A 70,484-nucleotide genomic window follows, 5' to 3' on the forward strand; every position below is an offset into this window, starting at 1 on the left:
CTGTGTTCTGCCTGTTCATCTACACCCCAATCCCTGCAACCACTGATCTTTTTATTGTCTCCATAGTTTTGCCTTTTCCAGAATGTCATAGAGTCAGAATCATACAGTATGTAGCCTTTTCAGATTGACTTCTTTCACTTAGCAATATGTATTTAGTGTTCCTCTATATCATTTCATGGCTTGAAACCTTTTTTTTTTTTCTTTAGCACTGAATAATATTACCTTGTCTAGAGGTACCACAATTTATCCATTTACCTACTGAGGGACATCTTGGCTGCCTCCAGGTTTTTGCAATTAAGAATCAGGCTGCTATAAACATCTGTGTGCAGGTTTTGGATGGATATAAATTTTCAGTTCCTTTGGGTAAATACCAAGGAGTGCAATTGCTCGATCATATGACGAGAGTATGTTTAATTTTATGAGGAACCACCAGACTGTCTTCCAAAGTGGTTGTACCATTTTGCGTTCCCACCAGCAATAGATAAGAGTTCCTGTTTCTCCACATTCTCGTCAGCATTTGGTATAGTCAGTGTTCCAGGTTGTGGCCATTCTCATAGGTGTGTAGTGATATGTCATTGTTGTTTTAATTTGCATTTCCCTGATGATGTATGATGTGGAGCATCTTTTCATATGCTTATTTGCCATCTGTATACCTTCTTTAGTGAGGTGTCTGCTAAGGTCTTTGGCCCAATTTTTAATAGGGTTATTTTCTTATGGTTGAGTTTTAAGAGTTCTTTGTATATTTTGGATAACTAGTCCTTTATAAGATGGGTCTTTTGCAAATATTTTCTCCCAGTCTATGGTTTGTCTTGTCATTCTCTTGACAATGTCTTCTGCAGAGCAGAAGTTTATAATCTTAATGAAGTCTAGCTTCTCAATTATTTCTTTCATGGGTCGTGTCTTTGGTATCATATCTAAAAAGTCATTACCATACCCAATGTCATCTATGTTTTCTCCTATGTTATATTCCAAGAGTTTTATAGTTCTGTGTTTTACATTTAGGCCTAGGATCTATTCTGACTTATTTTTTGTGAAGGGTGTAAGGTCTCTGTCTAGATTCATCTTCCTGCATGTGGATGTCCAGTTGTTCCAGCACCACTGGCTGAAGAGACTATCTTTGCTCCATTGTATTGCTTTTGCTCCTTTGTCAAAGATCAGTTGACTGTATTTATGTGGGTCTATTTCTGGGCTGTCTATTCTCTTCCATTGATCTATTTGTCTATTCTTTCACCAATACCACACTTTTAAAAAATATATTTATTTATTTATTTAGGCTGCTCCAGGTCTTAGTTGCGGCATGCAGGATCTTTAGTTGTGGCATGTGGACTTCTTAGTTGCGGCATGCGGACTCAGTTATGGCAATGCAGACTCTTTAGTTGCGGCATGTGGACTCTTAGTTGTGGCATGTGGACTTCTTACTTGTGGCATGCGGATTCCTAGTTGCAGCATGTGGACTCTTAGTTGTGGCACACAGACTCTTTAGTTGCGGCATGCAGACTCTTAGTTGCAGCACACGGACTCTATAGTTATGACACGTGGACTCTTAGTTGTGGCACGTGGACTCTTAATTGTGGCACGTGGACTCTAGTTGCGGCAGTGGACTTCTTAGTTGCGGCATGCGGACTCTTAGTTGCAGCATGTGGACTCTTGGTTGCGGCATGTGGACTCTTAGCTGTGGCATGCGGACGCTTTAGTTGCGGCATGCGGACTCTTAGTTGTGGTATGCAGACTCTTAGTTGCATCATGCATGTGGGATCTAGTTCCCCAACCAGGGATCGAACCTGGGCCCGCTGCATTGGGAGCATGGAGTCTTATCCACTGGACCACCAGGGAAGTCCCTCCCACACTGTCTTGACTACTGTAGCTTTATTGTAAGTCTTGAAGTCAGGTAGTGTCAGTCCTCTGACGTTCTCCTTTAGTATTGCATTGGATATTCTGGATTTACTCTAATATTTTTGATGTATGTCTTTGAATACGTGGGTGTCCTTATAAAATATAATGGTGCTGCTTTGTGTGAGTGGGTTATTAACTTACACAAATGGTAGTTTGCATAGATTTGTTTCTAGGTTGTTCTGTTACTTGTCACTGTGCTCTGTGTGCGGAGTCTAACTGGAGTTCATTGCTTCTCCCTGCTGCTCAGTATGCGTGGTGTTCGTGTATCCACCATATGCCTCCTTTGTTTACTCCCTGAACAACGGACACTGTAGTTACCTCCAACTCCCACCTCCCCAAAGCTATGATAACCTGTGGTACATGACTCCTGTGTGTGTTTCTCTGGCATATACACCCAGAAGGAGGATTCTGGAAGTGGAGAGGATACACATATCCTAAGTGCTGTCTGACTACATTTCAAGATGGGTGCTGCAGTCCGCATGTCCAGCAGGGCATGTGGGACCACTTTCCCCCACATCATCCCTGGCACTTGGAATTATCTGACTTTCTGTTTTAATCTGAATTTCTCTGAAGACAGAGAAGTGGCTTGTTTTCCATGTCACTGTGCTTGCGTTCCCAACTAGACTATGAATTCTCCAGGGCAGGGAAGTTATCCCAGAATCTTAGGCCAGATCCTGGATATTGTGGACAATAGTGAATGCTTATTGTATGAATGAATGAGTTAAAAGGCTGATACACAGCCTCCCAAACCTACTTTGTACCAAACCTTGACCTAGATGGTAGTGGTACAAGTGTTTGTGTGTAAACAAAGGGACACACAAAAGAGGACAAAAAGTCCTACACCTCAATCTACTTGGAAAAAAAGACTAATGATAGTTAGCATTTAATGCAGGCCTACTTTGTGCCAAGAGTTCATAGATATATTAATCACGATCTTAAGTCCAGTTAGGCAAAATAAAAGTGTATTTCTCTTTCACATTCAAGGCATTTGCAGGTAGGGCTGATGTGGCATTCTATAGTATATATAGCCTCTGACGATCCTTGTTTCCTGGTGTTACTCCCTTGTGTAGATACCTCCCCCCATTGAATCAGATCTGACTTGTATGGCAGAAATGACAGCATGTGACCTCTGAATCTAGGTGATAAAGGTATAGGCAGACCTCAGAGATACTGCGGGTTCCATTCCAGACCACAGTAATAAAATCAATATTGCAAAAAATTGAACCACACAAATTTTTTTGTTTCCCAGTGCATATAAAAGTCATGTTTACACTATATTGTAGTCTATTAAGTGTGGAATGGCATTAGGTCTAGAACATACCTTAGTTTAAAAATAATGCTGGGCTTCCCTGGTGGTGCAGTGGTTGAGAGTCCGCCTGCCGGTGCAGGGGACACGGGTTCGTGCCCTGGTCAGGGAGGATCCTGCATGCCGCAGAGCGGCTGGGCCCGTGAGCCATGGCTGCTGGGCCTCGCGTCCGGAGCCTGTGCTCCGTGATGGGAGAGGCCACAACAGTGAGAGGCCCGCGTACTGAAAAAAAAAATGCTTTTAGAAAAATGGCACCAATAGACTTGCTTGACGAAGGGTTGCCATAAATCTTCAATTTGTAAAAAGCGCATTATCTGTGAAGTGCAATAAAGGGAAGTGCAATAAAACAAGGTCTGCCTGTATTTAGTTTCTGCCTTGTTCCCTTGAGTCACAGAGATGGGAGCCACCATGCTATGAGACATTCAAGTTGTGCTGAGGAGAGACCCATATAGAGAGGAACTGAGGCCCCCAGCCTACAGCCAGCACCAACTTGGAACCTTCTGAGTGAGCTTCCTTTGATGTGGATTCTGGATTCCTGACCTGCAAGAACTGTGAAAAATAACAAAGAAAGAAATATAAAGATAATAAATAATCATTGATATTATAAGCCCCTAAGTTTAGGGTATTTTGTTATGTAACATTAACTCACTAAAGCAGATGGTGTCAGGGACCCAGGCTCTGCCTATCTTTTTGCTCTCTCATATGTGACTTCCACTCCCTAGGTTGTCTCATGGACCAGTATGGCTGCTGGAGTCATTCTGTCTGCATTCCAACTGGCGAAAAGGAGAAAAAGGCAGAGGAAGGAAGGGCACACTTCATCAGTTGAGGACACTTGTCTGGGAGTTGTAGCCTCACTTCTGCTCACATCCCATTGGCCAGACCTTGTCATTTGACCATACTTTACTGAAAAGGAGGCTAAGAAGTGTAGTCCTCATTGCTGGGTTTCTTTTAGTGTAGAAGAGTGGAAGGACAGATTCCAGAAGCAACTAGTGATGCCTGCCAGGGGTGTTATCTCTGGATATAATACAGTGTCACGTGGTTAAATTTGCAGATTCAGGAGCCTGTCTGTGTTCAGCTCTGCCACTTACCATCCCTGTGATCTTGAAAAATTTACTGAATTTCTCTGTGCCTCAGTTTCCTCGTCTGTGAAACATGGGTTATAAGAGAGCCTGCCTTTAGAGGGTTATTGTGAAGATTAAATGACTCAAAATACGTAGCGTTTGTACCAGTCCTGGCACTTGGCATGTGCTGTATAAGTGTTAACTGTTACCATCATTTAATCCTTATAAGAGGTTTTCTCAATTTGGCCTGATAGCAATTTTTCCCACTTTCATCATCCCACTGAAATTCTTAGAGAGCAAGATACCCAGGGCAGTACCCGGCACCTTATATGCGTCCAGAAATATCTGTTGAATAAACATTTAAACTGTCCTTCCATAGAGATGCCAGGTTTTGTTTTGTTCTGTTGTTCTGTTCAGGTTAATGAAAAGTGCCATTGACCCCATCCATGTGGTTCCTCTGGTGTGGAGCTGATGTCTTTGATTCTATCAAAAGAGCTCAGTCTATCTAAGGTCCCTCCAGGCCCCTTTTTTTTTGCCATGCTGAGCAGCATATGCGGGATCTTAGTTCCCCGACCAGGGATGTATTTATTTCTTTATTTGGTTGTGCCAGGTCTTAGTTGTGGCAGCGGGCTCCTTAGTTGTGGCATGCGAACTCTCAGTTGTGGCATGCACGTGGGATCTAGTTCCCTGAACCTGGGCCCCCTGCACTGGGAGCACGGAGTCTTAACCACTGGACTGCCAGGGAAGTCCCCAGGCCATTATTTTTAGGAGTGAGTTCTTGGGAACTCTTGTTCTGGAAGATGCCCAGAGTTCCATGATAAGAAAAAGTCTGGGAAACTGCATTTTGCATCGGCCGTCTAGAGAGGTGCAGACATTAACATATTAAACGAGAAACCCTGCACAAGTAACCTCCTTAGGTCTCATTTCAGTTTTCATTTTCTAGACTTATTTGACCACAGACTCTCCCCCACAACCCCGCCCCCCTGCCCTGCACAGACACCCAGTAGAGAACACAGTTTAGTGGACATTTCTCCAACTGTTGTCAATGACAACCACCTTGGTGTGAGGGGGTATCCCATTCTTTCTTGAGAGCTCATTGAATAGGGGTGACAGGGGAGTGAGCAGGTGGGTGCTGTACCAGGCAGAGCTGCGTTAAGAGAGGGATTCCAGGCATTTTCCCGGAGCCCCACTCTCTAGAGGACACCAAAACATCATTAGAAATGTAACATGTTGTGGGGGAAATGTGTTTCTTGGCACTTCTATCAGGGAAAGAGCAATGAAAATGGAAAGAATAATATTGAGGGATTACTATATGCCAGGCAGTCTTCTAAACACTTGTAGGCATTTTCTCATTTAATCCTCAGAGCAGCCCCGTGAACTAAGTGCTATTAATATTCCCGCTTAACAGATGAGTAGAGTCAGGAACAGAGAGATTAAGTAACTTGCCTAAGGTCACACAGCTAGCGAGTGACAGGAATTCTTTGATAAATGGCTTATGTTGGGGATGAGGAGGGAAGAGCTGCACTCTAGGGTAGTTTAAACTCAGATGCTCACAAAACTCCACCCCGGGGGGAATCAGCCTGTTAACGGCAGTGTTCTGGTTTTGTGGAGTAGGGGATACAAATTTGGGGCCAAGGTGGAATTGCTCAATAATAGAGAAGAGGCGGCTGTGGCCATGGGTGTTCTCCTTCAGCTCCATCCCTCTAAAGGAATATCAGTGTGATGTTTAGAGACCATCAAGTTGAAGAAAGTACTAGATAATTTAGCCTGCCCAGGTACCCGCCTGGTTCAAGTTGGCCCTAATACCAGTGCCAGGTGACACAGAGTCAACAAGATGATGGAGAAATTCAAGACTTGCTGAATGAAGCCGCTGTTTAGTGAATCCTTTGAAAATTCAAAGAGTCCTATTAAAAATCCTCAAGGCTGAGTGTCAGGGGCAGGGACCCTATTCTCAGCTCAGCTGCTGACTGTGCCTGTGGGCACTTCTCCTCCCCTCTGCAGGCTACATGGTGCAGGGGGTGCAAGTTGGGGAGTGGGCCCCTGAGAACTCTGATGTAGACAGATCATGCTAACCCCAGCCCAGCCCAGCCATTAGGATTTCAGAGAATGAAATCAGAGACCCAGTGCTGTCCAGAGAGGCTTCCTGAGGGTGGTGGCCTGGATCAAGTTTAGGGCACCACAGCTACCTTAAATAAGGGAGCCCCATGATGAAGTTGTGTTTCAGTCTAACCTCAGTTGTCAGTAGCGATGCTGGCACAACAGGTGCATTTGTGGGTTGTCCTCCTGGACTGGCATGCAGACTCCTAACTGCTTACACAATATCTACCCCATTCCCTATCAATAGAACCTCAATTTGTCTGGGACAGCAATGGGCCTCCTTACTTATAATCTTCTTCTCAGGCTTCACTGCAGCTAGGGGTGGCCATGTGGCTCACTCTGGCCAATGAGATGAAGAGAGAAGTTCCTAGGGAGGGCCTACTTCCTCAAATGAAATGACAGAGTCTTCTGAGAAGGTTTTGTTCTCTACCCTTCACCTTCTTCCTGCCTGGAACAGAGATGCAATTCCTGGAGGTACAGCAGCCGACTTGGTACCATGAGGACAAAGGTCACATGCTAAGGATGGCAGAGTGGAAAGCCAGAGTAGCTGGGTCATTGATAATTTCCTTGAGCAGCCAGCCACACTAGTCCCTAATCTCTTGGGGAAAAAAAAACAAAAACAAAAATAAACTCCTATTTGGTGAAGCCACTATATTGGGTTTCTGTTACATGCAGCTAAATGCAAGCTGTTAACAATACATCCAGGTCTCATAACGAATAATGTTCATACCATTACCATCTATGCTGCACTGTGTGCCAGGCACTGAACAACAGCTTCTCATCCATTGTCTCATTTCATCCTCACCATCCTAGAAGTGGGGGCCTGTAATCACTATCATGTTACAGAAAGGGAAATGAGGGCTCTGAGGAGTTAAGAAACTCGCCCACGATTGCCCAGCTAGGAGAGAGGGAGAGTCAAGATTTGGACCTGGGTCTCTAATTTTCATAAATCTCTGTTAATAGCTGTGGCGGTTTGAAAACATACCCCCCACCCCAACTCTTCCCATCAAGAGCTAGCATCTATGTCGGCTCCCCTTGAGTCTAGACAGGCTGGAGGCTCCTTTGACCAGTTGAATTTGACAGAAGTGACCCTCTGTGACTTCTGAAGTAGGGTCTTAAAGGTGACGCATTCTTCTGCCTTGTTCACTGGAGCCCTCTTTACTCAGAGTTACCATGTAACAAGTTCGAATGCCCTGAGACTGCCACGCTGTGAGGAAGCCCGGGCCACGTGAAGGTGCTTCTGATCGGCTGTGCTATTCTTCCCATCCTCCCAGCCCAGGGGACAGATGTGTGAGTGAAAATGCCTTCGTATGATTCCATCCCCAGCTGTTGAATCACCCCCACCTTTGAGTCTTCCCAGTTGAAGCCTCAGACATCATAGAGCAGCGACGCATTCCCTGCTGTGCCCGTTATTATGAATCCTGGACTATAGAATCTGTGAGCGTAAGAAAATGCATGTTTTAAGACTAACTTGTAGGGTAATTTGTCCCACAGCAATGCTAATTGTCACTGCAGCTCACTGCAATGCCTCTTAAATATTATCTTCACACCTGAAAGTACCAAAATCCTTAAAATTTAATTGATTTTTTATTATTTGCTGTAATTATATTCTGTAAAGTTACCACCAACACTGAATTAGCAAATACGGGGCACAACACTCCTGGGGAAAAATAGAGGGTTAGCTTCCTGCAAGAGTCTAGTCCCGTTTTCATCAACTGATCAATACATAACCTTGTTTTTATGTGTGTTTCTGTTTAAGGACACCTTATTTAATGTATACTGTTGATTCTTTCACGTTAAAATTATGGACCACAGCATTATAACTCACACCTGAACAAAGCTCATCTAACACGCATGTTTTCTCTGTAAGACACCTCATAGCTTTCTTGAGCTTAGTAACACCAGACAGCCCTTCAGCAGTATGCTTGAGACCATTTTAAACAGAGAAATCACCAACGAAGAGCACAAAAATGTGCAAAGCGTGGCGCTAAATAGATCACAAACAGGACACTTGTTTACAGCATGGGAGCGGAAACAAGAAGGCATTGTCAGTGATCCACTTCAGCTGGGAATGTGGGTGTCGGTGACTCAAATTTTTCTTCACTCTGCACATGTCCGTGAATGACCATGAAACCACTGAAGAGTATTCATTTTGCTCCCTAAATAAATTTTAGGGAGCAGGCAAATTCACAAATACGGAATCTCCAAATAATAAGGATTGACTGTATTATTTAACAAGTTTGGGGCTTGCAGTCCTGATTAATAATTGTAGAAAGTGAGGCAGTGAGCAGGTCGAGGCAAGTCCCAAGAGCCTTGCTTTTCTCATTGGCCAGATGTGGGTGATGATGCCTAACCTGTCGGTTTGTGGAGGTAAGGGGTAGTAATAATAACAACAATTATTTACTGAGGGCCCATTTTACAGATGAGGAAACCCAGACCCAGCAAGGTGAAGGGACTTTGCCCAAGGTCTTGCAGACTAGAACAGGCAAATCTGGATCTCAAACCCATTTCTGTCTGCGTCCCAAGCCCGTGTTCTTTCCCACCTTGCTCCAGACTTCTCAAGAGCCGCTGTTTACAAGACGCCTGGCATGTAGCCGATGCTTTGCTGATGATCCTAAACTGGGGTCTGGGGCCTTTGAGGCAGTTTTGCAAAGGGAGGGGGAAAGCTGAGCCCTGGGGCGGGGTGGGGGCCAGAGTAGGAGCTGTTGAAGAAGGAAGGGAGCCAGTGTGGTAGGCAGGCAGGGCAGGCAGCTAGGAGGATCTTGAATCAGACCCCGTGGTCCCCTCCCACAGAGGGTTAAAGCAGCCCAGCCTCCTTCCGGCGGAGCGGAAATCAGATTTTGAGAGCTGAGTAGGGCTCCAGAGGGATGTTTTTCTTCTCAATTTGTCTGCTGTGGCTGGCCCATAAAATCCACCGGAACTCCATGCTGGACGGAGGAATTCCTGCTGAACAGGGACGTGGAGAATGCAGGCAGTGGGGAGCCCTTATCAGGGCAGTGATCACCCCCATCTTCAAGGCTCCACCTCTGGATCAGGTGATCTCCTCTGGAGGCCTCACAGGATTCCTTGGACGAGGGCACATACAAGGAAGAAGTGACACCTCCTCCCCCAAGTGAACTTGGGGGCTGAGGAGTAACAGCAGACAGGGAGGGATCAGGCTGTGGAAGGTCAACTGGGTGTGATCCAGATCCTCCCCTTCGCTGCTGGGTGGCACTGGACTAGTCTCTGCCCCGTTTCCTCTTCTGAGCACCCAGGGAGCCTGAGCAGTTGACCTCCACCTGTGGCTTCCCAGTCAGAGCTGACAGTTTGAGGTTCTTTCTATCTAGCAGGCGCCTTGCATGCATTTTCTCCCTTGAAGGCAGTGCAATTATTATCACTCCTATTTTATAATAAACGGAGGCTCAGAGAGCCGAGGTGGCCTGCCCAGTGTCACCCACTAGGAGTGGCAGTGCAAGACACAAACCCAGATCCCGTCTCTCAAGCATTCACTCTCCTGCCTCTCAATGTGAGCATCCCTAATTCTCCCTGTCCTGGGTTGCCCTCTCCTATTTCTCTTGGTTGACTCCCTCACTCTTTAAGACTCAGCTCATGCATTGCCTCCTCTAGGAAGCCTGCCTTGATTTGCCAAGCTGGGTTGGGCCTCCTCTCTGGCTGCCTACACCCCTGAGAGGTACCTGTTTTGGTCATTGGGCTGTGAGCCCTGGGTGAGCAAAATCACTTTTGTATAAACTTATTTATTTGTTTTTATTTTTGGCTGCGTTGGGTCTTCATTGCTGCACGCGGATGTTCTCTAGTAGCAGCAAGCGGGGGCTACCCTTTGTTGCAGTGCGTGGGCTTCTCATTGCCGTGGCTTCTCTTGTTGCGGAGCACAGGCTCTAGGCACGCGGGCTTCAGTAGTTGTGGCTCGTGGGCTCTAGAGCACAGGCTCAGTAGTTGTGGCGCACGGGCTTAGTTGCTCCGCGGCACATGGGATCTTCCTGGACCAGGGCTCGAACCCGTGTCCCCTGCGTTGGCAGGCGGGTTCTTAACCACTGCGCCACCAGGGAAGCCCACAAAATCACTTTTGATGTGGCTCTTCCCTGTGCTTCCGGCATCAGCCAGCACAAGAAACTTTCAATCTGCCATGAAGATGCTAAGTGCTTGTGGTGGTTTTAGAATATGGCCCCATTGAGAGGTCGCGTCCATGTCCTTTCTACTTGAGTCTGGGTGGGTTTGTGACTCCTTTAACCAATAGAGCGTGGCAGAAGTGGCTCTACGTGACTTCCGAGGCTGGGTCATGAAGGGCTATGCAGCTTCAGCTTGTTTACTGGAACACCCATTCTTGGAGCCCTGAGCTGTTGAGTAAGAAGTCTGAATGCTCTGAGACCGCCATACGATGAGGAAGCCCAGCCCGTGTGAGGAGGTCATGTGCAGGTGCTCCTGCAGGCAGTCTTAGTCTTCAAGTCGTCCCAGTCCGGTGACCTCCAGATGATTCCAGCCCTCAATTGTTAATTCATATCGATCTCTGAGTCTTCCCAGCTGACGCTCAAGATACCACACAGCAGAGACAAGCTATCCACACCATACCTGCTCTGAATTCATGAGCATCACAAAATAGTAGTTGCTTTAAGCCACTGACTTTTGGGGCGGTTTGTTCTGCAGCAGTGGTAACTGGAATAGTGCTACCATGCTGGGCAAGTCATCTTCATTTCTTGCCAGGATTATTGCAATGGTCCCCTCAAGAGCTGCCGGGTTCCTCCCTTTCCCCTCTGCCATGTGCTCTTGACACAGCAGCCAGAGAAGTCCTATAATGCACAAGTCAGATTGTGTCCCTCCTCTCCTCAAAACCTTCCCTTGGCTCCCAGCTCACTAGGAGCAAAAGCTGAATCCGTACAATGACCCACAGGCCCCATGTGATCTGTCCCCTCTCCTACCCTCTCTCTTACCACTGTGTCCTAACTCCTACGCTCTCCCCTCACTGACTTCTCTCCAGCCACACTGGCCTCTTGCTGCTTCTCATACACAAGACCCTCCACCTCAGTGTGTCCACATGCTGTGGACAGTGCTCCACTGCCTGGAACACTTCCTCCAGGTGCTGCCTGGTTCAGGTCTCTGCACAGATGTCACCTTCTCAGTGAGGCCTGCCCTGTTTAACACCATGGCCTTCCATCCCCACTCCCAAACCACTAGCCTTGCTCTCTTTTTTTATTTTGTCATGGTCCTTATAACTGCCAAACATACTATACATTTTACTTAGTGTGTTTTTTATTTATTGTCTTTTCTCCACCCCAGAATATCAACACTCTAGGGCAGGGATTACTGTTTACTTGTGAATGTATCCCCAGTGCCTAAAATAGTAGCTACCACTCAAGAGTGCTTTGCTGAGTAAATGGATGAGCTGCAGGAGGCCAGATATGGGGTTGTCCAGGTGGGGAAGCAGATGGGGCTCAGGAAGGAGCAGTAGTGGAGAGGCCAGGTTGAGTCAGTGTGGTCAGGCAGGAGGACATTCCATGGAAGTGACAGCTTGCTGCCCCTCTGGGGAGTCCTGAGGATGGGAGAGCGCAGGACAAGGCTTTGAAGATGCAAATACGGGGCGTCTCCCGGGCCTCCCTCCTTCCTGGTCTGGTGTGCCTCCGGCCCTGCCAGTAAACAGGATCTCTGGGCAACTGCCTGAGAACACTGCCCAGCGCCCCAGAGGCCTTGATTTGCTCCTTCCTGCGCTATAAATCGGGTGCCTTCCAGCTGTGACATCCTGGATGCTGCTGGGGAAGTGAGGCAGGATAGATTGGCTGCAAAGAGCTGTGCGTGGCCTCGAGCAGGGCACTGCACCTCAGTTTTCTTGTCAGCAAAATGGAAATGATAGGAGTATGGACTTCAGGGAGTGACCGTGAAGTCCAATGAGATGATGGCATGAAAGGCCCTGGTAGGGAATTCCTGGTGGTCCAGTGGTTAGGACTCCTCGCTTTTACTGCTGAGGGCCCGGGTTCAATCCCTGGTCAGGGAACTAAGATCCCACAAGCTGTGAGGTGTGGCCAAAAAAAAAAAAAAGTCCCTGGTAAACAGAGGTGCTGCATGGACCCGTGGTGTGTAAGAGGCACAGGGACCAAATCCCAGCTCCACCACTGAGCTCTGTCTCTTCACCTGTGAAACAGGGTTAAGTGAGTCATTAACTTCTAGGGTTTTTGAGAGATTCAAAATGTGGAGGAAATTCTAAGTGTTCAGTAGACATACAATAGTTGTTAGCTGTTATTAATGGTAATTATTCCAATAATGATAGAGATTAGAATGTTATTGAAAAGCCATTTGAGAGCCCAGAAACCTTGGTTCACACCCCAGAGAGGACCATGGACTTGACACAGCACAACTTCAGCCACATGACTTTGTGCAGCCTAGGAGTGGGGTGTGGGGAGTTCAAATCCAAGCCTCACCACTCCCCAGCTATGGACATGTAGACATATTATTTAATTGTTCTAGGCCTCAGTTTCCTCATCTGAGAATGGAGAATAATTGTACGTGCCTCTTACAATTGCCACAAGGATTGAGTGAGTTAAAATGTGCCCAGTACCTGGCCCTGTGCCCGGCACTTAGCAAGCAGCAAGAGGACCGTATGGGACAGTGTTATTCTGTTCATTCCACCAACGGGTAAACTGAGGCTCAGCCAGGAGAGCGCACTTGGTCCAAGTTATCAGTTGTGATGTTTATTGGGGCTGAATTGGGATTCGCTTCATCACAGCATTAGAAGCCCAAACCAGTGAACTCACTGTTTGTGAGCTATCCCCTTTAATCTCTTAGGGATTTTTTCAGTTAAATGGGAGTCCATGCCAATAACGTTAGAAAAATAGATAAAGGAAAAACTCAACACTGAGAAAATCTCATCCATGAACTTCTTTCTAGAGAGCTGGGAAAACACTTAGTCCTGGTATTAAAAAGGTCTTGGGCTCCAGTTTGAGATGTACTAAGCAAGGTAATAGGGAGTCCTTGAAGATTCTTGAGCATGGGAAGAATGAACTTAAAGGATATGTATCTGGGAGTGCATTTGGATTAATTTAAGTTACTGAGGTCTGTACATTGCTGGTGGGGTGCAAACTGGCACAAATATCTATGGAGCGTGGTTGGATTCCACAAATATCCCAGATATATTTGTAGAGCTCTTCCTTAACGACAGGTGCTGAGCAGGGCTGATGACTTGCCTCTGCCCCACACGTGATCTGGAGAGGAGACAGACAATAAACGAACACACAACTTGATACACCGCATGTTGTGGAGGAAGAAATGTTATGAAGAAACCAAAGCAGGATAAAGAGAAGAGCCTGAGTGGGAGGGGTGGTGTTTGATTTGAGGCACAGATGGAGTAAGGAGGAGACATGGAGACGTGCAGGGAGAGAGCATTTCGGGTAGAGGAAAAGTTAAGTGCAAAGGCCCTGGGATGGGAGCGTGCTTGGGTGGTTCAAATTCCTGCCAGGAGTTCGGATGGGAACATGCTTGGGTGGTTCAAATTCCTGCCAGGAGTTCGGATGGGAACATGCCTAGTGTTTTCAAAACTCTGTGGGACAGAGAAGGAGAGGGGAGAAGGAACCAGGTGAGAGAGGTCATGGGATCAGACACATAGGGCTTCAGAGTCATTGCAAGAATGTTTTACTCTGAGTAATGTGGGAGACCGTCAGAGGCTTCTGAGCAAAGGAGGAACAGAATCTCACTCAGGTTTTAAGGGGATGCTTCTGACTGCATGTGGAGAATGGACTGTGGGGGCCGGGGCAGAAGCTGGGAGCCCAGGAAGGAGGGTGACTGGTACCAGAATGGTGATGGTAGAGGTGGTGAGACGTGCTAAGATTCTGGATCTGTTATGAAGAGATGGAGCTCAGGGTTGATTGAAGGGTTGGCAATATCTGTCAAAATTGCAAGTGCACATATCCTTTGACTAGCATGTCTTCTTCTGGGACTTTTTCCTACATTCACACTTGCATATGGGGGAAGTGAACGTTAGCTGTGTGTAACAGGAGAACCGACCAGGCTGGATTCAGCCAAGTGTGGGTGGGGATGTGGAGACAGTGCTGGGGGAGTGGGTCCTGGAGCTGCCATCTGGAGAACAATCTGTCATGGTAAATATATATCTGATATATATATCAGAGTGTGTAAAAGATGGCCACCAATTCTTTGACATTGCTCCCATTGAGAGGTGATGTCTATGCACCTGCTCTCTGAATCTGTGCTGGCCCATGACTGTCTTCACCAGAAGAGATGTTGTGTCAGTTTCTAGGACCAGATCTTAAAAGACTAGCAGCTTCCATTTCCTCTTTCTTGGAATGATTACTTGGGGAGAAGCCAGCTGCTGTGAAAGAAGTCCAACCACTGTGAGACTGCCATGCTGCAAGGAAGTCCAGGTAGCTATGGAGAGGTGTCCTTTAGTGTGAGATGCCAAGGGTGGGGAAGCAGAGAAAGAGAGAGAGATTGAGAGAGAGGGAAAGAGAGAGAGAGCAGCCAGGCATATGAAGGCTGCAGACATGAGACAAGATGCCATCTTGGAAGGGAACCTCCAGCCCCAGCTGTCTCAGCCGACACCATATGGTTCAGAGATGAGCTGCCTAGCCAAGCCCTTTGTGAATTCCTGACCCACAAAATCACAAACAAGACAAAGTGTTGTTTTAAGCCTCTAAGTTGAGGGTAATTTTTTTTGTGGTACAAAAGATAACCAGAATACATATACCCTATGAACGACTCCTATTTGTCCAGACAAAATTCTCATACCGGCCCATCCAAGGACATGGCAGTGCTGTTGTGGTGGTAGAGACTTTGAGACCACCCAGGTGCTCATCACTGGAAAAGTAGAGAGGAAAATGTGGATGCAAACCAAGGAGTCCTAGTCAGCAATTAGAAGTCACAGGTCAAGCCACAAGCTGGATCGATATTAAACAGAGAATGGACACTAGAGCACACATAAATTAAAAATGCATACACAGAAAGCAACAATACACATGCAGGCACACTGTGTTCGTTATGTTCTACAAGAAGACTCACACCCCAAAGAACACACATGGAACCCATCAGAATGGGTCTACAGAGGTGCAGAAAATGGGAAGGGGAAATGAGATAAAAGGGAATAGAGGGAGAGAAATAAAACAAAGGAGGGGCACGTGGGGTCAAGATTGACAATCGGCCATGAACTGAGGAGTGTTTTTTTGTTTAACTCAACTCTCTACATTTGAAGCTTAAAATATAGTAATAAAAGTAAACAAAACAAATGTCTATAAATAGGGATTGGTTGAAAAAATTGCAGCACATTCACAGGATGACGAAGCCACGGAAAAGATGGAGAAGCTTGCTATGTACTAATATTTAAAAATCACCAAAGTGGGACTTCCCTGGTGGCGCAGTGGTTAAGAATCCGCCTGCCTAATACAGAGGACACGGGCTCAAGCCCTGGTCCAGGAAGATCCCACATGCCACGGAGCAACTAAGCCCGTGTGCCACAACTTCTGAGCCTGCACTCTAGAGCCTGTGAGTCACAACTGCTGAGCCCATGCACCTAGAGCCCGTGCTCCACAACAAGAGAAGCCACCGCAATGAGAAGCCCGTGCACCGCCACGAAGAATAGCCTCCGTTCGCCGCAACTAGAGAAAACCCGCACGCGGCAACGAAGACCCAATGCAGACAAAAATAAATAAATTAAATAAATAGGGCTTCCCTGGTGGCGCAGTGGTTAAGAATCCGCCTGCCAATGCAGGGGACACGGGTTCAAGCCCTGGTCCGGGAAGATCCCACACGCTGCGGAGCAACTAAGCCCGCGCGCCACAACTATTGAGCCTGCGCTCTAGAGCCCACGAGCCACAGCTACTGAGCCCACGTGCTGCAACTACTGAAGCCCGTGCGCCTGGAGCCCGTGCTCCGCAACAAGAGAAGCCACTGCAACGAGAAGCCGGCGCACCACAACGAAGAGTAGCCCCCGCTCGCCGCAACCAGACAAAGCCCATGTGCAGCAACAAAGACCCAACGCAGCCAAAATAAATAAATAAATATTTTTAAAAAATTAAATAAGTAAAATTTTTAAAAAACTTAAAAAAAAAGAAGAATCGCCAAAGTGTATTGAATAGGGGAAAAAGTGATATAGAAGCGTGTGTATAATATGCCTCCATTTGTGGGGAGAAGTAAAAGTGTATGTATTTTCATATATGCTTATAAATGAATGGTATCTCTGTGGAAGTATATTGCAGAAACTAATACAAGTGGGTGTTTCTGGGGAAAAGGGCCAGGTATTAGGGGACAGGAGTGGATGGGAGACTTCAGAAGAGCTGGCACCCAGGAGGTGTATTCAGAGAAGGGATCACCACCCACACTGGAACCATCTTCTCCAGGCAGGCCTGTGGCAGGTGCGGGGGCTTGGAGGGAAAGCAGAGCCCACCCTGACCTGCTCAGGGCTCTGACTCTGCCCCACCCATGACAGGACCTTGGCCAACAAGACCCTGTGTGGTTGGGCAGTGCCCACCTCTCTGCCCTCACTGGCTGCCTCCCTTGCCTTCTCCACCACTCACCCATCACTGCTCCCCTTCTCCACTCCCCATCTCCAGCTGTGTTTTTATTTATTTATTTTTTAATTATTATTTTTATAATTTATTTATTTTTGGCTGTGTTGGGTCTTCGTTGCTATGTGCGGGCTTTCTCTAGTTGCTGCAAGCAGGGATTACTCTTTGTCACGGTGCACGGGCTTCTCATTGCAGTGGCTTCTCTTGTTGAGGAGCATGGGCTCTAGACGCGTGGGCTTCAGTAGTTGTGGCTCATGGGCTCTAGAGCGCAGGCTTAGTAGTTGTGGTGTACAGGCTTAGTTGCTCCGTGGCATGTGGGATCTTCCCGGACCAGGGCTCAAACGTGTGTCTGCTGCATTGGCAGGCGGGTTCTTAACCACTGCGCCACCAGGGAAGCCCCCCAGCTGTGTTTTTAAACACCCAAAGAGCTACAGAGAATAATATAACAAAACCCAGTTCTTATCACCCAGTTTAAGGAAGAAAATGTGAAACACAATTGAGAGCATTTTTTTTTTCCGACTGCACCCTGTGGCTTGCAGGATCTATAGTTCCACAACTGGGGGTGGAACCCGTGCTCCTAGCAGTGGAAGCATGGAGTCTTAACCACTGGACCGCCAGGGAAGTCCCAAGAGAGAGTAGTGGTTTTAAAATATGTCCACGAATTCTTTGAAACTCTTTCCTTCAGAAGGGGGCACCTGATTCCCCATACCTTTGAGTGTGGGCGGGGCTTAGTGACTCCCTTCTGATGAAGAGAATGGGGTGGAAGTTGAGGCTAGGTCCTAAAAAGGATACAGCTTCAGCCCAGATGTCTGTCTGTCAATGCTCTCTTTTGGAGTCCAGTCTCCATGCTGTGATGGCATCCAGGTCACATAGAGAGGAACCGAGTCCCTCTCTTCTCCTCTCCCTCCCACCCCTGGCCAACAACCAGCACCAACTTGCCAGCCATGCAAATGAGCCCCTTTGGCAGCAGACTCCCCAGCCCCAGTCAGGCCTTCAGATGACTGCAGCCCCAGTTGACATCCGAAGGAAAACTCCCGAGGACCAGAACCACCAGCTAAATCACTCCCCAATTCCTGACCCATGAAAGCTGTGAGATATAATAAATGACTACTGCTGTTTTAAAACGCCATGTTATGAGGTTATTTGTTATGCAGAATAGATAGCTAATACAGAAGGCCCCTGGTATCCCTTCCCTCTCCACTCCAAGGAAACCCCTCTATTGATACCTATTATTCCCAGGAATGTTTTAACTTTTACTATTGTATCGGTATAAATCCTTATAAAATGTATAGGATGACTGTATTTAATTCTCAAAAGTGTATAGAAAGTGTCCATTACATAATACGTACATTTGTATTTATAATATGTATCCTATCTCACTTGCCTTTTTTTCTTCCACGGCATGCTTTGGAGATGCATCTGTGTTGAGGCAGGCGGCTGCAAGTCCTTGTGGCTGCTGTACAGTGTTCTATTATATTAATAAACCACAGTGTATTATCCAGAGCTCCACGTCGGTAGACATTTGGGTTGTTTCTGGGTTTTGCTGTTACAAACAACAGTGTTCGTAACATCTAGTCACCCTCTACTCCTCTTCACGTGGCAACTTTTTTTTTTTGCGGTACGCGGGCCTCTCACTGTTGTGGCCTCTCCTGTTGCAGAGCACAGGCTCTGGATGCGCAGGCTCAGCGGCCATGGCCCACGGGCCCAGCCGCTCCGCGGCATGTGGGATCTTCCCGGACCGGGGAACGAACCCGTGTCCCCTGCATCGGCAGGCGGACTCTCAACCACTGCGCCACCAGGGAAGCCCACGTGGCAACTTTTTGTTCTTTGAAATCTCAACTGTAATGTCACCTCGCTGGTCACCCCTCCTAGCTCTCGGGCTCTCTGTCCCCCCAGAGCTCCCCAAAGCTGGCCTCTATTGGTGCTCCCTCGATTTTTCCTTCTAGTACCTAGTGTGCTTGGTCAGCCTTCGGTTCTATGGTCCTTTCCCTGAGCTGGAGAGCAGCTCCATGAGATGAGATTTCCTCCCCGTACCCGCACCGCCCCCCCACAAACCTAGCATAGGGCCTGAAACACAGTAGGTCCTCCGCAAAAAGTGGTGTATTAGGAATGGCTGAGAATAGCTTCCTCGCTTTGGGCCTGAGTTTCCCCATCTGCATGGTAAAAACATTAGATGAATTTTGGGGTGACTTTTATTCAGCTTTTGAGAGGGGCCTCAGTGGCCACAGCAAGGTAGAGAGGAGAGATCTTCAGCTTTCAGCAGAGCCCCTGTTCTTTCCCTATGTCCTAGCTTGGTCTCCACGGGAGATTTTGTTTGGAGGGGAATAGCTACCATTTACTGAGCCCTTACTACGTGATGGGCGTGTTCTAAGCTGGCACATGCATTTTCTCATTTCAGCCACTCATTAACCCTCGGAAGTAGACACTACTATGCTCCTCTTGTTACAGAGAGGGTAAGTAACTTGTCATGGGACTAGCAAATGAGGGAGTGAGATTTGAGCCAGAAGAGACTGGCTCTAGAGCCCGACTGTCTAACCACTGACCCACGCTGCCTTGGTGGTACCCCAGCTTTAGAGATGGGGTGGGGGGCGGAGGAGGAGGAACGAGAAGGACATGGAGAAAGGAAGGTAAAGGGAAGGCTGACAGCCACTCTTCTGAAGGCCCTCACCAGCGAGAGCATCCTGGTGTCCTCAGTTACTTCCCCAGCCCCCTGTCCCTCAGCCCTGATGGCTTTAAGACGTCCCGCCTCCCCCCATTTGGCTCCCTAGCCCAGCTCCAGGCCCCAGTGGGGTCCTGCCGTGTTTCAGCAGCTCACAGCTCTCGCCCTGCATCTCCTTCCAGGTGCCTGGACACTAAACCCCAGAAGCTGAGGTCTGGAGTCACAGCCCAACTCCAGCGAGGGACAGGAGGGTCTTTCCAAACCAGCACCTTGTACTTTCCCAGGAACATCAGAGGATGGAAATATGGTGAATTCAAAAGGGCGTCTGTCTCTCTGGACTCCTGGGCCCTGGGACGGGCTGTAGAGCTGGGGTATGTGTTCATAGCTGCCTCAGCCTCAGGGGGTTCTGGTCCAGAATGGGTGGGCCCCTGGATCCGGATGGTACCTGCTCCCTGGAGGACAGCATCCCCAGGGACTAGGAGGGAGGTTCCTGAACGTGAGTCCTGAAGAGTCCCTGGCATCTTGAGATTCTGGTGTTCTTTTGCATGACTTCTGAGCCTGTCCGCCTAGCTGTCTTCCTTCTCTTCCTCCCTTTTTTCATTTATTTCCAAACTGTACGTGGTTCCAGGAACTGAATCTTCCTTTTATTCATTCAACAAATCTTTATCGAGGGCCTACTGTGTGCCAGGCACTGTTCAGGCACTGGGGAAACAGCCATGAGCAAAAGTGACAAATATCCTGACACCTAGGAAATGTGCCCTCTCTTTGTAACAGACAATTAAGAAAAGTAAGTAAGTCAGGAGAAAAATTAAGAAGAGAAGAAGGTACAAACTTTTGGGTAGGGTGGCCAGGAGAAGCCTCGGTGAGAAGTTGACAACTGAGAACAGACTTGAAGGAAGAGGAATCCGGGCAAAAGGAGTGGCAAGTGCAAAGGCCCTGAGGTGGCAGAGTGCCTGGGAGGCACAGCAAAGAGGCAGGTGTTGCTGCGGTGGAGTGAATGAGGGGAAGGGGAGGAGGGAACAAGGAGAAGGAAGTGGAGGAACAGATCCCTGAGGGCCTGGTGGTCATTGAAAGGGAGTGGGCATTTATTCTAACATTTTTCCCCAATGGCACTTACTTACTGGGGGTTTTGAGCAGAGACACAATCAGATTTAGACTTTGAGACAATCCTTCTGGCTACTGAGTGGAGGAGAGAAGGGAGTAGAGGCAAAGACCAGCGAAACTGCTGCTGACCAATCCCTGTGGGAGATGAGGGAGGCTTGGCGAGTGATGGTGGGAGGAAGTGGCTGCATCCTGGATCTATTCTGTAGGTAGATCCAACATGATTTGCTGATATCCACTGCTAAATGTGAGAGCAGGGGACAAGTCCAGAATGACTTTGAGCTTTTAGGTCTGATGGAAGGGAAGGAAGGCTGGGTTGGGGGAGGCTGGCTGCAGCAGGTTTGGGACAGATTTGGTCTGAGTCGCTGATAGACATCCTTGGGAAACATGGAGGCAGCACTTCAGGGGTGAGACCTGGTCTGGGGATACACACTGGGCATCGAAAGACTGGATGAGAGCGCTTAGAGGGAGGGAGTCGATAGAAAAGAAGAGGCTACAATGTAAGCACTTTCTACAAGGATGAAAGTATATGCAAGTACATCAGCTGTTTATTTGATTGAGATTTAGTTAGTAAATTGATACTTACACAATTCTAAGTGTTTCTCAAGTAATAACTTATTTAATCTTCAAAACTGTCCTGTGAGGTAGGTACTACTAATATTACCACCATCTTACAGAGATTAAGAAATGGAGGCACAGAGAGGTTAAGTGACTTGCCTAAGGTCACAGAGCTGCTAGGAGGTGGACCCAGGCTTTGAATCCAACAGTCGAAGTCCAGAGTCCTTGTGCTTTGCCACCACCGCATGCTGCTTGCACCACGATGTAGCAGTCCCACACAAGTGGGTGCCCACCATGGTTTCAGGTAGGGGGAAGAAGAGTGGGGATTGAGGAGAAAAATGGGAAAAAAATACAATGAAGCCTGTGATGACAATGAGCTATGATTTGAGAAATGGGATTAACTCCATTCTCTGCACCGATACAAAAAGGAAGGAGAGAAGAAGTAGAAGCGGGGAGGGAGAGGAGGAGGTGGTGGGGGAAAGGGGGAGGAGGAGAAGGAGAAGGGGAAAAGAAAAGAAAAAGGAGAGAAAGGAGAAGAAGGGGGAATGAGGAGGAGGAGGTGGTGGCAGAGGAGGAAGAGGAAGAAGAAGGGTAGAGAAGAAGGGAAAAGTATTTTATTTTTATTGTTTAATTAAAAGTTTTTTACTTTTTATTTTATTAAAAAAATTTTAATTTTAATACAATTTTTCAAGGTTACACTCCATTTACAGTTATTACAAAATATTGTTTATATCGCCCACGTTGTACAATACATCCTGGTTGTTTATCTTACACCCAATAGCTCTTACCTCCCACTCTCCCACCCCTATTTTTAGCACCTCCCCCCCCCAGGAAAAAGTCTTTAGCTGGTCTCCTGGGGCATAATCATAATGACTCTGGGCATCTAAGGCCCTTCCCAGCTGGGCTTGGCTGCTTCTTCAGTCTTGTTTCCTGACCCTTCCAACCGTGTTCCAGTCATCCCAGGTCATACCCTGTCCCCAGGACCCACTTGTCCCTACCTTTGAGCCTTTGCTTGTGCTGATTCCTCAGTCAAGAGTGCCCTTTCCTCATTGCAGCATTATTTATAGTAGCCAAGATGTGGAAACAACCTAAGTGTCCACTGATGGATGAATAAATAAAGAAAATGTGGTATACATATGATGGAATATTATTCAGCCATTAAAAAAGAATGAAATCTTGCCACTTGCAATAACATGGATGGACTTCGAGGGCATTATGCTAAGTGAAATAAGTCAGACAGAGAGAGACACGTACCATGTGATCTCACTCAGAGGTGTAATCTAAAAAAAACAAAAACCTAAAAAAGCTCATAGACACAGGGAACAGATTGGTGGTTGCCAGAGGCAAGAGGCTAAGGGGATGGGTGTGGGAGAAATGGGTGAAGGAGGTCAAAGGGCACAAACTTCCAGTTATGAAATAAATAAGTCCTGGGGATGTAATGTACAGCGTGGTGACTATAGTTAATAATACTGTATTGCATATTTGAAAGTTGCTAAGAGAGTAGACCTTAAAAGTTCTCATCACAAGAAAAAAGATTTTATAACTATGTTAAGGTGACAGACGTTAACTAGACTTATTGTGATCATTTTGCAATGTATACATATATCAAATCATTATGCTGTACACCTGAAACTAATATAAAGTTATATGTCAAATATACCTCAATTAAAAGAAAATAAGGATGATATCGACCACCTTTTTTAAAAATATATTTATTCATTTATTTGGCTGTGCCAGGGCTTCACTGCGGCACGTGGGATCTTCTTTTAGTTGCGGCACGCGGGATCTAGTTCCCTGACCAGGATTCGAACCTGGGCCCCCTGCGTTGGGAGCACGGAGTCTTAACCACTGGACTACCAGGGAAGTTCCACCTCAATTTTTTTAAATGAAAAAGAAAAAGGGAACTACAAAGCAGAAAAAAAAAAAAAAAAGGATGCCCTTTCCCTCTTTCTTCATTTCAGGAACTCCTACACATCCATCAAATCCCACTAAAGGTTCTCTCCTAGGTGAAACTTTTTCCTGCCTTCCACTCCTTTGGGCTCCCACAGCCCTTTGCACTTCTCTTTTCTGGTTTGGTTGGCTTACCTGCGGGTCTCCCCTGATGGCCAATGAGCCTCTGGAGGGCAGAAACTGGGTCTGGCTCATCTCTGTTAGTCCCCCTGCCAAACCCAGAGCCTGGCACGTGGTGGGTACTCCATAAGGGCAGAGATCATCCCATTTCACCTTTATAGCTTCAGTGGCTGGTTGAGAGGAGGTGCTTGATACATGTTGTTGGACAGATAAATTAATGAATGAATGCTTGATGGAAGGGTGAATAATGACATCAGGCTACTTTTCCAATAGCAGCAAAATCTCAGTGCTGAGAAAACAATTCACAGCCCTCAATTCATAGCCTAGAATTCTGATTCCCAGGCCCTTCGTTCCTAGAGCTATAGAATGTTGTTGAAGAAGAGTCCCTGGCATCACTCCTTCCAGCTGGGTGACCTTGGACAAATTGCTTCATTCTGTGCCGCGGTGTCCTCATCTGCCCAAAGGGGAGATAGTCACACCTTTCTCATGGGGCTGTTATGTGGATGAAATCTGACCGTGTGTACCAGGCACTTAGCACAGCATCTGGACACCAAGTATGCCCACTAAATGTTAGTTCTGCCAAGTCTCTACTTGACTTTTTATTTTGAAACAATTTCAGGCTTGCAGAAAGGTTGCAAAAATAGTACAAAGAATTCCTGTGTGCCCTTCATCCAGGTTCCTCAAATGTTAACATTTTATTACCCTTGCTTTACCATTCTGTCTCTGCATACATTTTTGTCTAAACTGCTGGGAGTAAATTGCAGACATGATGCCTCTTTACCTCTAAATGACTTTATGTGTATTTTCTAAAAATAAGGACATTCTCTTACAAAACCACAGTACAGATACAAAAAACAGGACATTAACATTGATACAATACTACTGTCTACATTTAGACCTATTGAAATGTTGCCAATTATTCCACTAATGTCCTTTAAAGCAAACAAACAAAAAACTTTTTTTTTCTGATCCAGCCTGCAATCAAGGATACATATTCCCTTTAGTTTTTATGACTCTTTAGTCTCTTTGTGTGGAACAGCTCCTCAGTTTTTCTTTGACTTTTATGACCTTGACATCTTTTGAATGTGTATAGGCTACTTGTCTTGTCAATTGTCCCTCTATTTGGATTTTTTTTTAATCTTTCCTTATGATTGGATTCATATTAAGTGCTTCAGGCAATAAGACCACAGAAGTGATGCTGTGTACTTCACAGAGCTCCTATCGGGGGCATATGATGTCAATTTGCCCCACTACTATCAACGTCCACTTTGATCACTTGGTTAAGGTGGGCTCTGCCAATTTTGCCCACTGTAGAGTTACTATTTTTCCCTTCATCATTAATAAATATCTGTGGGGAGACACACTGAGACTCTGAAGATATTCTGCTTCTCTTCATACTTCCTACCCATGTACATCCTAGCAGGATGATATATTTTGCATTAAACATAGTTCCTATTTGACCAAAGAAGACATGAACATGGACCAATAATTCAACAGTACAAAAGAGTATGAGTCTCTCTCCTACCCCATCCCAGCCACCAGTTCCTCTCCCTCAGCCGCCCCTATTTCTGCTGTTCTTTGTGTCCTTCCAGAAGCGTTCTATGCACACTATATACACTAGGCAGGCGAATACACTCGTGTACCTCTTTGAGAGCTAGATGCACACAGAATGTAGCTGAATACACACATTGCTCTGCATCTTGCTTTATTTCACTTAACATTTTGGAGACCATTTTATATTTGCACATAAAGAAAGATCTCTTGCTGATTTTAGAACCTTATTTCCACCTGAGATGCAATCCCTTCATGTTCACAAATAAGGAAACCGAGACCCAGAGTGGGGAAGGAACAGGTCCCCAAAATTAGAAGGTGAAGCAAACCTGGAAAGCAGCCTGGGACTCCTCCACAAAAGAGTGGCCGGGTCTCCCCACTGGGGAGCCAGGCCTTCCAGAGGCTGCCCCAACAAGATGCCAGACCCAGGCTCACAACCCTGTTCTCCTTCTTAGCTCTCGTTAGGGACTACCCTGCAGCTTCCTGCTGGGCCGGGCCTTGGGAGCCCCATTGATCCTCTGACAGCCCAAGACAGATCGTCGGGGAGTGTGTATTCAGGTGCAGGCTGAGCACATGGAGGCCAGATGAGAACGGGGTGGGGGGGGTCAGGGGCCCACTTGGGTGGGGGAGAGGCCTGAGGAGGCGAGGAGAGAGGATCCCACAGACACCTGCCTCCTCTCTCCCTCCCCCTACATCCTGCCCTCCTTGGGGTTGCTGCTCCCCCAGCCCCCTCTCACCAGGCAGTGCCGTCCAGGGGGACGGGGCAGGGCTCACCCACATCCTCTCCTCTCCCTCTGGCCTGGATGTAGTGGAAAGAAGTTAGGATATGGAGTGAGCTCGGCTTGGTCTGATCGCAGCTCAGGCTCTCCTGTGAAAAGACAGCCTCAGTCTCCTCCAGGCAAGGAAGAGGGAACACGTTCTGCACGGTCCAGCAGGCAGTGCCGCAGGCTGGGTACTGTCTCCACAACTGCCCCATCGGTCTCTTAAAACGCCCACTGCTCGTCCCTCTCTGGTTATGGAGACTCACCTTCCCTCCCCAGAAGAAATGTGGAACTGGGCCAGGCCTGCTGACCCAAGAGGCCTCCTGGCACAAGTCCCCTGGGGCCGCTGAGTCTTTGTGTTCGCAGCCATGGGCCAGTCTCTGCCCCGAGGTTCAGGTGATGGGTGATCACTCCCTGATGAGGCGGGCCCCCAGCCCTGCCTCTTCTCCTTTCTCCTTTGCAGAAATCTGCCCCCCTGTGGCTACCAGAAGGCAGTGTGGACCCCAGAGTGGAGGGTCTATCTAGATGCCCTGTGACCCCCAAAAGCCCTTTAGTTGACACATGCATCCCAAGTGAGTACCTGAGCAGTGTGTGGTGTGCAAGGGGGTGGGGGGATCGGGGTGGGGGCAGGCTGGAGGTGGAAGTGGACTGAGAGAGAGGGATGCAGGGAGAGGAGTGGGGCTCAGTGAGAGAAGAGGGGCTTCAAAGGAGACGTGAGTGCAGAGAGAGGAATGAGGATTCAGTGAAATACACAGGGACTTGGTGAGGGTGAGAGGGTCTCAGAGAGAGGCTGGGGGCACAGAGAGGAAGCTGGCAGAACAGAAGGAGGTGGGGCTCAGAAGGGGAGCTGTACACTGAGAGGGGAATGGGGCCTGGGGGCATGAAGACTCAGGTAGGGGAACAAGGGACAAAGGGGAGAATCGATCTGGGGAGGGGTGGGTGCCCACCATCCACTGCAGCTCAGGGAGGAGGAGGCCGGGCCTCTGGAGGGCGGCACCAGAACAAAGCCCGGGGGAGCAGCCCGTTCAGAAGCCCGCCTTCCCAGCTGACAGACCCTGAGCTAATTATCTTTAATGAGCAGCTGGGCCCCCTTTCCTGGGATTTGCATTTGCAGTGGTAATCAGCACAGCAGCACCTCTGTGGATGGCAGCCGGGACTAGCCTTCCCGGGGGGGGGGTGGGGGACGATTCCAGGAGCTGAGGTAAAGTCGCAGGAGGGGCTTCCCTGGCCTCGCACAGGGCTGGGGGAGGTGTCATTTTGCCTCCCCTGCAGATTAGGGGATTTTGGAAGTCAACGTCCACTGGAGGCAGGGGCTGGCATCAATTATCCATCTCAGCCATGGCCAGGGGTGCGGGTCCTGGGGAGGGTACCGGGGTTGTAGCCCTCACAAATCCTAGGATATTAGGCTTGGAGCCCCTTAGATAGTGCAGCTAGCCACCGTTGCAGAAATGAGGGAATGGGCCAGAGAGGGGCAGTGTGTTGCTCAAGGTCACACAGCACAACAGAAACGCTTGTGAGCCTGTCTGTGGCAGCCACTGTCCTAAGCCCATTCCTGAGTCCTCACTAGCAGCCCCATGAGTTAGTAAAAATAGTCGTCCTATTATTAACCCCATTTTACAGATGAGGACTGAGCAGTCACATAGCCTGGAGGCCTCACAGCTGGTCCCTGCAAGGGTAGTAGGGCTCTCAGACCTGGGCTTCCCCTGACTATGGGGGCTGACAGTGCCTCTCTCCCCCTCATTCCCCTCTCTGCAGGGATGCCAGTATGTTTTGTGCCCCTGGCAGGGTTGGGAGGTGAGACTTAAGTATAAATAAATAAACAGGGAGCAGATGGTGGGGGGGGATGGGGGACAGGCAGGGGCAGGGCCAGGGCCTCCTACTTCTCCCTGGGAAAACATTACTGGGCCAGAGCAAATGGATTCCAGACTTAGGGCCTAAGAGCCCCCTCCTCAGCCCTGCTCTCTTGTCTGCTGGTCTGGGACCTGGCCCAGCCCTTGGGAGAAATGGTGGGCTGGGGCCCTGAATCCTAGGTTCTGCCCATCTCTCATTTCCTCTCTTCTTCCTGTGTGACCTTGAGAAAGTCATTTTACCTCTCTGTGCCTCCATTTCCCGATCTGTCAAATGAGTGGAAGGAGAATGAGTGGAAGGAGGTGGTCAAGTTTCTGCTCAAGGGCCACCTCCTCAGGGAAGCCTTCCTTGATTACCCCGGGAAGACTCTGTTAGAGCAACAGCTTAGAGTATCAAGGAGAATATGGGTATTTGTGTCTTTCATCCCACAACAATCTATTCAACAGATATTTGCTCACAGTCTACTATGTGCTGGCCACTATGCTACCCTCAAGGCTGAGAGTTTTTCTCCATAGCTCCAGGAGCTGGCCCACAATAGCTAATAAACACCTGTTTTGTAAATGAATGAATGAGTGGGTGGATGAAAGTGGAGATGAGAAGCTGTGATGTTTCCCAAATATGGAAACTGCATCAGTGGGGTGATGGTGGGAGTGGACCAAAGATGATGTGGGTGAACAGCAACAAGGTATTAAATAACAAATTCACCATGAGAAAGTCATTTACTGTCTCCCAGATTTTCCAAGGCCAAGGAGAAATTCTCCAAGGATGCTGGTAACACCTTTCTAACACCTGTGGATCACTGGTGTGCTCTCACTCTCTCTTTCTCTCTCTCTCTCATCTGGAGATAGCTGGACCCAGAACTTCTACAGGCAATGGTATTCAGCTAGAATTTGAGAACACTGTTTTGTTTCCATTTTACTCATTTTTGTCACTTTTTATTTGTGGTAAGGGATCCTGATTTTCCATTTATGTTTGGATAACACTGGTGGGAATGCAAACTGGTCCTGGAGAAACTTTGGAGAAGTGTTGGCATTTTCTGATAAAGTGATTGTCTGGGACCAGGCTGGTGCTGGGGGCCTGATGTCACAAGGGAACTTGTGACAGTGATGGAAACGTTCTCTGTTTTGATTGAGGTGGTGGTTACATGGGTGTGTATATTTGTTAAAATGTGTTGCACTGTACACTTTAAATGGATGCATTTTATTGTGTGTAAATTATACCTCAATAAAGTTGATTTAAAAACACATATATTGAATATATTTAAATTTCAGTCGGCCTCCCAAGGCTGACTGAAGATATTATGTACATAATATATATATTTAAGATATTAAGCACAGAAGCCCTGTGCGCATGGCCAAGTCATGAAAGTTGTCCAACACACAGCACAGTTTGGGAAACATGGAGTCAATGAATAAATGGATAGATAGAAGACAGAATAGTGAACGAATGGGTAAATGAGCAAGTGAATGAATATCTACCCCATTTATGGTAATGAGTCCATTCTCCACAGCCCCAACATATCAGGTGGTCTTGATCAGGGGTTGTCCTTTCTCAGCTTGCCTAGCCCCTGTGACGGAGAGCTCACTACCTGATGACATAGCCCTTTCCAATGTCCGAGCATTAGGACTATGTGAAAGACATTTCCTCATATTAAGTTGGTCTTCCTGGTAACCCCCTGCCCTCTGTGGCTCCACAGACACATCTGCTCTCCTATCTGGGGACAACCCAAATGCCCCCTACCCCAGTCTGCTCTTCTCTCAGCTCTTCACCCCAGATGCTTAGCTGCTCTGCATACTAGGTTCCGCTTGCACAGAGCTTACATCATAGAAGGGCAGTAGGACAAAGAACATGTACACAGGCAAATAAACAAAATAATTACAAACTATAAAGGAAAAAAGCAGGGTGAGAATATTGGGGAAACTATGGGGGAGATGAGGGAGCAAGGGAAGGCCCTCTAAGGATTTGATATTTGAGCTGAGTCCTAAAGGATGTGAAGAAGCCAGAAGAACCAGAGGAAGGGCATTCCAGGTAGAGGCAAGAGCAAGTGCAAACGCCCTGAGATCAGAAAGCAATTGGAAACTGTGAGGCAGCCAGCCTGGCTGGAGTGGGATGGGGGTTGTCGGGGGGTGGGAAGGGCAGGTCATTCAGGGCATTGATGGTGAGGAGCCTGGAATTGTTTTCTAAATTCGATCCTCAAATACTTTTAAGCAAATGGTGTTATAATATGACTTACATTTTAGTAGACAATAAATACATACTGAATCAAAAGTAACTGAAGACCCTTCCAGTTCCAGCAGTTCGGTACTTCCATAGTGATAATGATATGCCTTCAAAGGACAATGAGTGGCCTCCAGAATGGGTCTGACTAGGTTTGAATCTTGGTTCTGCCTCATCCTTGCTGTGTGACTGTGGGCAGGGGCCTCATCCCTCTGAGCCTCAGCTTCCCCATCTGCAAAGTGGGGATAATAGGTGCACCCACCTCATGTGGTGGTTGTGAGGATTAAATGCCTTTACGTTTGGGAAGCATTTAAATAACATGGTAAATGCTTTCATTTGTTAAATAAAACAAAAAAAGGTGAGGACACAGAGAGCAAGATGATTAATCCTTTTTCAATCTCTTCCAGTCCTGGAGAGAGTCCTGGATTGGTGGAGGTGGGGTGGGTCTCTCAAACAGTTGCTACTGAGAGCTAGAGGAAGAGAAAGAGGGAGAGAGAGAGAGAGAGAGAGAGATTGCACAGCCTCAGTCAGATATGGACAAAGTTAGTAACAGTGTTATATTTACACTGTTTACATTGACAGTCACATTTATTTATGTCACATGCTACTGATTTCCATTTAGTCCAGCTATCTCGTTTCCTTAAAAAATATTTGTTTGTTTAAGTAGAACAAAAGCAAATAGATTTAACAGTTTAAAAACAGTGGTCCCTGAAGGTGATACTAAGCACTCCTGTCCCAAGTGGCCCAAATTGCGAAGGAGGCTCTTGACAGAATTTTAAGAAACATTCTTCTAACTTCATCTCCTCTTTGTGCCCTTGAGGAACTGGAGGCCCTACTGTGTGTCCTGTGCTTGGCCGAGAGGCCCAGGACACCAGCAGCAGAGTGGGATTCACCCCGGGGACTGTGTCTACATTCTGGCCTGCAGTGAAGTTTCTGGAAAGGGCCGGTGGACTCTCAAATCTGGGGGTCGCCAGAGTCTTCCCTCTCACTCTCATCCCTCAGATCCAGTTCCATCCGTTGGAAAATTCTGGGGCTCCATCTTCAAATTACATCCAGATTCTAATCACTTCTCTCCACCCTGATCCAATCCACCAACCATCACCTGGGGCTCTGGTGACAGAGCAGCCTCCACTTCACCCCCTTCCCATCCCTGCTCCACTCAGCAGCCAGAGCCACCCGGTCCCTCCTCTGCTCCAAGCCTCACGTGGCTCCCAGCCAAAGTCCCAGGCTGACGGTGCCCACCTCTCCCACCTCGTCAGCTGCCCAGCCCAGCCTTGTCCCATCCAGGCTGCCCCCACCACACTGGCTGCCTTGCTGTTTCTTGGGTCCTCCAAGCAGGCTCCCACCTCAGGGCTTTTGCACGTGCTATTCCTCCTGCTTGAAACACGCTTCCCTCTGACATCCACAGGGTTTCTTTCCTCTCTGTTCAGGTCGATGCCCCCTCCTCAGAGAGGTCCAATACCTTAATGAAGTTGATATTTCCCCTCTCATTCTTTCTTCTTCCCCTGCTTTTCCCTCACAGCCCTTATCACTATCGGATATTGCAGTTTACATTTTACGTATATTTCGTGTGTTTTTCTTGCTCTTCTCCCCTGAGTGGACTTCAAGAGAATGAGAGTTTCCATCTGTTTGGTACTCTGATGTTCCCAGCACCTGGAGCAGTGCCTGGTGCCCAGTAGGTGCATGGGAGAATGAACGTCCAGGGAGTGTGTGAAGGGTGGGGGGCAGCCACTCCCAGCCCCCTCCGTCGCCCCTTGGTCTCCTCTCTGGGCATGGCGTCCCTCTCTCCCTGCCCTCACCCCCTCAACCCGCAAGGGCACCACAGGACAGCAAAGCTTCTCTCTCAGGGGAAAGGTTTTCAGATGCAGGCAGACCCTCCTTCAACTCCTCCTCCCCCTACAAGCCCAACAGGAACCAGCAGGTGCGGTGCCCTCCACGGAGAGTCCTCAAAAGACAGGGGGACTCGGGGAGGACACATGTTGGGTGCTCCTGGGCAAGCCAGGGACCTGCTCCCAGCCCTGTGTCCTCAACTGGAAGGAGGTAAGACCAATGACCAATGAACAGCTCTTGGGGAGCCTATTTTACAGACAAGGAAACTGAGGCTCAAGAGGTGAATTTGTCTCTAGGACAACTGGAGCCAGGGTTCCCTTCTCTGTAAAAGGGGTGTGATAACTCCTCCCTCCTAAGTTTGCTGTGAGGATTAAACGAGTTCAATAAAGCCTTTAAGCCTTTAGTAGGGTCTGGCACACAGTAGGTGCTCAAGAAATGTTGGCTACTATTGCTGTCGTTCTGCGAGGTGAACGTGCTCACCAAGGCCCCATGGCCAGCAGGTGTTAAAGCCAAGATTCAAACGGAGGTCTGTCGAAAGTGATTCCCCCTCACAACCACAAAATAATAACAATAATAGTAATGGCAGCAACAACAATAATAGTAACACCATCACCAGCATTTTCCACCCCATGCTGTAGCTCTAAGATTGTCAGGTGGCAGCACCTGCCCCGCGCCCACACCCGGGACCACTGGCGCCGGTGCCTCCTGCCCCCCCCCCCGCTCCCTCCCGGGGGACAGGTCGGCGGCCCGCACAACCTCCCGCTGGGGCGCCCCCAGATCCCGCCGTCCGGGGAGCCCCCGCGGGGGAGGGGAGCCCGGCTCCGGGGCTCTGGAAGGAGCCGCGCGGCCTGGAAGACATTACACGGCTGTCGGCCGGGGGGCGTCGCGCGGAGTTCCGGAGGGGGTCCCGGCGGCAGCGCGCCGGGGGAGGGGACGGCCCCACCACAAAGCGCGCTTTGTTCTGCGCTCCCCCTGGGAGCTGGAACCAATGGATTGGCGGCAGCTGAGGTCATCTGTCAGGCAGCGCCGGGGGGTCAGGCCCGGGGAAGGGGCCGCCGGGGAGGGCGGGGCGGATGGGCCGGCGGGGGGTCCGTGTGTGCGGCCGATTAACCCGGCTGCGCTCGCCAGGCCTCTGCGGCAGGTCGCTGCTACGCTTCGGGCCTCAGTTTACCCATCTGTCCAACAGGGAAGATAATTTCCTCCCTATCCACCTGTCGGGACGACTGCATCCGGTATGGAAGTGATGATGATGGTATGATGATGGTGGTGGTGGTGGCCTTTCTGTAATGAGCACTCCCTATGTTCCTGCTCGACAGAAGGTCTGGAGTCGGGATGCGAACCCCAGAGGCTGCCTGGGAACATGGAAGCAAATGTGGCTTGTCTGGGAGGCAGGGAGGGATGCCTTGCAGCCCCTATCCGGACCAAGGCAGTCAAGGCCTCTCCCTGGTTCCCAGCTTTGACCCTGGATGCCAGACTTGGCCTACCTTTTGCCAGGGCTGACAGGTGGAGCCGCCCAGACCTAGCCCAGGGAGCCTCTGGAGCTCATCCTTGGGGGCCCCCTGGTCGAGGGTAGAGTGGGGCTGCACGCCCCCACCCTCTCCAAGACAGGTGTTTTTTTCTGACTGGAGACAGATCAGAGTCTGACCACTTTACCCTCATAAAACTAGATCCCGTTTATTAATTCATTCACACCCCCATCTGCGTGTGCCTCAGCATTCCTGTCCATACAATGAGACAATTAGGATTCTAACCATTTGATACAGGGCCCCCTGGGGGATGAGGCCATCGAATCCCCAGAAATTGCCCGAAAGATTTGTGTGTGTGTGTCTTTCTGGAGAAAGGGCTCACGGATTTCTTTCAGATTCTCAACTGTGTTCATGACCCAAAACAGGTTAAGAAGCACCGGCTGGAGTGCAGGGACGGAAAGCTGCCCCCCAAACTCTGGGAAAAGCACTTGGAACAGCCAATCTGGAGAGCGATTTGCCAGCACCTATGCACCGGCTAGGCGGTCCCACTCCTACGTACATAGTTGAGTGAGCACAGAGTTGATGGCAGAAGGTGCTCACAGCAGCAAATAACAGTAACCCCCTAAATGGCCATTAACAGAATGACTAATACATGGTTATATACAGACCCTGGCATGCCATGCAGCAATTCAAAGAATGAGCTAGACCTATGTGGAATTTATTCATTTAACATAGTTATTGAATAACTGCTATGTGTCAGGTGGTTCTTGGCACTGGGCCTACGGTCATAAGACAGATCAGGTCCTGCCTCAAGAACTTACGTTCTAGTGGACGAGAGAGTCATAAACAGAAACAGAAGACAATTGCAGGGAGTGAGATAAATGCCATGAAAAAAATAAAACAGTGCAGCGATAAAATGATGGGGGAGGGGGCTGTTTTAGACAGTGTGGTCAGGAAGGCCCCTCTGAGGAAGCGACCAGAATGAGGGATACTCTGGGAGAAGAGCAAAGGCACTAATGGGGTGGATGGCTAAGGTGCATCACCAGGGAAGAAATGTGATCTGCGAAAGAAAGTAAAAAAAGAAAACATTCCTTACTTATACGCACACACACACAACTACTAAGTTAGAAAAAGGTCTGGAAGGGTATACGCCAAATTCATGAACATAATTGCCAAGAGTAGGGAGGCACTAGGACTCATGGTGGGCTTCTGCTTGCTTCTCATATTTTATTTTGTTAATATTTAATTATTTAGCATTTTGCTATCTTAATGTTTAAAAGGTGAATATATGCACATATAACTTGTGAAAATGAAACATTAAAAAAGTCTACCATGGTGAAAGGGTTGGTCCTAGGGCAGTAAGGGAAATAAGGGGTCCCTACACACTGCCTTTCACTGGACGCAAGTTCCCTGGGGCAGTAGTTTGTTTGGGGAGGGGACACACTTTTGGATCAGGGGGACCCCAGAAGAGGCATGTAGCTCAGCCTGGAGGATCTGGAAGCTTCTTGGAGGAGGTGCCGCCTTTGCTGAGCTTGAGACAATTTGACACAGCACACCCAGTGTAGAGACCCTAGTCCTAAGACAGGCCTGGAGAGGTCATGATGTGTACAAGGCCACAGAGCAAGATTGGACAGGTAAGTAAACCTGAAACTCCAAACTCCCAGCCAGGTCTCCTTCTCCTACCTGAACCCCCGGCTTCTCTGGGCCGCTGATGGGCATCCCTCACAGCCAGACACCTTCCATCCATCCCCTTCCCACAGCAGTTGCTCAGTGGGCTGGAGGCCCAGCCTAGCTCGGGCAGGCCAGAAAGCAGCACCACCTGCTGGCCTAAGTGGGAAATGCAGCTCTCAGCCTCCACGGAGAGCAACCAGCAGGTTTCACCCTTCAAAACCCAGCTCCTCTTCCTTAAGAATGACAATCCCTCCCGCTCCAAGTGTGTTGTGCAGCCTCCTCCCAGTGCCTAGCAGTATGCCTAGCGCTGCCTCCTTGGGCCTTATCTGTATGAAGGGAAAGTCCTTTCAAGAAGGGGTAACCACTGTGCTGCTCTACCTCAGTGGGTGCAGGTGTCCTACATGAAACAGTGGCACCTCACGACAGCGGCTTACAAAGCATGCCCTCAGCTTCCTCACCCTCACTACGAACCTCAGGGGTAAAGTCCATTAGACAGCTTGGAAAAAGCGCCAGGGAAGGGCCTGTCCAATTTCATATGGAATTGGTGCACAAGCTGGTTCCAGAACGTGGATCTCCTGGGACCCAGCTCTTTCTTCTCCATTGGAGGTGAAGGGGGCTGTCGCCGTATCTGAAAATAATTGATGCCATCTAGATCAGTGGTTCTCACCTTGTGGTCCCTGAACAGCAGCATCAGCATCACCTGGGAATTTGGCAGGAAAGCAAATTCTCAGGCTCCATCCCAGACCTTCTGAATCAGCCGCTTTGGGGGTATGGTCCAGCCATCCGTGCTTAGCAAACCCGTTTGAGAACCTGAACCATTGGTCTAAAGCAATTATGCCTCCCTTTTTATTAAATAAATTTTTATTTGGGAATGATTTTCAATTTACAGAAAAGTTGCAAATATAGTACAGATAGCTCCCATACACTCTGCACCCAGCCTACCCCAATGTCAACATTCGTAAAATTATCTAAAATCCAGACCTCATTCAGATTTCCAGTTTTTCCATTAAGGTCCTTTTGTTGTTGTTTTTTCAAGATCCAATCCAGGATATCACACTGCATTTATGACTACATACCTTTTAAATTCCATTGGTCATCTCAGTCATCTTTCCCTGGGACAGAGAATGGGTGGGAAAGCTGTTGTCTTTATTACTGAGCAGGAGAAACTGAAGCTTGAAAACAGCAAGTGACCTAGTTCCCTGAGCAGGGCAGTGAGAGCAAGGCCCGCCTCACTCTGCACCCTTCCTCTATCTCTTCCCTTCCCCCCAGGACTCTAGGATTTCAGAAGTCCCTTTGGAACGTCCCACCTGGCCCACCCATTCCCCCTAACCCACCAGTACAGATGATGAAAGATGCCCCTCCTAGAGTGGGCCCAGCCCCGGGAGAGACCACCCACTGCCCCATCACTTCCTTCCCTCTGCAGGGTCAGGGCAGTGTCTAGTGTCTTAGCGACCTCAGCCTGGACAGAGCAAGGATCTGTACAAGAGAGAAAGGAACAGTGAGAAAGAAACACTGTTATTTGCTTATCCAAAGTCATCTGTGATAGGTGGAGAAAAATGCCATGAATCCTTTGTAGTTTCTCCAAGAGGTATAGTCTGTTTCCCCATCCCTTGAATCTAAGCAAAACTTTTGATTTGCTCTGACCAGAAGGACTTAGCAGAAGTGACACTGTACCAATTCTGACCTAAAACTCAAAAAAGCCTTGGAGCTTCTCCTCTCTCTCCCCCTTCCTCTTCCCCTCCCTCCACACACACACACCTCCCTCCCTCTCCCTCTCTCTTTGAGCCCTGATGATATCATGAAAATAAGCCTGAACTAACCTGCTGGAGAGGACACATGGAGGAGAACCAAGTCACCCAGCCAATAGCCTACCTACTGCCAGACAAGTGAGTCAGGCTATCCGAGACCATCCAGCCCCATCTGGGGTGACAGCTGATTGCATACAACCCCATGAGTGACCCCAAGCAAGATCAGCAGAACTGCCCAGATGAGCCCAGCCCAAATTGCCAACCCAAAGAATTTTAGGCAAATAAACAACTTGTTTTTAGCTGCCAAGTTCTGGAATGGTTTGTCGCACAGCAACGGCTAACTGATACACAATTCCTCACTTCTCTCTTGTTAAGGGGATTCCAATATTATTTAGGAGGCAGTGTGCCAGTTCTAGGAGACGGGATATGATTGATTTACTAAACTGTGACAGCTGTGTTCCTGCCGTCTTAGCTTTCTTTGCAGCTAGGGGTGGCAACTGTACCTGGTTTGGGCCAAGGAGACCTAAGTAGAAATACACAGGGGAAGAGAGCAGGAAACAGGCCTCTGAAAAAGGCCTGACTTTATGATAGAAGTCGACAGGTCCAGCTGGCTGGGCCCTTCTTCCTCCCCAACTCCGCTCTTCCTTGAACACAGTCATGATTGCTGGAGGTACAGCAGCCATCCTGTGACCATGAAGTGACATGCAATGTGGGAAAGGCCGAAAGGATCACAGAGACGTGTGCCATAACTTTGCTGAGTTGTTAAACCAATGCCATTAGCCAACTGTCTCCAGAATTCATGCTATGTGGAAAAACAAGCTTCTCTGTGTTTAAGCCACTGGAACCTAGGCTTTCCTTTACTTGCAGATGAATGTATTCACACGGTATGATATATAGACAGAAATGCAAAAGGATCCTTGTCCTTGGGAATCTGGAGCCAGCAGCATGTGGCTCTCCAAACCCATCTCCTTTCTCATTTCACCCTCTCAATAATCCCTCAAGAGCAAACACACGACCCATTTTCCCCGAGGTGGGAAGTGGGGCTCCCACACTGTTCAGTCATGAATCCAAGGTCTTGCAGCTAAGAAAGAGGGTGCTTCGAGTTAGACCTGCCCCCCAGGCACAAAGAGAATGCACCCCTGCTACACCTTCGCATGGCTCAGCCCACTGGAGGCCAGGTGCGTCTTCTGGGTTCGTGGCAGTGGTGGTAGGTGCCAAGGAGGCTGTTACTGCAAGTCCGGCGTGGAAGCACCCAGGTACACCCTTAGGTCCGAGAGCGTGGACTGGACAAGCTTGGCAGGGATGGTTTCTCGCTGCAGCTGCTGGTAGGCTGCATAGCGGTGGCAGCCCCCAAAGGAGTAGAAGTAGTCACCACCCTGAGCCCCTTTGATCCAGAGGACGTCGATGGGGGGCACGCTGTCTGGATCCTCCTGGAGAGAAGAGGGTGCAAGGTGAATGAGCGTGGCACAGTGCTGGACAGTTTGCAAAGCAGACTTTATTAACCTGGGCTGAGCTCCTCCAGGTGCTCACGCTGGCTCGTGCTGGCTTGTGAGAGGCAACTGTTACACAGAGGCAACTGTGAGTTGGTTGACAAAACCTTGGTAGCATGAAAATCAGCCACAGTGAGAGTATTTACACCAGGGAAGTGGGCAGATGCTACAAATCAGGGCTCCCCCACCCAGGTTGTTAACCATTCATCAGACCACATGTATATTATCTGTCACTGTTCTAGACTCTGGGAATAAGGTACAGACACAGCCCCTGCCTTCATGGGACTTTGGTCTAGTGGGGCTGATGGAATGGAGAAGTGAATGTTGGAGTGATAAATGCTATGAAGACAATAACGCAGGTTGACATGACAGGGATGGGGGTCCACAAGGCCTCTCAGAGTTGACAGTGGAGCAGAGACCTGAACACAGAGCAGTCCCCTGGGGAAGATAGAGAGGGGGAGTCATTTAAAGAAAGAGCCTGACTGCCAGGTTCAAATCTCAGGTCTGCCACTTAATTGCTCTGTGACCTTTGGCAATTCATATTTGTGCCTCAGTTGCCCGATCCATCAAACGGGGATGAAGACGACACACCCACCTCATAGAACTGTTGGGTTTAGTGAGTTAATAGACATAAGCTGCTTCAAACAACACTTGGCACATGGAATGTGCTCAATAATACACACTGTGTATTAGCCGCGGGAAGGGCATTCCAGGCAGAGCGAACAGCAAATGCAAAAGGTCTGAGGCCAGAACAGGCTCACTGTATTGCAGGCAATGGCAAGGAGGCCAGTGCGATCAGAGTGGACTCGGGGGATTGAGAAGTAGAAGAGGTCAGAAAGGTAGCAGGGGGTAGGCCCTGGAGCATTTTATTTATCTTATTTTTTTCTTCTAGTTTTATTGAGATATAATCGACATACAGCACTGTATAAGCTTCAGGTGTACAACATAAATGATCTGACTTACAAACATCATGAAGTGATGACTACAGTAAGTTTAGTGAACACCCGTCATCTCATATAGATACAAAATTAAAGAAATGGAAAAAAAATGTTTTCCTTGTGATGAAAACGCTTAGGATTTTACTCTCTCAACAACTTTCATATATAATGTACAGCAGTGTTCATTATGTTTATCATGTTGTACATTACATCCCTAATGCTTATTTATCTTATAACAGAAGTTAGTACCTTTTTTTTTTTTTTTTTTTTTGTGGTACGTGGGCCTCTCACTGTTGTGGCCTCTCCCGTTGCGGAGCACAGGCTCCGGACGCGCCGGCTCAGCGGCCATGGCTCACGGGCCCAGCCGCTCCGCGGCATGTGGGATCTTCCCAGACCGGGGCAGGAACCCGTGTCCCCTGCATCAGCAGGTGGACTCTCAACCACTGCGCCACCAGGGAAGCCCAGAAGTTAGTACCTTTTGACCACCTTCACACACTTCTCCCTCTCCTTACCCCCCTCCCCCCCTCCGTCAATCACAAAGCTGGTCTCTTTTCCTAAGAGTTTGTTTGTTTATTTGTTTTTGAAATATAATTGACCTATAATACTATGTTAGTTCCTGGTACACAGTGATTGGATATTTCTATACATTTCAAAACGATCACCATGATTAAGTCTAGTTAATCCTCTGTCACTACACAAAGATACTACATAGTTATTGACTATATTCCCCACACTGTACATTTCATACCCATGACTCATTTACTTTATAACTGAAAGTTTATACCTCTTAGGCCCTGGAGGAGGGTGACATGATCTGAAGAACATTCTAGAAAGTTGTCCTGGGAAAGCAGGCTTGGTGAAGTGGACAAAGGCAAAAGCAGGGAAGACAGAGGTGAGGCCTCAGCAGGTATTCACCAGAAGTGGCTGTCCTGGGTGAGGGCATGGAGGGGGTCAGGGAGAGGTAGACAGGTTTGGGACATGTTTAGGGGGAAGATCCCGGGGGAGGGGTGAATGTGAGGAGAAGAGAAGGAGGAGAATATGAGTTGACTTCCTGTTACGGGCCTGAGCATCTAGATGGAGAATGGGTAGTCCTCTATATAGGGAAAGGCTGGGGCAGGGAGGGATGGGGTAGGGGGCAGATCGGATTAAGTGTGAGCTGCTAGAAGACCTCCCACCACGGGCTCTCGGGTGGTCTCTTATTAGGCTGCTTCGCTGGATTCATTATTCCATTTATCCTAGAAATGATTTTCAAGCAGTAAGACCCAGCAGTTGTAAGCTGGGGCTCTTGAACCAGGCACACCTGAATTTGGATCTCAGCTCCTACCCAGAGCAGTGGGGTGGGGGGTGGGGGGAGTGTGGGCAGGGGTGGTAAGCAAGCGCCCTTGACATTGGGCATTGTTCCGACACCCTACAGGCTGCTAATGAAGTCAGGGAGCTGACGCAAGTGAGGCGCGGAGCACAGCTTGCCCGGCAGTGGAGCAGCAAAGAGGGGCAGCTGTGCCAGGTAAGCCTTGTGCTGGGCACCAGAGGTGTGACGATGGATGGGCAGAATAACGGTCCCCAAAGATGTCCATGTCCTAATCCCTGGAGCCTGTGAATATGTTACTCACGTGGCATAGGAACTTTGCAGATGGAATTAAGTTAAGGAGCTTGAGATGGGGAGATTATCCTGGGTTATCCAGACAGGCCAAATGCAATCACCAGAGACCTTAAAGGTGGAAGAGAGAGGAACAAGAGGAGGTCTGATGTTGCTGGCTTTGAAGACGGAGGAGAGAGGTCATGAGCTGAAAATGTGGGTGGCCTCTAGAAGCTGGGAAAGACAAGGAAATGGATTCTCCCCTAGAGCCTCCGGAAAAGAATGCAGCCCCAATGATACCTTGATTTGAGCCTAGCGAGACCCATTTTGGTTCTGAACTATAGAACTATAAAATAATAAAATCTGTCTTTGTTTTAAGCCACTACGTTTCTGGTGTTTGTTACAGTAGCCATTGAAAACTAATACAGAGCATATCGTTCTGGCTTGGAAGACAGGTGTCTGAGGCCATTACAAGCCAGTAGGATCAGAGGTATGCTGGTGGGCATGCAGGTGGCTGGGGGCCCACAGGAGGCCCCTAACCCAGCAGGGGCTGTCAGGGAAGACACTGACACTGACAGGAAGAGCAAGAAGGAGTTAGAAACAGTAAAGAGATGAACGAGTTTTACTGGCAGGGGAAAAGCTTGTGCAAAGGCCCAGGGGTGGGAGAGTGCATCCCTGGCCAGATCCATCACAGACAGCCAGGCACCGTGCTAGTGTTATGGAAACAGTCAAGACAGGACAAAATCCCTGCTCCTGTGGAGTTCACATGAGACGGGGAGGAGAGACAGTAAAACACAAACAAACGTAGAATATAACTCAGGTGGACATAAGTGCTTCAAGGAGAAATACCTCAGGTTAGGGGGAGAGCTAAAGAGGCCTGGGCTGACGGGAGGCGGGCACCTGACCCAAACGAGGGAGCAAGCCCTGTGGCTACCTGGGAAGAAGTTCCAGGCAGTGGGAACAGCAGTGTAAACTCTAGGACTGAAAGACAATCGGGCTAGCAGTAGAGGTGTTTGGTAGGTCACACATGGCCACCTTCCAAGGGTCTGGGGGAGGGGGACAAGATGCCATGCAGGCCTAACCTGACACACATGTCCCCTCCTTCCCCCAAATTTTCTGCCAGCATCACCCCAGCCTTCTTGAGCACCCTCTCTGTGATGCAGCTGACTCCATCCTCCCCAGTTCCAGTTCAAACAAGGCCCTCCCAGCAGCCAGGACACCCCCAAGCCCACTGCCACTGCCTGAAGTGACCACACAGGTTATCTCAGGATAAGGTGGTGGCCATGCATCTGGGCACGGGGGACAGGCTGTGCCACTTTCTAAAGTGCCTGACCTTGGACAAGGTGCTTGAATCCTCTGTGTCTCATTTCCTCGTCTGTAAGAGGAACAGTAGTAGTATCTACCTCATAGGGTTGGCATGAAGAAGCTCAGGCACTTAAAACAGCTCCTGGCCACTTCAGGTACTATATAGGAATCAGGATCGTTATTTTAATCATCTCCAATCTCCCTGCTCAATGACTAAATAGAGGCCCAGAGAGGCCCAGCCACTTGCTCAAGGTCACACAGCGAATGCCGTGCTCCAGCTGAGACTGAACCAGTCCCGTCTCGTGTCCAGCGCGACCTCCCTCCTTCGAAGCCCTCCCAGCGGCCGGCTTCCCCGGGGCCTCACCCGAATCGTGTCCACGAGGCTCTGCACCTTGAATGGGTCCAGCACAGACGGCAGCGGCCGGATGAGCACGCTGAGAGGCACGTTGTGCACCGCGGTGATACAGCCCGAGTGGATGCTGCCGCCCTGCACGCCGCCGCTCTGCCCAGCTCCCTCGGGCGCCCCTCGGCCAGCTCCGGCTCTGCCCAGGGCTCCTCCCGCGCGAAGACCCATCACGCAGCCGCCGCCGCCTGCGCGGTCTCGGGACGCGCCGCCTACTCTCAGGTCTTTAACCCCGGCCGGGCCGTACCATTCCGCGCGGGCGGCGGGGGACACAGCCACACAGCGCCTCTCTCCCCTGGCCCCACAGTGGTCTGGCCCACCCCGAGCGCCCCTGCGGGACCTTCGCTCGGCTCTCCTGGCGTTGCGGGACGCGTGCGGAGCTCTGGCTCTCCGCTGGGGGGCGCCTCGCCGCCTCCCCTTTGCCGCGCGGCGTCCCGGGAGTGGAAGCGCCGGGGAAGGCTGACTCAGGGTGAGTCTGCAGGTCGTGGGGCGGGAGGGGCGCGGGTGGCGCACAGTTCGGGGTTAACTCAGGGTCACGGGTGGCAGGGGCGGGGGCGGGGACACGGGTTGGCGGGGGCTGGACCTGCCCAGCGAGGGTGAGTCGGCAAAACCTGGCTCTTGGCTGCCCAGCCTTTGGATCCCTAGCGGTAATAGTCGTGGAGGTGGTGATAATACCAATGACATTCGAAATACTACGAATCTGCTGAATCTGGTGCTGTGTCAGGCACTGTTCTAAACACTTTGCATGTACATTAACTTATTTAAACCTCAAAACAACCCTACAAGCTAGGTATGATTATTATTCCCATTTTACAGATGAGGAAACTGAGGCACAGCGAGGTTTTTTTTTTTTTTTTTTTTTAAGTGATTTACCCAAGGTCATGGAGCTAGTAAGTGGCTGAACCAGGATTCAAATCCAGGCAGTCAGGCTCCAGAGTGCTCTCTCTACCCACGGCTGGTTGCCTCGGTTCAGCAAAAGTAACTGTAACAAGGAGCCTTTTGGAATCATGTTGACAGTGTGTGGGCACTGCCCTGGAGTTCCACAATAATAGTCTCGTTGTATCCTCACAGCGCCACTAGGAAGTAGGTGTGATTGTTGAAGCACTTGTCCAAGATAGGGCCGCTGAAAATGAAAGATTATCTGAGCTCAGAGTCCCAGGCCACTAAACACCTGCTTACAGATGAGGACATCAAAGCTGCAAGGGGTGGTGGTGATGACTTAGGTCCACACATGCTGATTGCCATCCCCACTCTTCTGTTTAAAACTCTCCATCCCCTTGAGCCCAGGTTCAGCACCCAGTGTCCTCTGGAGCCAGAGGAAGGTAGGCTCCTGGTTTAAATCTCAGGTGTTTATCAGCATCTATGGCAACATTACGGCTTTGGCACAGATTGACCTGGGTTCAGATCCCATCTGGCCACTCACTAGCTGTGTGGTCTCAGGCAAGTTCCTTAACCTCTCTGAGCATCAGCCTTCTGTAAAATGGTTGTGAGGAGATTGTGAGGACCCTCAGAGATAATGGCTGATAGAGGGCAGGGTTGGGGGTAAATCAGTGCTTACATAGTGGTAATCAAGGAAGGTGACTGGGGTACTTTCCTGGCCTTCCAGTGGTTAAGACTCTGCAAGGGGCGTGGGTTCGATCCCTGGTCAGGGAACTAAGATCCTACATGCTGCGCTGTGAGGCCAAAAAAAAAAAGTAAGGTGACTGGTTTCATTACAGACACCCAGAGTGCTGAAGAAGAGGCCGTGTTGACTGAGAGCACCAGGAAAGGTTCCCTGGAGGGGTGGTATTCACACTGGAAAATGGCTTGGTCCTGGAGAGTGAGAGGGAAGAAGCAGGTGATGGTTTAGGGTACAGGATCTGGAGTCACTTGAATGGCATGGATTTAAATCCTGGCTGCATCACCAACTAGCTGTGTGACGTGTGTGTGTGTGTGTGTGTGTGTGTTTGTGTGTGTGTGTGTGTGTGTGTGTGTGTGTGGTGGGGTACTCAATTTCTTTGTGCCTCAGTTTCTTCTCTCAATTGCCAGGGAGAGTAAATGAGAATAACACATAAAGTGTTTAGAAAGGTACCTGGCATATAAAACGTGCTGAATAAAAGGTAGATAGGAGGGATATTCCAGCTAAACAGCTTGACCAAAAGCGGGGAGGTGGCACAGCCCCAGACCTGGTTGAAGACAGGCAAGTCTGGTTTGGTGGTTCTTCTCACCCTGGTTGTCACATGCATGGGGAATGCATACTCGCCTTCTCAGCTGGAGAAAAACCAGAGAAGTTATCCCTGGGCGCGGGCTGGGTGGCTGTTGCACTAGTCAGTTGCGGACACTTTCTGAAGCCTCTGCAAAATGGGGTAAAGTTGTTGAGTGTGATTTGGGAAGAAGCACATAATAAGTGCTCTGTGAATTGTGCAATACCCCATTTTGCTGTTGAAGATCATTCATGTTGGGTTTTTAATCTCTTGCAAACCTTGGAATGCTGAGGCCATTATGAATTTGACTTGAACCTTTCTCTTTCTGCAGTTCCACAATATAACCCCTCTGAGCACCTAAACCATACTTTGTTTCAGGATGTAGAGCTAACACCCACACCTCAGTCCCAGAATTATTGAGAATTAGAGAATTTCATCAAGAGGGAAATTGTCCCTCTTAGGACCACTTCCTAATTTCGGAAAGTAAGAAGAGGCAGGGGGAACAGCTTCTAGGATGGAAAAATGGAGATTTGTCCTGAATCTCTCATCATGGTATGCCCAGTGAGACCCCCCACTCCTGGCAACAAATTCTGCATATTGAGAGACCTATAATTCAACTCAAAATGGCTTAAGCATTAAGAAGACTTGTATTTTCACATAATTAAGATGTCTGGAGGTAGACATATCCAAGATTGGTGAAGAGGTAGTTGAACAATGTCAGGTTCTTTCCAGCTTTTTGTACCATCATCCTCCATATTCTGGTTTTTATCCTCAGCCTTGCCCCTCATGGTCCCAAGATGGTAGCTGTAGCTCCAATCATCACATACAACAGCTTTCAAAGGTGGAAGTTAGGACATCGACATCCCTTTGTGCCTCTTTTTAAGAGTGAAGAAAGCTTTAGTAACCATCCCCTACCTCCCCACCCCCCTGCCCAGGAGCCTTTTCCTCATGTCTCATTGGCAAGATTATATCACATTTCCATGCCTAAACCAATCCCTGGCAAGGGGAGTGGAATTACCCTGATTGGCTTAGCTTAATTGGCATCCACCTCTGTGCTCAAGAGGGTTTACCCTCCCCTGAAGTTCATGGCCTCTGATCCCTGAACAGAACTGGCAAGGCCTGGTGCTACAACCTAGTTTTCCTGTATGGTTCTTGGGCAGACCCCATGGAGGGGGAGAATTGAGGGGAAAGCGGACCTGCCCAGTCAGCGGTTCTACTATATCGGCCCATTTGTCCCTAAACCAATGAGATGGAGATTTAAGCCTCGTGTTGGGATTAAGATGAGGTACCTTCCACTGAGGCTAATGTAAGCCTGGGACTGGAAGCTGGAGAAATCCTGGGATCTACACAATATCCTTTTGTTTTAGTTTGAATTCTCCTAAAAGTAGGCCCTGAGACTAGGACTTGTGTGCAGGTAGCTATATTTGGGAGCTGCTCTAGTTATTATCACTGTAACATAAACTGATCCAAAATGTAGTGACATAAAACAACCATTTTATTATCCTCACAGATTTTGTGGGTCAGTTATTCAGACAGGGCACAGTGGGGACTGGTTGTCTCTTCTCTGAAACGTCTGGGCCATCAGCTGGGAGGTGACTCGATAGCTGGGGGTGACTTGATGGCTGGGGCTGGAATCATCTGGAGGTGACTCCACTTACACATGCATTGGACCATCCTGCCTATCAGCCAGAACACCTCCACGGGGCCTCTCCATGTGCCCTGGGCTTGCTCATAGCATGGCAGCTGGCTTCCAAGAATGAGTGTCACAAGAGAACCTGGCAGAAGCTTCATGGCCTTTTCCAGTCTCGTCTTGGAAGTCATATTGGCATCATTTCTGTGGCATTCTGTTTGTGGGAGCTGTCACAACACCACCACTCCCCCCCACCAGGCTCAAGGGAAGGTACAGAGATTCCATCTCTTGATGGGAGGAGTAGCACGGTTCTAAAAGAGCTTATTTCCACAAGGGAGATACTGTTGTGACCATCTTTGGAAGACAGTCTGCTGTAGGCAGTGATCCCAGGAAGGACTGGGGAAGGGAGAAATGCCAATACATGGGATTCTGATGAGCAGGTTAACATGGTGGTTAAGTGGGGCTTACTCTTGCTGGAGACTCTGAGAGGAAGCATCATGCATCAGAATCATCCCTCTGACCGACAGGGGGGCTTATCCACTGACTCCTGTCCCTCACTGATTGAGGGTGGCCTCAGGATGTTAAGCCTTTGCCATTTATGGGCTGCTCTATACTCGGACTGAGCAAGCACCTGAGGACCCAGAGGAAGCTTCCTGCTTCAGAGGTGGCTCGAGGGAATAAGGGGCAGGACATCGATAAATGCCTTTTCTGTCCAAACCAGCCAGAGTCCATGTTTGTAGTTTGTAACCAAAGGCCCTAGTTACCTGCTCTCCCCGTTCTGCTCCTGGGCTCCCTACTCTTCCCCTTCCCTTTCATTTTAGACAAAGAATCTTATACATCAGGTAATCAGGTATGCAGAGGACTTTCCTGAGTGTTTGGAAAGAGGAAAGGATTTCTGTGCCACAAAAGGAACATTAAATCTTATATTTCTCTACCCCTAAAATGCTCTTGTCCGTTTCTACAGCTTGGCTTACAGAATTCTGCCATGTTGCTTGGTCGCCTTCTCACTTTCTGTTTTCTCCTCCATCTCTTCTTTTTCCCTTCTACCAATCACTAAGTTCCTGTTCTTATTTTATGCAGAAAGTTTGCCTTTTTCTTCTGCAGCTTTGGTACCTGCTGAGCTTCTCCTTGGGGTCTTGAGGTGGCTTCACACTTTTAACTGCTTCTCCTCATAATCACAAGATGACTGCCAGTGCCAACTGGGGCAGCCTCCTTCTTTGTTCCTGTCAGTCAGCTCAGGCTGCTATAACAAAATACCTTAGACTGGCTGGCTTAAACAACAAACATTTATTTATCACAATTCTACAGGCTGGAAGTCTGAGATCAAGGTGCTGGCAGATTTGGTATCTGGAGAGAGCCCACTTCATGGTTCATAGATGGCCATCTTCTTGCTGTGTTCTCACACAGTGGAAGGGGTGAGAGAGCTCTCTGGGGTCTCTTCTTATAAGGGCACTGATCCTATTCATGAGAGCTCCATCCTTATGACCTAATCACCTCCCCAAAGTCCTACCTCCAAATGCCATCACGTTGGATATTAGTCTTCAACCTATGAATTTTAGGGGGACATAAACATTTAGTCTATAGCAGTTCACATCCAGGAGAAGAGAGAGAGAACCTTTCCCATAGCGAGATGGAATTAAAGCTTTTCTCTTTGGTCTGACTGAGCTAGCTCGAATCACATGACTACCCGGGATTAATAATATTCTCCAGGAACATACCATGTTCCGAGCTGCTTAAGTATGGGTGCTGGAACCTGTCTTTCACTGGGATGACTGTGATTGGCTTGGAGGAGACCAATCAGCCACACCCCTGGGGTCAGCCTCCTTTGAGGCCCCGGATGGGTTAAGTGATGGGTGGATGTCTGAACAAATGTGAGCTTTGTCGATAAGGAAAGGGCAGAGCAAAGACCTGGGTGTCAGTGGCACAGCCCCTTGGCCCACCTTTGATTTCAACTGAAGTTGTGGTGGGAAGGTCCATGCAAACCCAGACTCACCTAGCACCGCTGGCTTCCCAGCTCAAGCTTGCAGTGTCTTCCATATTTTCCATCCCTGTGGGAGTCTCCCAGAGGTGTTGGCTGATGGGGACAGGAGCTGGTGAATAAAAGCCAGTCTTCTATTGTCATAGGTGGAAAATTGTGAGAAGCATGCCAGACCATTTGGACCTTTCTGGACCCTTCTCAGAGAATAGCAGTACCCAGCCCCATTGCTGCAGCAACAACCCCGCTGACACACCCTCTGTCTCATTCTTCTTGCCCCCTCACTCCTGCTTCCTGGAATCACCTCCAAAATAAACCATGTGCACTCAAGCCTTTGCTACTGGGGAGCCAAAACTAAGGCAAAGGGGGAATTTCATGGGTCATCCCCAATAGTTCTGCACCTTGCCTGGGTTAAAATTACGGGCTTCCCTGGTGGCGCAGTGGTTGAGAGTCCGCCTGCCGATGCAGGGGACACGGGTTCGTGCCCCGGTCCGGGAAGATCCCACATGCGGCGGAGCGGCTGGGCCCGTGAGCCATGGCCGCAGAGCCTGCGCGTCCGGAGCCTGTGCTCCGCAGCGGGAGAGGCCACAACAGTTAGAGGCCTGTGTACCGCAAAAAATAAAATAAAATTACACACATCTTATTAGACATGTGACCTTGGGCCAGGCACCTGTCTGTGCCTTGGTTTCTTAACCTTCAAAATGGCCATCATAATGGCACCTAATTTGTAGAGTTGTTGAGAGAATGAAAAGAGGTGATGTAGATAAAGTCCTTAGAACAGTGCCCAGCACAGGGTAAGTGCTCAATAAATATGAGCTGTTTGATTACATTTTAAATTAATAATAGATCTCGCAGGTCTCTCTGTGTTTGCACTTCTAGACTAGTCTCAATGTATTTGCCTTGCTTGCAGGTGAAGAAAGCCAGCGTGAATTAGCTTAATGAAAATGGAATACTTGGTTATGCCCTTGACTGTGGGGTGAAGCTGGGCCTCAGGGAAAAGTGGGTTCAGAGACTTTTTTCTGTCGCTTGGCGAAGGGACTACCTCCCCATAACAGGAATGTGGCTGTCAACAGGGATTATATTTGGCTTTTAGTAAGAGAAGCCTGACAAGAGAGGCTTAAAACACCTTAATGTGTTTCCTCTCATGAAAGAGAAGCTGGAAGTAGGAAGTCCAGGGCTGGGGTGACTGCTCCACCGTCACTAGGGGCACAGGCCCTTTCTGTCAACTCCATCATTTTAGAGTAAGGTGTTTATTCTCAGCATCACCTCCTGGTTCAAGACTGCTGCTGAAGTGCCAGCCTGGAAGAAGGTGGAGAAATGGAAAGGCAAAGATATAACCCCCTCCTTTTTAGGGCGCTGTCTCAGAAGTTCCACATAACACTTTCCCTTGCATGTCATTGACCAGAATTTGGTCACATGGCCACCACTGACTGCAAGGGCAGCTGGGATATGTAGTCTTCATTCAATGTGGCAATGTGCTCAGCTAACAATGGAGTTCTCTTATAAGGAGGGAGAGAATGTATGCTGATAAGTAGCTAGCAATCTGAGCCACAGCTCTCAAGTTACAGGTCTTATGACTCAGAGAGGGAGAGAGGAAATTTCCAAGTTCTAGTCAGATGCTCACATCTGAACCAATCATCTATGGCTATGAGGGACAAAGACTTTTTTTTTTAGGCATAAGCCACCGTTATTATGACTTAAATGTGTGCAGTTCATTAAAAAAATAATTACTGGTTATCTGCTATTGACTAGGTACTGCACTAGACCCAGGAAATTTAATGATAAGCAAAAAGACACTGTCAGTCCCTTTCTCATGAAGCTTTAATCTAATGGAGGAGGCAGAGAATAACCAAATAATCACACTGATTAAAGGGAAAGTGTGCATTGATGGCAAGTGCTGTGAACCAAGATCATGTGGTCCTTGGGGAAGTGATCATCCAGCTGAGAGATGCAGGATGAAAAGGCAATAACTAGTCAACAGTGGTGGTAATGGCAGTGCAAATGGAGTATGTTACTGGTGGTGAGGACAGCTTATGCAAAGCCCCTGTGGTAGGAGGGAGCAAAATTGCTAAACAGAGGTGGCTGGAACTCAAAGAGCAAAGGGGCTCATGGCTGAAGGTTCAGCTGGAGTGATGGAAAGAGATCAGGTAGGTCTTTGAAAGCTGGTTCCTCTCCCCCCCACACACACACAGTGGGAAGTCATTGAAGCATTCAAACAGGGAAGGGGAATGGGAGTGACATGATCAGATCTGCATTTTTTAAAAGGTCCCTGTGGTCACTGTGGAGAGAGGGAGGGAAGTGGTGGAGGTAGAATGGATCCAGAGAGACCAGTGAGAAGGCTGGTCCAGTTGTTCCGGTAAGAGATGATTGTTGGTAGCTATGGACTAGGGTGGAGACTGAGAAGACGAAGAGGAAAAATAAACAGAACCTGATGGATTGGATGGAAGTGTAGGGAAGACAGATGCAGGAGAGAACCAAATCATGGCTTCAGACTTGGGCTGGCCTATGGTACTTTTGGGATATCCATGTGGCAGTGGTTTGCAGGCAGATTTGCGGCTCAGAGAGGAGGTCAGAAATGAAAATGTAAATTACATTACATTGATCACAAATGTAAATTTGCGAGTCATCTGCATGTGGGTGAAAACTGAAGCCATGGGTGTGATGAGATTTCCTCATGAGAATACACAGTGAGAAGAGGAGTCTGGGAGAGAACCCTGAGGAGCACAAACCACGACAGAAGAAGGAACAGGAAGTGGGTTCCTTCCTTGGGCATAGGAAGGTGAGGTTGCAAAGATGCTGGACAGAGCAGCCAGACAGGGCAGAGGAGAGCCGGAGTTGCATCCTGGAGGGCTTCCTTTGAGAGAGCTGTGAAAAGCAGATTGGACGATATGCTAATTGAGGTGCTCTGGGCTGCAGGCAACAGGGACACAGGCTTTTGCATCTCTGCTCTGCTGTCTAGGCTGTGTGGGCTTCGTGCTAGGGCTGGTTCCCTTTAAGGTCACAAGATGACATATTAGATGTTTATAAAATGTTGATCTAGAGTGGGTTCTGTTCCCTGGACCTGAAACAAATGTAATTGATGCAACAGCCAATCAGGGGCAGTGTGTAGCTACGGAGAACTGCGGGTGGATGGCTAGGGAAGGCATCAGGTGCCTGGGCCCCTCAAACCTGCTTTGGAAACTTTGTAGGGGATTTCCACACTGCTGTCATTGCTGGAGACACCTGGCACATAGCTCAGCATGCAGCCAGCCTGTCCAGAGGTGTGTGAAAGGAAAGATGGACAGGTTCTAAAAGTGCAAGGAATTCCCTGGCAGTCCAGTGGTTAGGACTCTGTGCTCTCACTGTCGAGGTTCAATCTGGGTTCGATCCCTGGTCTGGAACTAAGATCCCACAAGCCGTGCTGCGTGGCCAAAAAAAAAAAAAAAAAAAAAAAAATGCTGAGTGCACTGTCTACAAAAGGAAGAAAACCGAAAGGTGGCCCAAGGGGAGATGGAGTTCCACTCCCAAGCCCCCAGCCTGGCATCGGGCCCTCAAAGCACACAGCCTCCTCCCCCCACCCCGTGGGTCTGTGCTGGGGGTTGGAGTTAAGTGGCATGGTGCTAGTAGTCCCCAGGGAAGTTTTTAGTAAGGCAAAGGCAGGATTTGTATTTTGAAAGATCACCAAGCCTGCTGGCAAGGAGGATGGACTGATTGTCCACTGTCTTCCTGAACAGTTTTGGTGACAGGTAACTCAGGCTCTAGGGGCAGCTCATTGTTTTGGGACAATGTTGCCTGCTGAACCAAAGTCAACCTTTTTGCATGCATGTACTTGCTGCTTGTATGACCACTAGGGCTGGCCAGAACCCCCACACCCAGAGCAGCAGAGGGTGAAGTGGGGAAGGATATAGGGGCTGTAAACTGGCTGTCGGGACAAATCTGACCCACGGTTATATTTGTTTGGCAGGTGCAGTTAATTTGAATTGCAATTCTTTAAGGTGAGACACGCTGTTTCCTGTCAGTCATAGGCACAACCATCCCCTAATGTCTTAGGGCAACGTGCTTCATTCCCTTATGTTATTAATCTGGGTCTTGAACCCTTTCAGTTTGCAACCCCAGTATTTGAGGACTGTTTAGGACTGAGGATGCCTGGGACCTTGTGGATGTCAAGGGACCCCTGGAACTGTGTGACTGCTGGTGGCAGCTACAGGCTGGTCAGACGACAGGGAGGGAAATTGAGTGGAAAAAAATCTGGCTGCCTCTCAGATGCCCCCCGCCCAAACCCGTCCCCATCACAAGGTCTAGAGGCACTGGTGAGTGGCCAAAGTCCCTTTAATATCCCTGAATTGCCTTACAGGTAATACTGCTGGAGGTGAGGAAGGGATGGGGGTCTGGGGTAGGAAATGGGGGAGGAGGAGGGAGGGAGAGCGCCAAGCGCTCATACAAAATATGGCCAAAAGGCTTAGCATGCATGGAAAATTATTGCTGTCGGAAGTTCCTATTTACAGGATCAACACCCTCCGTAATTGATTCTGAAACCCCTCTCCCTTTCCGCATCCCTGCCGCCTCGCTTCCCCGGGTGGGCCTGGAGCGGAGAAGCCCTAGAGAAGTGCCCCTGCTCCAGGGGCCCCTCCAGCCTCCACCCTCCTTTGCGGCTCAGGGGAGAGGGGGAGGGTCCGAGAGTCCGGGACTCCTGCCCCGAGCTGAGCGCCTAGAGATGGGGCAGTGGAGTGTGCTTAAAGCAGAGGGGGCCAGGGTCCGCGAGCGTGGAGGTGTGTGCTTCGGTCCTCGCCCGGGCATGCAGAAGCGCGGCGGGGGAGGTAGTGGCGGCCAATGGGGACAGCTGGCAGCCCCGGCCCCTCTGCCCGGGAGAGTTGCATAGACGTGGCCGGGAGGGAGCGCTCCTCCCGTGGAGTGGAGCGGGCCGGAGGCCCCAGCGGGTCCGGGGCTCAGTCGGTCCCTGGAACCTGGGGTCCCTCGAGAAGAGGAATAAATAGGAAACATATCGAGGAGGCTCCTCCCTCCGGTCTCCCTGGAGTGGGAATAGAAGGCTCAAGAGGATGAGGACCTGCCCCATGACTGGGCCTCCTGATGTCCCCCATCCCCCAGTTGAGGGTCATCAGGCTATCCCTCCCATTCTCGCGCCCCCTTCCCCAGCAAGTTCAGGCTCTGATGAGGGTGGGGCTTCTCCCTCACTCCCTGAAATGGGGTGTGTTGGGGTGGCAGGCAGCCCTCTATGGCCTTTGCTGCCCCTCTCCTTGCTTGGCTCCCTGACCTCCCAGTCCAGCTGGGAAAGCCAGACCATCCCTGGTGAGGCCAAGAGATTAAATAGAATAATAAATAGATAAATCAATAAATACACAAATAAACTGGAGAGGCCCAGCTGGATGGGGAGAAGGGCATTTGTGAGGTGCCCCAGACCTCACCCCAACGAGTAAGGAGGGGTACCTGTAGTCCTGTGGGTGGGGAAAGTGCTCAGAGAATCTGGGGAGAGGCTGTCCTGGGGTGAGAGAGGGGCTACATTAGGGGGCAGGGCCCTGAACTGCCCCTCAGGTCTGCCCCAGGTCAGGTGAACTCAGAGGGGTGAGAGCTGCTAGTGGAATGAGGGATCTGGAGAGAGTAGGGGTGGGGATGGGTGAGAAGGCCCCCCGAGGATGAAGAAGGTGGGGTGGTGGTGTGTGAATGGCTGGACCTAAAGCCGAGGTGAGGAGGGGATCAGGGACAGAGTGGGGACTCCAAGAGGAGTGAAGATTAGATCCCTCAGGCCTGTGTCCTGGTGTGGATGGGGCATCCATTGCAGGCGTGAGTCAAAGGGGGGTTTAGGCCTTACATTGGGGGCTCCAGTAGAGAACCGGTCTGAGACTCAGCTCAGAAATGAGAGGAAAGGTCTGCAAGTTAGAAGGGGAGAGGTGCAGAGTCTGGGTGGGGGGAGGGGGGAGAAAATTCCGGCTCTAGGGCCCGGGAAAGGTGCGGACCTGGTGCCTGAGTTGGGAGCCTTGAGGGCGTGGACAAGGGGTCAAGGTCCGAATCTTGGTAGCCGGTAAGGACGATGTGGGTCGGGATGTACTGGGGAAGTCAGTGCTGGAAGCGAGTTCTGGGTTAGGGGTGGAGAGAAAAGTTCCGGTCTGGGAGCAGGGTCCCCACGAGGGGCGTGGGCAGGGGAACGCAGCTGGGGGACGCTGAGGGCGCAGGTGGGGGGGCCCCGGGAATGTCGGGAGGCTCAGCTGGCGAGGCCGGCGGGGGGTGGCGGGGGCGGCTCGGCCCCCTTGACGCAGGCGGCCTCGCAGTGCTTGTGGAGGTAGGACTTGAGCGCGAAGGTCTTGTCGCACTGGCGGCAGCGGTAGTGCTTGAAGGCCGAGTGCGTCTGCATGTGCGCGCGCAGGTTGGAGCGGTCGGCGAAGGCCTTGCCGCAGTGCGCGCAGCCGAACGGCTTCTCGCCCGTGTGAGAGCGCATGTGGCCCTGCAGAAGCCAGGGCCGCGAGAAGGCCTTGCCGCACACGCCGCACTTGTGGCGCAGGTTGTGCGTGAGCACGTGCATGGCCAGCGCAGGCATGGACACGTAAGCCTTGCCGCACGTCGGGCACTTGCGCGCCAGCTGGCTGTCCAGGCTGCGATGCGTCTGCTTGTGGCGGCTCAGGTTCGACGACGTAGCGTACGTCTTGCCGCACTCGGCGCACGCGTGCCGGTGCCCGCCGCCCGCCGGCGCCCCCGCGCGTCCCGCGCGTCCCCCAGCGCTTCCGGCGTCCCCCGCGCCCCCGGCATCCCCGCCGCCCCCGCCGCGCCGCCGCCGCGAGCGCCCGTCCGAGATGAAGAAGGCGTCCATGGAGTAGCTGTCGGTCACGGCCGCCTCCCCGCGGAAGTAGCGCGCCGACAGGCTGGACTGCGGACTCTCGGGGTCGCTGTACTCCTCCGGCGCCGCCGGCGGGTACGCGGGCTCGGCCGGCCCCAGGTCCAGGCCCGGCTTCTGGTCCGCATCGTAGCTGCTGGGGGGCAGGCAGTGCGGGGCGTAACCTGGAGGGGGCGAGACGGAAGCGGGGAAGGTGAGGCGCCCGGGAGGCGTCCACGTGGCCGCTGTAGGGAAGTGACGGCTGCTTGTACGATAGCAGTCGCTGTCCTGCGCCTGTGCTCTGGGGGTCAGGCTGCCCGAGTTCGGATCCTTCCTCCGTGGGCCGCAATAAAAATCACCCCACCCCATCCTCGTGCAGCGCGGTGAGGTCAAGTTCTACTGGCTTTGTGTTGACTGTCAAATGCTCACAGCCACGCAAGGAAGGTATTATTATTGCACCCACTTTACAGATAGAGAAACTGAGGCGTATAGTCTAAGCCCACAACTAGTAATTGATGGAGCCAGGATCCAAACCTTGGCAGCCTGACGCTAAAGTCCAGGCTTTCTTTATTCCAGCAACATTCTGCCAGTTCCAGTCCTAGGACTCACCTGAATCTCAGTTTCCTCATCTGCAAAATGGAGCTTATGATCGGACACTCCTTCCCAGGGTCTTTGGAAGGACTGAGTAAAGTGATGAGAATGATGCATGAAGCACTTCCTGTGCGCCAAGCTCTGCCGCCATGCTTTACACATGTTAACTCATTTAATCATCACAGACCCTATGAAGTAGATCCTGTTATAATCCCCATTTTACATATAAGGAAATTGAGAGAGAGAGAGAGAGAACACACAGTAATTGCTATATAAATGTTAGCTATTATAATTATGCTTTTTACTTGCTTGAAAAAGCGACTTCACTGAAGATTATTTAATTGTCTGCCTCCCCCACCAGGCTGTGAGCTTCCCGGATGGGATCTGTGTGCCTGGCTCAAAGGAGGTGTGCAAAGAATATATGTTGTATGAAAGAATCACAATCCTGTTAGACCCACCTCCCAGGGTTGCTGGGGGATTTAAAAGAGGTCACGTATGTGGCATGTAATAGATGCTCCAAGAAGGGAACTTCCTTGTACTTGCTCCCAAGCCTGTTTTGCTCCCTGCTCCACTAGAAGCCTTCTGGAGTCCCCCTGTGAGATTCATTCCCGCCCCCCCAGCCCCCACCCCTCTCTCCTCTCTAGAGTTGGGCCAGAAATCCTTTCCATTTTGGGATCCAGTGACTGGTGGTGGGTGGGCCAGGGCATTCGACAGGGGCTTTCCAAGGGCAGGGGCCACCCTGATTTGTCTCTGCTTCCCTGGGCCTTGTGTGGTCCCAGCACCCTCCTTGAAGACCCTGGGGTCTGGGCTCCCAGGAGAGTTTCTGTTGTAAGCAGGGAACTGGATTCAGAGCTTTCGTCCCCTTAAACAGCCTGCCTGATTCAGCCTTCGTGCTTTTGCCTCTCATAGGGCACTTTGGGATGGTCACAGGGTGAAGTCTGTGTGCAGACTGTCCCCCAACCTGGAAAGCAATGGTGTACCCTTTCTTTCCCTCTGCCCACACAGGGCCCTCTGAACACAGAGATGATTGGGGATTGCGGGGGTGGAGGACTCAGTAGGGAGGGGCACTGTAGTCAGATGCAGAGAGGGCACTGGTGGTGGCAGCTTTATAATGGGGGGTGCTCAGCCTCTCAGCACCCCATCTTCCCCTCCTTTGGTCTGGAGGTACCCCTACCTCCCACTCCAGGAATCAGGCCTGGTACTAAAGCCCCAAAGTGTTCAGGGAGTATTGTTTCAGACTGAGTTGAATACCTGTTGGGCACACCCAGACTCCCTCTTTCTCCTTCCGTATCTCTTCCTGTTGTAATTACTGATGATAATGGCAACACTAGCTGATATCTACTGAGCGCTTCCTAAGGGCCGGGCTCTGTGCAAAGTACTTCACTCCCATCACCTCGTTGAATCATCGCAAAAATACCTGTGTTACAGATAAGGAAAACTGAGGTTCAGAGTGGTAGTGGTACTTGCTCAAGTGGTACTTGGCTCAAGTGGTAGTGGTACCACTTGCTCAAGTGCTACCACTCTTGTACTGAGGTTCAGAGTGGTAGTGGTACTTGTTCCACCACTACCACTTGCTCAAGTGGTAGTGGTGGAACAAGAGTTGGAACCCACTGCACTGCTCCCCTTGTTTTCCACATGCTGGGAGGTCCCTGAGGAAGGGGCCATGGCTGGGTTGTTCACCTCCTATCCCCAGTGCCCCAGCTAGTGGACACTTGATAAGTATTTGTGAAATGGGTGGTGAATGGGAGATAAAGATTTGCCAGGCCAGCCTCAATCCCCGGCCCAGCAGGGTCTGCCATAGACCATTCTGTGTCCTTGGTCTTGGGACAACTTGATTCCCGACACTGATTGTAGCTGGGTGACCTGGAGCAAGTTGTGCATCTTTCTGCATCTCTGCTCCTTTCTCTGGGTATGGGGATAGTATAGAATGCATTTGGAGGGGGTCACTGATCATGTGGCCAGTGCCTTGCACGTGCTGTTATTAAGGAAGGATGGCGTATTGGTTAAGAGCACAATTTTGGCAGCAGACTACCTGGGTTGAGTTCCAGTTTTACTATTCCCAGTTGTGTGATCTTGGACAAACTGACCTCTCTGTGCCTCTGTTTCCCCAGCTGTGAAATGGGGGAAAATAAAAACACCTAACTCATACAGTTTGCAGTGCAGAGTCCGTGAATAAGCAAACAATAAGTGAAAAGTGAACAAATAATAACCAACACTCCTGGAGCACTTATATGTCAGATACTATTTAAAAGCTGTACGCACGAATGCATCCCACCCTCATGACTCTGAGGTTGTACCATCTTACAGATGAGGAAACTGAGGCATAAGGTAATTAGGTAACGTGCCCAAGGTTGCACAGCTAGTAACTTAGAGACAGGATTCCAACCCAGTGCCTGGCACGTTGGCTGTTATTATGAATAATAATAACAAATCTCCCCAGGTGGGTTTCTGTGCTGCAGTTTTCTTGGCAACTGCACAGACACATTTTGCAGCTCCAACCTGGGCCACTGTTTCCTCACCCAAGATGTGTAATTTCTGGTTCATGGTCTGGTGAGAAAAATTCTGGTGACCCACGTTGGTAGGAGCTCAATGGACCGGGCAGTCCTCACTGCAGCAGGGCCCTATTTCTGTGGTTCCCTCTGGTGGTGGCCTGTAGTACTGCAGCACCTTTCTCGTCGCTTGGGATCTCTATATATTGTAGAAATAGGGGCGCCTCAAACAAAGGCTCCTCCTCAGCTTAGGGACAGATGTGAAATTGCCTTCCAGACAGGAACTTTGGGGCCAGACATGATGGCCAGCAGCTGCGGAGTTTGGCATGGGTTGTGGGGTGGGAGTGGAGGGTTGTATGAGAATTTATGTGGTCATGTTGGCAGAGGTGGTTCTAACTTACTTTGTGACCTTGGTCAGGTTCCTTAACCTTTCTGGACTCTGCCTCTACCAGAAGAAGGTTGACTGGGATGCTCTAAAAACACTCTTTGCGTCGTGGCTGAATAGACCCCTCAATGATGCCCATTGTCCTGTCCCCCATCCCCCAACCGCCGTCAACTCCACCTCATTCTCAGATCCACAGACCTCTCCCTACCTATGTGACCTCGGGCAGGTTATTTAACCTTTTTGTGCCACATCTGTATAAAGGAACTCATAATAGGATTGAATGAATTAATGGTGTAAAATACTTAGTACAATGCCTAGCACACAGTAGCCTCTCACGCTGTAATTTTATTGTCATTATTATTGTCACTACATCTCCTAGTGATATCCTTCTAATCTGCTAGAGAGTGAAGGGGACACACATGGGTATCTTAGGCTGCTGTGTGACCTTGGGCAAACAACCTCACCTCTCTGGGCCTCAACCCTGGAGAATCCTTTAGGACACTATAGGCAATGCTCGTCTGACTCTGTGCATGGAACTCAGACAAGTTTTGGGTGCCTTCCTCTGCCTTACAGGTGACTGTAGAAGGCTGAGTTGCTTGTCCCCCAGCCAACAGGGTGAGAGAGGCCTCTCTTGTTTGGGTCCAGATAGAGGCAGGGAGGCCCAGGGACTCAGAGAGAAGAGACTTGGCTCTCATCCTGGCTCTTTTACTCATTCTCCAGCTGTGTGACCATGGGCAAGTCACAAGGCCTCTCTGGGCTCCAGTGGCCCATTTGAGGGGTAGGGAACAGAGCCACTCCTGTGACGTGGGGCTATAGGGAAGGCTTAGAAACACTTTGGAGATGTAGAGATGTCATGTACATGTCACCTGAGAATGACTTTTGGTTTTCCCTACTCAAGAGTCTTGATATTTTAGACTGAAGGTCCAGAATACATTTTTAAAAAATTCTGCAAGGGAAAAAAATTCTGTAAGGGAATTTTATGAGAAATCAGGTGCTGGGTGCTTTGCAGACATTGTCTCTTCCAATTGTCTGACCCCTTGGGATGAGGGTGGGGGCATCTCTGAGAAGTACTTCTGCTCCTACTGCTTCCAGCTCCCCCTGCGCCCTCTCCGTGTGCCAGGCACTGCGCCAAGCCCAGAGGCCCAGAGAGGGGAGAGGAGTTGCCAAGGTCACTGGAGGAGGAGTAAGGCTCAAAACCCTCCAGAGTCTGTGTTTTTTTCCAAAACCCCTGAGCAGGCATGGAGACCTGCTAGGGGAGGGAAGATTTTCAATTGGTGGGAGGAAAGGGTGGTGGGTTTCTTCAAATACTACCACCCAGCTGGCCTGTGTCTGATGGGATGATGGGGAATTGGGGGTGGGGAGAAGCTATTCTTCTAGAAAATGCACCAGCCCTTTGTAAATGATCAATAAAAGTAATGACTAACACTTATTGAGCACTTACTGTGTACAAGGCACCCTGCTTGGTGCTTTACGCACATTAGCTTGTGTCTAAGGGAATGTGGTGGTCACTTGCCCCGGTGCCCTAGTTCTACAGAAGCTGAAGCCCAGAGAGGAGACTTTACCAGATCACAAAGCAAATTCGCACCAGAGCTAGGCTGGCCTCCTGACTCCCAGGCCAGTGTTCTTTTTCCCAGTCTCTCTCAGATTCCCAGTGTTGCAAACTTCCTCCAGGGAATTTCCAGCCCAAATCCCACTTCCCTGTCTCAAGATGAGCAGAAGAAGAGAGGGGCCTAGTAACGGGCCAGCTTCCCAGGTGGCCCACTTTCCTGAGGAGGGCCAGGCCCTGCTAGGTGGGGGGGCTGGAGGGGCTGCTGCATGAGTTTATTTAGAGCTGTGTCTTGCTGTGCCAGGGCCTCGGGCCTCGAGAATCAGCTCCAGCCAGCTGAGCAGAAAGCCAGGTCTGTCAGCAGCAAAGCAGGATAAAAATAGTTTCTCCTGTCTGCTCACAGAGCTGGGCAAAGGGGCTGGTACCTCCCCCTCCCCTTATTATAGCATCTTTGTTAGCGGTTCCCTGGGCACTGGACCAGAAATGACACCCACCTCCTCCAAGGGCCTGGCAGCTGGTACACCTGCCCACTGGGGAGGGGGGGGGGTCCCTGAGTCCAGATGAGTGGTGGGCAGAGTGAGGTCTGGCCCAACATAACCAGGTCTGTAGGGTGCGGGGCTCGTGCCCACTGACTCAGACCCAGGGAGTGTTGAGAGGATTCCAGGGCCCCTCCCCACCATCCCTCCCTCCTGAAATCCCCCATATTCTGGTTTTTCCTGACTGTGACCCAATTCCCGTGGCCCACAGGGAGGTCCACAGCTCTGCAGGAATCAATAGGAAAGATTTTTCAAGGGGTTGTGGAGATAGGCATGGTGGCTAAGGGTCTGGAGTTGCCCAGCACTGGTTGGTGGAGCAGCCTCTTGCTCCCTGCAGGGTGTCTCTGGGGCCCTTTCTGGGCCTCCTTGAGACTGGCTGTCATGCATAATGCACATTGTCTCTCCAGACCCCCTGCTTTTCTGCCCTACCCTCTCTGTGCCCCAGAAGGTGCCCATGCCAACTTCCCTTCCTAGCCAAAGGCTGGCAGTGGACACTTCATCCCAGGGGAGCCCACAGCTGGAAGGAGGCCAAGAGTTCTGGGGGGCTCATCTCTCTCAGCAGCGTCTCGCATGCCCCCCAGAGGGCCTCCAGGCTGTGGGGATCCCTGGAACGTGTAGATGAAGCACCCACCAGGGAGGGGTGATGCAGTCTGCCATTTATGCCCTTGTCATCTCGGGCAAGTAATCTCTCTGGCCTCAGGTTTGCCTCTGGCGCTTGAAGCTAACCTTCCTCAGCACTCTGCTCTCACTGCCATTTGCCCACTGTGTGTGTGTGTGTGTGTGTGTGTGTGTGTGAGTGAGATGGGGATATATAAATTGCTGTGCTGCTACAGGGACTTGATGTACTCTCCTGTCCTCTCTCAGAAGCCACAAACTGAGACTGTCTGAAGAGTGGACACTCCGTCTGGGCCCCTCATGTCCCCCTTGTGACCCCAGGCTTTAAGGGGGACCAGGGGCCCCAAATTCAGTATCCCACATGGACCCTGTTGTTCCACATTCCCAGTGACTAATTCTTAGGAAAATCAGATTTTTTTGGTCCCTAGAAGGTCAGAGCTGAAAGAGACCAAGTTTGACTGCTTCTTTTCATAAGAGAGAAACTGAGGCTCGGGTAAGGGAAGATTAGTTCAGAGCCACAGAGAAAGCTGATGGTGGCTCTAAGACTTGAGCCAGCCAGCCTTGAGAATAGACCTGGACATGACCTTGGACTAGAAATTGGATCTGGATCCTGATCCTGGAGCCTGAACGTTGACCCGGACATGGATTGAAACTTGAACTTGGACATGGATTTGTTCTGAATTTTGGAGTGGACCTGTAACCTGGGACATTGACCTTGGACCTAGACTTTAGACCTTGTCCTAGACCTAAGATTGGACATGGACATTGGACCTGGACATTGGACTGGACGTTGGACATGGACTTTGAACCTGGACCTCTGACATGTCTCTGATCTTGACCTTGGACCTGGACCAAGACCAAGATGCCCGGGGCAGAACACTCATATGGGCCTGCTGTGTGTCCTTGGGCACCTCCTCAGCCATTTCTGGGCTCCCTCTGCCAAGGGATTGGGGCTACCCTTATGCATTCCTGCTCCCCAAATGGGCTTTCTGAAGTGTGGGGTAGATGTGTAGCAATTGGGGACTTTCAGCCAGGTTCCCAGGCCTGGCCTGGAGCGACTCCCCGGCGCCATCAGAGGGGGTAAGCAGAAGCGGGTGCTGGTGTAATGTGGTCAACTAGATAAGCCTATGGGCAGAAGTAGGAGCACATCCTCAGCTGCTGGGAGGCTTAATGTAGCTGCAGAGGGCAGACAAGTGCGTTATTGGATTGGCATTGAGCCCTCATCTGCCTGGGTCAGATGCACTCTGAAGGAGTTATGGGGGCAGGATGGGGTGGGGGTGCAGAGGAAGGAGGACCTGGCATCCAGCTGGACTTCAGAGTTAGGGTGTGAGGAGAGGTAGACGTCCACCGGTCCGTGGAGACCACTGCTATGCAGAGGGATGGGCAGCAGCCTACCCTGAGGTGGCTGAATCCCTAGCATTCCCCAGGATGGGGGCCTAGGCCTGTGAAGGGGCGGGCTTCGTAGAGTTGGAGGGCGAGGTTCTGAGAGGGTTAGGAGGATGTGAGTTGGCATCTCACCGACAGACTGAATCTGTGCTCGGAATCACCCAAGGGAGAGGAGGGGAAGGGAAGTCTCCGTGGAGGCAGAAAGCAGTGGAGGACGCAGGAGGAGAGAAGGAGGCCTCGCACTGGAGAGGACGGCGGAATTAGATCTGCTCTCCCTTCTTCGGGGAGCTCCGCAGAGAGACCTGGAACCTTCCCCATTTGTGGGGCTTCTCCTTCCCTATTTAGGGGTTCTGTGCATTCAGGGGGAGACTGGAGACCAGATGCACCTGCCACACCCTCTGGCCAGCCCATGGAGGCTGAGAAGGAAGGGAGTAAGGAAGCAAAGAAGAGCATTGCTGGTGTGTGTGTGTGTGTGTGTGTGTGTGTGTGTGTGTGTGTGTGTGTGTAGGAGGAGGAGTCCTCCAGGAATTCTCCAGCACTCCCAGCCTTTCCCTGAGCTGGGGGTACACTCTTTAATTTGGGGTCCTGCATCTTCATCAGTTAGGAGCCTGTGGTTCCCCTGACCTCCACATTCATAGGCTCCCTTCCCCAGATTCCCCTCCCACCAGTCTCATCCTGACCCTGCAGGGATGGCTTGTAAGAGGATCTTTCTAATAACTGGAACTATCTCCAGCCCCAGGCCCTCCCCCTTCCCTCCCTCCTCTCTCCTCCCCCCCCTTCTCTCCCTCACTCTCCTCACCTCCCCCCCTCCTCTCTTTCTCCTTGTTTACCCAGCACACTTACACACGCTGAGAGAGAAAAACGTCAGCTCAGCAATTTTTCACACTTCCCTCAAATGCTCAGCAAGGTTATTTCCGGCAGAACGGAGACAACGGACCGCTAGGAGCCGGCAAGCTCTCTGAGGACCCCCAGCACCCCTACCCACCCGTGCAGTGAGGGAGCCTTCACTTCCCAATCTGGCCACACCCCAGGGGTGGAAGAGGCCCCCGATAACAGAACAAGGCAGACCCTGTGTTCCCTGGCCATACCAGAGCTTGAAGGGTCATCCCCTGGTCTCCGACACTAACCATTTACTGCAGACACTGCCAGGGCACCCAGGTCAGGGTGCCTGTCCTCAGCATGGGGCAGCCTGCAGAGACTGAAGCCAAGAAAAACGCCTGGCCTCAGAAACTCTGCCACCCTCAGCCAGACATCAGATGGTAAATGGAGCCCTACAGAAACCCTGACAATGGCCCCCTGCATTCTCTTAGACCCACATCCAGTCATCTCCACTGCCTCCCAACCTACACTTGACCTTCACAGAAGCTGAGCTTGTCAAAGTTGGAAGAATACTTAGATCATGCCATCCAAACTCTTTCAACTGCTGAGGAGGCGGAGGACCAGAGAAGGGAAGGCACTTGCCCAAGGTCACAGAGCAAGTCAGAGACCTAAAGCCCAGGCCTCCCAGAGTTCCAGACCAGATATCAGACTATCAGGACAGCCTCACGATTCCCCAGAGGGAGCTGGTCTGGAGCCCTTTGGGGAAAGGGCCAAGGACAGGGATGGTTCTAGGGTATCAAAGCTGGTAGAACATCCCTGCTGATGGCTTTGCCCTTACCCTGCTTCCCACCATTCACTCAGGGGCTCCTTTCAAAGCTTTTTTGGACTGAATTCAAGGCAAGGCGTTCCTGCCTCCCTCCTGAGGAACAGTCTGCAGTTTTGGCTGTGCATGAGAAATTCTCTGGGCTTCTCTAGGTTTTCTCAGCTGGCCTGGGACAGGACCAAGGGGGACTCAGCGGGCAGAAGCCCAGGGCTTTGTGTCAGTTCCCCAAGGGATCCACATCCCAGGCTTGCAGGCATTTCCATTTCTACCCAGGTCCCCAGCCCTGGCATGGCCCCAGGTCTACCCTCTGTCCTGCCAGCACTCAGATAAGCCCAGCCACATCCCTGGGCTTCAGTCCTCAACCCCAAGAGGTCCTGGGGTCAAGAAAAGAGGACAGTAGAATATGAGACATCTGGGCAAAGAAAAAGGGAGGTTGATTCTCTTGGGGATCTGGGGGAGGCCAGGAGATGAGGGGCTGTAGCTGTATCCCTGATCACTCCCTAATTTCTTTGACCTTGATGAGGTCACAGAGCCTTTTACCCAGCGCCCTCTTGCTACCTGGCTTGGCAGAGTGATGGAATGTGGGTGAAGTGCTTGGAAATCCCTGAGGCAGAAGCTCCCACCCTCCTGCCTTTGCCATCTCAGCTTCCCCCCTCTTCTTCAGTCCTTTCTTCTCTCCTTTTTCTCTCCCCTCCTCTCCCCTTCTCTCTCTCTCTCTCACACACACACACACCCCAAAGCTGATGCCACATGTGATGTCAGATTTCTTACTGCCAAAGGGATGCCCCCGCTCCAGACACCTGTCCTGGTGGGGACCATCAGAGGAGAACCCCTTTGTGATCCCCTTCATGGGGGATGGGGTCCACAGAAGCAGTCTCTGACTTTTCTCCACACCCTCCAGAGATCACCCCCTTCTGGGCGTGAATGACCTCTCGTCCCCCAAACCCTTGTCCCTACAGGCACTTGCTCTGAAAAGAAATAGAGTGTGTTGGGGGTAGGGGACTGACGAAAAACAGCAGGGCTGGCTCTGGAGGGGAGTGAGAAACTGGAGGGGGAGGGAGTGCAGCCCAGGAGACCAGGATCCACTTTGGGGGAACCCCTCCTAGAAATTCCCTCTTCCTCTCAGTCCCCAGGACAGGCCCAGCCTTTGGCAGGCGTGCGGCTGAGGGTAACAAAAGAGTTGCCGAGAGAGGGGCCCGAGAACACTTGTCTGGCATCGCCAGGGGGAGTAGGCTTGAAGGGAGAGAGGGTGCCCCCAGCCACCCCCCGGGAACCAACCCTATTTCCCCAGGGATTGGTAGTCCAGGCCGGTTTACCTTCCCCATCAAGGGAGCACTCTCGGGCAACCAGCCTCCTTCCCTCAACCACGGAGAGGGGACCCTCAGATTGCCTTATGCATTAGCCCCCCAGCACTAGCCCTTCATGGGCACCTCTCTCTCTCCATTCTCTCACCACCCCTCACTCTGGCACCAGTCTAGGGCCACAACTTTCAAAGTCCGGGCAGGCGCTTGACGGCGGGATGGGCCGACCCTGCGACTTTCCCTTTGTACGGACCTGGCCCTTGCCCCGCCCGCCCAGCCCTTGGGAAGCCCGGGGGGCGCACACAGCCAGGGTCATCTCCTCCCGGGGTTCCCTACCGCGCGCACCCCTCCTCGTGGCCCGAGTTGGGGAGGGCCCAACTCCCCTCCCCTCTTCTCCCCCACCCCCACCCCCCCGCCGGGTCCCACTCACCGTTGTCCTCGGGCGGCCCCCGGGCGCCAGGCAGCACGTAGGCGGTCTCCAAGGGGTGATAGGTGGGGGCCGGCACCCCGCTGCACTGGAAGCCGTCCCCTTTGATCTTCTTTACCAGGAAGGAGCGGGGCATGGTGCGACTGGCGGGGGGCTCGGCGGGGGCACTAGCGAGGGGCCCCGGTGGGGGCAGGCGGCCAGCCGGGCGCGATTGGCTGGCTGTGCGGGGTTTCAGCACTGGACAGCTCCCAGCGGGCGGGCGGCCGGCCGAGCGGAGCCGGCACCGGTGGCGGCGGCCCCGGCTCTGGCTCTGGCTCCCGCTCGGGCTTGGCGGCGGCGGCGCGCAGACAGGCGATCGCTGGAGCTGTGCTCAGCACTCCGGCTGCCGGCTTTATATGGGACGCAGGCTGGAGGAGATCAGGTGGTCCCCTAGCAATGGAACTGTTCAGCGCTCTAATCCATCAAATGTCCCCCAGGACAATCGCTCCGCACACGTTCCCCTGAACCGGCGGCGGTGGGGGCAGGCCAGGCTCAGGGAGCAGCGGGCAGGCAGGAGGGGAGAAAGTGAGGGTGAGAAAGGCGCAGAGATATAGAGAGCCGGAGAAAGGGGGGGAGGGAGACAAGGGGGAGAGAGAGAGAAGAGATACATAGAGAAAGACAGAGACATACAGAGAAAGAGAGACACACACACTGAAAGAGGTAGAAATAGGAGCAGAGAGACCAAGATAAGGACAAAAAGACACAAGAGAGAAACAGAGAGAAGAAAGGCAGAGATGGAGAGAAGTAGCAACACACACACCCACGGGAGAAAAAGACAGCTCCAGATACACAAAAACAAAGCACCCCAGGGATGCAAAGAAAGGGAAAGAAAAGTGCAAGACAGCGAGAGAAAGAGAGGGGAGAGGAGGTAGAGTGGTCTGAGCAGGCGGGGTTCAGGCACATGGGGACAGGGAAGGGAATGCAAAGAAAAGAGTGCGAGCTCGCCAACGGCGATCCTCCTGCCGCCAGCCCTCTCCCGGTCCCCCAATTTTGAAGGGGCTAGTTTGGACACTCAGCTTTAACTAGGGGAAGTCATCCCCCCACCCCAGCTTGGCCTCCCACTGAAGCCCCCTGTTGGGTTTGGGGTTTAACTTTCATCTTCCAGAACTGATGGGGGGAGCAAGTGCCCGACGCCGATGCCCAGCCCCGCTCAGCCAGTCCTGTTCCGGTGCCTAGCTCAGGCGCGCGCTGCAAGAGGAAGTGAAAATCGTCCAGTAATTAATTTCCCTGCTGCCGGGGGGGTGGTGGTTTTGACACATCCGAGGCTGTGTCTTTCCCTGAAGCGGGGAGCAGACAATAGAGACACGTGGACTGGGAAGGGAGAGGGGGGAAGGGAGGGGGAGTGGGGCTCCCGCTGGAACTCTTCGCAGGTCAGCTCCTTTGTCTCCAGGAGGATCTGAGCAGACCCCCCCCACCCCCACCCCAATCCAGCCAAAACCTAGGGGAGCCCCCATATCTGGGCAGGACCAAGGAGCAGTAGAATGCAACCCCCTGACCAGAGAGGCTGCTTGGCAAAGTGCCATGGTGGTGGGCCCGCCTCAGCAAGTATGGGATGTCCAGAGCACAACAGTCCCGGAATCAGACTCTAGGAATGCCAAGATCTCATTGGTTAACAGCATTCTGCTTATGGGATGCCAGGCTGATGCAGTGTGTATGTGCTTTTGGGACTGGGTCATCCAATACCAGTTGGGAGACTAAGACCCATGGAGGCTGAGAGAGGCCATGGAGGTGCCCAGGATCCCATAGTGAGTCAGCAAAAATTCCCAGAGACCCCCCCCCCCGCCCCGGCTTTTGGGCCCTCACACAATCTTTCAGTTGTCGCTTAGAAACCTCGGAATGAAATATGGGCCCCTGATCTTGCCAAGGCCCTGAATGATCTGGGGGGCCCTGCCCATCTTCTCAGCCATGTTGCCCCATATTTTGCCCTCTGGGACTTTTTTTAACCTCAGTCACAGAGGGCTGAGGTGCCCACACCCTCTGATTCATGGCACACCCAGTATTCCCCCCTCCAGCCACACAAGCTGACTTCTAGCCTCGCGGGCTTCCTGCTCTCTCTTGGCCCCCACACTGGTTCCTCTGTTCAGAGGAACCCTCCCTTTCACCCTAGTTCAGCCCTACTTGTCCTCAGGGCATAGTTGAGGCATCACTTCCTCTGTGAAGTGCCCCTGACTTCCTACATGGCAGGGCCAGCTTGCCCATTGGCCTATGAGCTTTGTGACTCTGCCCTGCGTTTGGCTCGGCATACTCTAACAGGCTGCAGTAGGGTATCCCAGCTCCCCTACTTACTAGCCATGAGATCTTGGGCAAGTTATTCAACTTCTCTGTGCCTCAGTTTCCCATTTTATAAAATGGGAATAATAATTGTTGTTAGTTCAGGGGTTGCTGAGAGCATTACAAGAGTTGCTGTTTGCAAAAGGGCTTGGAATGGTGCCTGACATATAGTACATGCTCATTCCATGTGGATTCTATATGTACAGTTGCACCTGGAGCACCCAGGGTTCATCTAACACATGTTTGTGGGGTTCTGTGGAGTAAGTGGTGACCTAGACAGTCCTAGTCCCTCATCTCCTTGGAGGTGACATTCAAGGGACATAAAACTGGGTGGGGTTGGAGAGTGCTGGTACCTAGACAGGGTGGCCAGCAAGGGTCACCTGGAAGAGGTGACATCTAAGCAGAGACGTGAGTGATGAGATGGAGCCAGCCATGGGAGGAGCCAGGGAAAGAGTGCTTCAGGCAGAGGCTTCACAAGTTCAAAGGCTCTGAGGCAAAAATGAGCTTGGGCCAGTTCGGGAACAGCAAGGAGTGGAAGGAGATGAGGTCAGGAAGTTGGCAGGGCCAGAACCCAGAAGGTGCTCAATAAATCATGAGTGAATGACTGTGGGGTGAGAGTCAGCCTTAAAAGGTGGACATATTGGTTGGAGAATTAACTTTTCACTGCTCACATAGAGGAAGTTGTTGATAGTTATTCGTGGTGTAGTCATATTTTTGAGTTTGTTCTGGGTACTGGGATCTCTGTCCCCTAGGGGTGCCTAGTCCAGTGGGGTAAATAAGACAAGTCGGTGCCCATGAGCTCAACTCCTCCACCTGCTCGATGATTCTATCATTCCTACCTCTTCCATAAGAGATGGTAAAACTGAGCCCAGAGAGCTTCACAGGACACTGAGGGTCCACAGTGACTTAGGGACAGAACTGGGGCTGGACTCTCCCTCACCAGGTGGGCAGGGTGGAGAGGTAATCCCCCCTTGAATTGACAGATGGAGGCGATGTGTCCAAGGTCCCATAGCTCACCAGTGTCAGGTTGAAGATCAGATGCCAAGTCTCTGACCTCCAGCTGGTAGGTGGTATCAGCACCTTTAGCAGATAAGAAGAAACCCTCAGCCTAGAAGGCGAAGTTCAAAAATATCTACGGGGTCGGATGTCCTTAAGCATGGATGAAATACACAACTTCTGGCATGGTTTCAGCACTAGGACGCCATGGAGGGCCTTCTGTCTCCCAAACCTCCCCCAACACCGGCTCACTGGTTTCAGAAAGTCCACTGTTAGGAATTCATTTTTCCAAATCACATCAAATAAGGGAAGAATTTTTTCCCCAGGGATGCTTGCTGTACCATCATAGACTGGAATAAAACCCCCAAGTTGGAGACAATGAGGACGGGTGTGAAGAAGACATCCCCTGGATGGAATATTCTGCAGCCATTAAAAATTATCATCTGGGGGAAGAGCTCATGGAATTATATTCAGTGAGAGATGCAGAATCTTGAAATCTCTCACAGCATGTTTACAACTATGGACCAAAGTAAAAATGAACATGCACAGAAAAGTGAAAGAAGGGTGGTGGAACTATGGATGTTTCTCCACCTTCTTGTTGTGTTTTCCTAAAGACCATAAAATGTTTCAGTTCAAGAACATTTATCTTGAGTACTTGCTAAACGACTCCCTTACCTCTGAAGAGAAGAAATGATAAAGTTTCGTAAAACATGTCAGGATATTCATTCTTCTGACTTCTGGGAAGATAGCATTGCCGATGGCAAATTTCCCCAACGACAACAATAATTATTATTATATCAACAGTGGCTCTGCATACCTGGCACTGTTCTAAACATCTACCCTTCACAGAAGCTGGCCTTGCCAGGGGCTTTTGATAGAGGGATTTGGAATCAGCCTGTTTTCAGTTCAAATCCATGCTCTGCCATTTCCCAGCTCTGTGATTCTCTGTGCCTCCCTTTCCTCGTCTGTAACATGGAGATTTTAATAGGAACTATCTCCAATGTTGCAGTGATGATTAAATGATAATGTACCTGCAAAGTGTTTAGAGCAGTGCCTGGCACAGAGTAACCTGACTTGATAATTGTTGACTATTTTTTGTTTACATTTCGTCACTCACCTAAGCCTCACCATGACCTCATGGGAGAAAGCTCTGTTATCAGCCCGATCGACAGACGGGGATGAAATGACTGGCTCAAGGCCATATGGTTACTGTGCGGAGGAGCTGGGGAGGGTCTGACATCTATGTGGCCCGCTGCCTGCCTCCCCAGGAGTCCCAGTCTTGGCATAATGGGTTTAGCTGGTGAGAGCTGCAGGCTCGGCCCTCCCTAGTCTGCTATGATATCCCTCAGGTTTCAACCCTGCCCTGCCCATCACTAAGGAGGGCAGCTACTAGTGTCTGGGTGTGAATCTCAGTGCTGTGTAACCCCAGGTCGTTGGCAGAGCCGCCCTGAACCTCACTCTGCATATCTGTAAAGAGGGGACCAGACATCACATGTGCAGGCTTTGCTCCATAGTGTTAGGAAGAAGCACTGCTCTGGGAGTCAGGACACTGATTCTAGGCTCGCCTCTGCTATCTCTGCTCCCTCTTCTGGGCTCCAGCTTTCTGGTCTGTTGAATGGGCATGG

General features: G+C 50.4%; 2 protein-coding genes and 1 non-coding gene across 3 annotated transcripts; all 3 read right to left on the reverse strand.

Annotated features, from left to right (window-relative positions):
* Positions 1-22,961: 22,961 nt before the first annotated feature.
* TRNAG-CCC lies at positions 22,962-23,034 on the reverse strand. The gene has a single exon. It is a non-coding gene; the product is annotated as a tRNA-Gly (tRNA).
* A 12,542-nt stretch (positions 23,035-35,576) lies between these two features.
* Positions 35,577-42,227, reverse strand: SRXN1 (sulfiredoxin 1). The gene is made up of 2 exons (XM_029219460.1): positions 42,007-42,227; positions 35,577-37,763 (listed from the first exon to the last, which is right to left on the reverse strand). The coding sequence occupies exons 1-2, from the start codon at positions 42,214-42,216 to the stop codon at positions 37,560-37,562; spliced, it is 414 nt and encodes a 137-aa protein (XP_029075293.1). The 5' UTR covers positions 42,217-42,227; the 3' UTR covers positions 35,577-37,559.
* An 11,802-nt stretch (positions 42,228-54,029) lies between these two features.
* SCRT2 (scratch family transcriptional repressor 2) lies at positions 54,030-65,689 on the reverse strand. Its single transcript, XM_029219402.1, has 2 exons — positions 65,557-65,689; positions 54,030-54,820 (listed from the first exon to the last, which is right to left on the reverse strand). The coding sequence occupies exons 1-2, from the start codon at positions 65,687-65,689 to the stop codon at positions 54,030-54,032; spliced, it is 924 nt and encodes a 307-aa protein (XP_029075235.1).
* Between the last annotated feature and the right edge of the window lie 4,795 nt (positions 65,690-70,484).

This window comes from Monodon monoceros, unplaced genomic scaffold, assembly GCF_005190385.1.
Source record: "Monodon monoceros isolate NGI ecotype Baffin Bay Population unplaced genomic scaffold, NGI_Narwhal_1 Super_Scaffold_13, whole genome shotgun sequence".
Classification (NCBI taxonomy): domain Eukaryota; kingdom Metazoa; phylum Chordata; class Mammalia; order Artiodactyla; family Monodontidae; genus Monodon; species Monodon monoceros.

Bases quoted from the DNA above. Each gene is read 5' to 3' on its own strand.
- SCRT2 (XM_029219402.1), bottom strand. From the start codon at position 65,689: ATGCCCCGCTCCTTCCTGGTAAAGAAGATCAAAGGGGACGGCTTCCAG. The intron at 54,821-65,556 runs GTGAGTGGGACC...CGCCCCCTCCAG, and splicing joins GGGGCCGCCCGAGGACAACG to GTTACGCCCCGCACTGCCTG.
- SRXN1 (XM_029219460.1), bottom strand. From the start codon at position 42,216: ATGGGTCTTCGCGCGGGAGGAGCCCTGGGCAGAGCCGGAGCTGGCCGA. The intron at 37,764-42,006 runs GTGAGGCCCCGG...TCTTCTCTCCAG, and splicing joins GCCTCGTGGACACGATTCGG to GAGGATCCAGACAGCGTGCC.